Source organism: Crinia signifera, chromosome 19 (genome assembly GCF_055691185.1).
Source record: "Crinia signifera chromosome 19, ASM5569118v1, whole genome shotgun sequence".
In the NCBI taxonomy this organism is placed as follows: domain Eukaryota; kingdom Metazoa; phylum Chordata; class Amphibia; order Anura; family Myobatrachidae; genus Crinia; species Crinia signifera.
Genome location: NC_139226.1, coordinates 9,612,330 through 9,684,418, shown reverse-complemented (window position 1 = coordinate 9,684,418; position 72,089 = coordinate 9,612,330). Strand labels below are relative to the sequence as shown.

General features: G+C 41.8%; 1 long non-coding RNA gene across 1 annotated transcript; it reads right to left on the bottom strand.

Annotated features, from left to right (window-relative positions):
• Window positions 1-38,755: 38,755 nt before the first annotated feature.
• LOC146042140 (uncharacterized) lies at window positions 38,756-48,885 on the bottom strand. Its single transcript, XR_014463758.1, has 3 exons — window positions 48,540-48,885; window positions 40,296-40,331; window positions 38,756-38,812 (listed from the first exon to the last, which is right to left on the bottom strand). It is a non-coding gene; the product is annotated as an uncharacterized LOC146042140 (long non-coding RNA).
• Between the last annotated feature and the right edge of the window lie 23,204 nt (window positions 48,886-72,089).

Genomic DNA, 72,089 nt, shown 5'->3' with positions numbered 1-72,089 from the left:
ATGCCAATGGGCCTGGATGAAGTTTAAGTAAGAGGAGTGTTTTCATAAAATGGAGAACCTTGCGCCAGAATTTTTGTATTTTGGAACAGAACCAAAAGCAATGGAAGAATTTGGCACCGCTATATTTGCCTTTGTTACAATTTCCTGTTGCCTCAGATGACATTTGTTTGCTTTGGGCAGCCGATATATAGAGGTTGGTGAATGGTTTTCAAATGAACAATTGTAACTTTTAAACTTTGCCATCTAACATTTAAGAAACATCATAATTTAAAATTAAAGTAATTTCTAATTTAAAAATGTTTTTTACATATATAAAATATATATAGATACTCACTAGCTCCTGTCTCAGTTGTGCCTGTTATTCCTCCAATTCCTTGTATCCCTCCTACATTTTGTAATAAAAAGAAAACAAATCAGCCATTTTAGAAACTATCACTTATCAAAAATAATAGTATCAAGAGACAAAATAATAAATCTATATTGCAAACAAAATATATATTTCCTGAACTAGTTAGTTTTTTTGCTTAAATTCTCTTTCAGACAACACTCTTGGAGCTCTTTTCGTATAGAATTGTAACATTTTATATTATTGTTTGTACCATATATATTGTACATCATATGTCTGTGTCAAATGTGTTATTCATTTCATTTTACAAACATTTTTCTATAAATGTAATCTACTAGATTTTAAAATTACCTGGAATAATTTGAGTTCCACCAGCTACAAAATAATAGAAAGAATTATATTAAACAAAAATGTTTATTAAACTATTGGCTAGATTTTTACCTTTGAACCACTGACAGCTAAAATGTAAGAAACAACATCATTGGAAATTCTATTTATTAATAATATACAAATGTTATTTCAAATTTTCAATGGTCCTGACATAGCGACAAAGAAAAGTGTTGGACTATTTCACCAATATCAAAAATTGTATTAAGAATCTAAATATACGATCAACAGGACCTTGCAGCAATACTATCTTGTGGTTTTGAAATCACCAAGTCAATAAAAGTATATACAGATTGAAAATCCTGTATCCAAAATGCTCGGAATCAGAAGCATTTTGGATAACGGAATATTCCATTAATCAGAATATTTCAAAATTTAATGAGATATTTTGAAGATAGGACCCATTTGTTAACACAAAAGTCATTTATGTTGTATAAATACATTAAACACATGATATAAAGTACACTCACATATATACTTTATTTATGTATGAAATAAGGCTTAAAGCATAAAACAAGTGTTTAAACTGACTCAGACCTTAATTTGAATGCTAAGCAAAAAAATGATTGCTCATATTTAGCACCATGTACATATAATTTCCCCTATAGTGCAAGTTACAGATATCCAAAGTAGTGTTTTTAGCAAAAAAAATGTCCATTCTAGAATATTTGGATTTCGTAATAATTTATATAACAGATATATGGGTAAGGACGACTCAACCAATATATGTCCTAAATAAAAACAATCTAATAATTAGTTATGGAAAATTTTTCCTTCGATACAAGTTTGTTTAGTGACAAATTTAGAGCTTTAGATTTTGGAAAGAGAATCAAATATTATAAATAAAAGTTTTATTATTCTATACAGATACTCACTAACTCCAGTCTCAGTTGTGCCTGTTATCCCTCCGATGCCTTGCACCCCTCCTAAATTATGTGATAAGAATATCAATAAGCTTTTATACAAACTATTACTTTTCAATAATAATAGTAACATTTTTTTCCTGTACTTGTTTTTTTTTTTTTTCAGACAGATATTTTCGAGCATTATGTGTTTGAATGGTAAAATTTTCTGTTATTGATTATTGATTGTACCAGATATATACTGTACTTCACATGTCTGATTCACATGTGTTAATCACTTTAGTCTATACTCACATTTCTATACATGAAATTTACTAAATATCTAAGTTACCTGGAATCAATTGATTTCCACCAGCTACAAGAAAAAAAAAATATATTAACTATAATTGTGATTTAAAGTTGTAGCAATACACCTTTTGAAAAATGACAATTCAAATTTAAGAAACACTGTGACTAAAAATGATAATAATTAATAATTTATGAATGTTATTAAATATATCAAAGAATCTGACATATCTACTAAGAGAAGTGTTGGATTATTTCACTAACATCAAGAATTGTATTGATAATCTAAATGTAAAATTGATTAGACCTTTTAACAATAGTATCTTGTGTTTGAGACAATGTCACCAATACAATAAATACATGTACAAGTTGAGTATCCCTTATCCAAAAGCATTTGGGATAATGGAATATTCTGTATATTTAAAAACAAGTTTTATATTTCTAGGAGGTATTTTGAAGACAGGGCCATTGGGCAAGCACAAAATCATTTATATTGTATAAACACATCAAACACATAAAAAACACAGGGGGTCATTCTGATTCACTCGGAAAGGCACAATCACTCTCTAAGGGACAAAACCATATGAACTGCAGGTGGGGCTGATGTAACATGTGCAGAGAGAGCTAGCTTTGGGTGTTTTATTGTTTTTGTGCAGTGTAAATACTGGATGCTTTATTTTTACATAGTTATATAGATATCAGTTGGAAGTACACCCCCACCCAAATCTAACTCTTTCTGTACATGTTATATCAGCCCCACCTGCAGTACATATGGGTTTGTCCATAGGAGAGTGATTGTGCATTTCTGAGTGAATCAGAATAACGCCCGCAGTCATATATATTGAATTTGTGAAAGAAATAAGGTTTCCTGTCAGTGACTTAATTTGAAGGCTGAGAAATAATTTTCTTGCAAGTATTTAGTGTCTGTTACATAAAATTTCTCCTGTAGTGCCAGATACATATGACCGAAGAAGTACTTTTTGCAAAAAAAAAGTACATTCTGGAAATTATGGGTTTCAGAATCATTTAGATAACCGATATCTGAATAGAGATGTTCTTAATGGAAAATTATCTAAAATCGTTTAATGAACAATTGTATATTATATATACAAATTTGTTAAGTGTAAATTTAGAGCAATACATTTTGGAAAGAGAATGAAATAAAAGTTTTACGATAATAAACCAGTACTCACTAACTCCTATTGTGCCTGTTATCCCTCCAAGTCCTTGCACACCTCCTAAATTATGGAATAGGAAGAAAACCTATAAGTGTTTTTAAAACTATCAGTACTTATAATGAATAGTATCATGAGCCAAAAGAATAAATCCATATAGCAAACAAAATATTTTTCCTGAGCATGCTATTCTTAGGCATTAAAACATTTTATATTCATGATTTTTTCAGCTCCTTTATATACTATATTTCAAATATATAATGTGTCACATGTGTGAATCACTTCAGTCAATAAACACTTTTCTATACTTGTAATGTACTAGATATCAAAATTACCTGGAATCAATTGAGTTCCACTAGCTACAAGAAAAGAAAAAAAAATGATATTAACTAAATATGTTCTCTGAAGTATTGGTTACAATTGTAACTTTTGATTTCAATATATTTATTTGTTATGGTTTTATTTTCAATTGATAAATATGTTAACCACTGTGGAACATGGTAATGCAGAAGTACATGTATACATATAACAAATTTAATGACTTTCCTCATTCTTGTTTCCAATTATCCAAACATTTGGATTCCGGTAATTATGTTAAGGTACATGTCTTGACTTCAAATCAAATTACAAAAAAAGTTAAAAACGGTAAAGATCCATACAGTAGTTGAACATGTTTCTTAATTGGAATGTACATATTAATACTTGTATAACACAGTAGCATATATAAAAAAAGAAAAACAAATTCTATAAGACAAAGACAGAGGGAAGGAGAAGGGGGAAAGGGTACATTTTCTATCCGTGAAAAGTTTTCTATCACTCATTGCATCACTTGCTCAATTTTCACACAATAAGTTTACTATAAAATAGTTTGAATATACTTGTAGATCTATAGTTACATTGACAGAACTAGTTGGTATGAGGCTCAGTTATACTCTAGGTAAGTACACACTAATATATAAATATAGATCAGGACATTTTGAATGGATGCCATGGCTTGTGTATATTGAAGCTGATTCAGAGATTTAATGTAGGGGTTCCAATTAGAGAGAAAGGAGTTGATGGAAGTGTATATAACTAGCATTATTGAATTTTAATAGTGTTAAGTGACTTTGTGCGCTGACACCCTTCCACTATACTCCGTGATGGATGGCTAGACAAACCACCTTAATATTATACACCACCTCTCAGTGAATTTAGGTGTAGAAAATATACTCTCCTTATCTTACTTTTCTTTACCTCATCAGAGGCTCTCCATGGCCCTTATTCTGATCGGTGCGGCCCGATCAGAATATGCGGCCGCAACCGTGCAGGCGAATCCCCGCCTTCCATACGGATCGCCACCTGCCGTCCGTACGCGGATATGTGGCGATCCGCATGAAATTGGACGGGGATACGCCTCCTCCATGGTGGGAGCAGCCCCTGCATTCGATGGTCGCCGAACATCGAATGCAGGGCCGCACGCTCCACCAGGTCCCGCAACACAAGACCACACGGACACTTGTCCGTGTGAAATCTTGTATGGGGGCGGGCAGCTGACATCCGGCGATGTCAGATGCCCGCCCCGTACCCACGCGTCACGGCCTCATTACCATGCATACGCCCCGCGTTTGCATGGGAACGCCCATGAAACGCGGGGCGTATGCATAGGGTAATGAGGATAAGTAGCCCCTCACGCCCCCTGTGCGGCGTATAGAGAATCCTTGCGGCGAATTCGCCTGCACATGCGCAGAGTGACCTCTGCACATGCGCAGTAGATAAACATCGGCGGCCCGTACGCAAGCGGGAATATCCGCATCGATCAGAATAAGGGCCCATGTGAGTAAGATGGAGACATGTAAGACAATAACAATTCGAGAAAAATAGTATAATATTGCAAATGTAACAAATTTATTCAAAAACAATAAAACATGCAGGAAATATGTTTTTAAAGATACAATAAAATCTGATAAAAAGACCACATCAATGAGTCTCAAGTTTGGATGGAGGTTTACCAGATTTTGGAGATAGAAAAGCCTGTAGAGAGATCTTTTCCTCAGGTAAGGAGCACTGGTCTTCCGGATAAACCAGGCCTTCAGGCGTCTCTTCCGTCCGCTGATCTGGATTCCTCACACCCAAAATACCAGCTTTCTGCTACGCGTGTCGGAACTTCCTTGTGCCTGAGGAAGGAACAAGGAAGTTCCGACACGCGTAGCAGAAAGCTGGTATTTTGGGTGTGAGGAATCCAGATCAGCGGACGGAAGAGACGCCTGAAGGCCTGGTTTATCCGGAAGACCAGTGCTCCTTACCTGAGGAAAAGATCTCTCTACAGACTTTTCTATCTCCAAAATCTGGTAAACCTCCATCCAAACTTGAGACTCACTGATGTGGTCGTTTTATCAGATTTTATTGTATCTTTAAAAACATATTTCCTGCATGTTTTATTGTTTTTGAATAAATTTGTTACACTTGCAATATTATACTATTTTTCTCGAATTGTTATTGTCTTACATGTCTCCATCTTACTCACATGGAGAGCCTCTGATGAGGTGAAGAAAAGTAAGATAAGGAGAGTATATTTTCTACACCTAAATTCACTGAGAGGTGGTGTATAATATTAAGGTGGTTTGTCTAGCCATCCATCACGGAGTATAGTGGAAGGGTGTCAGCGCACAAAGTCACTTAACACTATTAAATTTCAAACTATTATTTCGGTCACTAGGGAAGTAACCATAGTGACTAGTGCTGCAGACATCTATAATTCAGTGCCCTAAACATAGACTCAAAACCATCACAACATTTAGCATTATTGAATGTTTGTGGAACAACAAGAGTTGGAACAATTTGCTTTTGAGTTCACATATAGATGGGGTGGTCGTGCTGTCCAATGGATGAGTATCATTTTTTTTGCTAATGTCAGTATGATAGTAATAAGGGGTATATGTATAGTGGCAGTGGTGGGAATAAGCCCGTTTTTAAAGTTGATACAAATACATGCCAATGGGCCTGGATGAAGTTTAAGTAAGAGGAGTGTTTTCATAAAATGGAGAACCTTGCGCCAGAATTTTTGTATTTTGGAACAGAACCAAAAGCAATGGAAGAATTTGGCACCGCTCATTTTGCCTTTGTTACAATTTCCTGTTGCCTCAGATGACATTTGTTTGCTTTGGGCTGGCGATATATATAGAGGTTGGTGAATGGTTTTCAAATGAACAATTGTAACTTTTAAACTTTGCCATCTAACATTTAAGAAACATCATCATTTAAAATTAAAGTAATTTCTAAATTAAAAATGTTTTTTACATATATATAATATATATAGATACTCACTAGCTCCTGTCTCAGTTGTGCCTGTTATTCCTCCAATTCCTTGTATCCCTCCTACATTTTGTAATAAAAAGAAAACAAATCAGCCATTTTAGAAACTATCACTTATCAAAAATAATAGTATCAAGAGACAAAATAATAAATCTATATTGCAAACAAAATATATATTTCCTGAACTAGTTAGTTTTTTTGCTTAAATTCTCTTTCAGACAACACTCTTGGAGCTCTTTTCGTTTAGAATTGTAACATTTTATATTATTGTTTGTACCATATATATTGTACATCATATGTCTGTGTCAAATGTGTTATTCATTTCATTTTACAAACATTTTTCTATAAATGTAATCTACTAGATTTTAAAATTACCTGGAATAATTTGAGTTCCACCAGCTACAAAATAATAGAAAGAATTATATTAAACAAAAATGTTTATTAAACTATTGGCTAGATTTTTACCTATGAACCACTGACAGCTAAAATGTAAGAAACAACATCATTGGAAATTCTATTTATTAATAATATACAAATGTTATTTCAAATTATCAATGGTCCTGACATAGCGACAAAGAAAAGTGTTGGACTATTTCACCAATATTAAAAATTGTATTAAGAATCTAAATATACGATCAACAGGACCTTGCAGCAATACTATCTTGTGGTTTTAAAATCACCAAGTCAATAAAAGTATATACAGATTGAAAATCCTGTTTCCAAAATGCTCAGAATCAGAAGCATTTTGGATAATGGAATATTCCATAAATCAGAATTTTTCAAAATTTAATGAGATATTTTGAAGATAGGACCCATTTGTTAACACAAAAGTCATGTATGTTGTATAAATACATTAAACACATGATATACAGTACACTCACATATATACTTTATTTATGTATGAAATAAGGCTTAAAGCATAAAACAAGTGTTTAAACTGACTCAGACCTTAATTTGAATGCTAAGCAAAAAAATGATTGCTCATATTTAGCACCATGCACATATAATTTCCCCTATAGTGCAAGTTACAGATATCCAAAGTAGTGTTTTTAGCAAAAAAAAATGTCCATTCTAGAATATTTGGATTTCGTAATAATTTATATAACAGATATATGGGTAAGGACGACTCAACCAATATATGTCCTAAATAAAAACAATCTAATAATTAGTTATGGAAAATTTTTCCTTCGATACAAGTTTGTTTAGTGACAAATTTAGAGCTTTAGATTTTGGAAAGAGAATCAAATATTATAAATAAAAGTTTTATTATTCTATACAGATACTCACTAACTCCAGTCTCAGTTGTGCCTGTTATCCCTCCGATGCCTTGCACCCCTCCTAAATTATGTGATAAGAATATCAATAAGCTTTTATACAAACTATCACTTTTCAATAATAATAGTAACATTTTTTTCCTGTACTTGTTTTTTTTTTTTTTTTTCAGACAGATATTTTCGAGCATTATGTGTTTGAATGGTAAAATTTTCTGTTATTGATTATTGATTGTACCAGATATATACTGTACTTCACATGTCTGATTCACATGTGTTAATCACTTTAGTCTATACTCACTTTTCTATACATGAAATTTACTAAATATCTAAGTTACCTGGAATCAATTGATTTCCACCAGCTACAAGAAAAAAAAAATATATTAACTATAATCGTAATTTAAAGTTGTAGCAATACACCTTTTGAAAAATGACAATTCGAATTTAAGAAACACTGTGACTAAAAATGATAGTAATTAATAATTTATGAATGTTATTAAATATATCAAAGAATCTGACATATCTACTAAGAGAAGTGTTGGACTATTTCACCAACATCAAGAATTGTATTGATAATCTAAATGTAAAATTGATTAGACCTTGTAACAATAGTATCTTGTGTTTGAGACAATGTCACCAATACAATAAATACATGTACAAGTTGAGTATCCCTTATCCAAAAGCATTTGGGATAATGGAATATTTTGTATATTTAAAAAAAGTTTTATATTTCAAGGAGGTATTTTGAAGACAGGGCCATTGGGCAAGCACAAAATCATTTATATTGTATAAACACATCAAACACATAAAAAACACAGGGGGTCATTCTGATTCACTCGGAAAGGCAAAATCACTCTCTAAGGGACAAAACCATATGCACTGCAGGTGGGGCTGATGTAACATGTGCAGAGAGAGCTAGCTTTTGTTGTTTTATTGTTTCTGTGCAGGGTAAATACTGGATGCTTTATTTTTACACTGCAATATAGATATCAGTTGGAAGTACACCCCCCACCCAAATCTAACTCTTTCTGTACATGTTACATCAGCCCCACCTGCAGTACATATGGGTTTGTCCATAGGAGAGTGATTGTGCATTTCTGAGTGAATCAGAATAACGCCCGCAGTCATATATATTGAATTTGTGAAAGAAATAAGGTTTCCTGTCAGTGACTTAATTTGAAGGCTGAGAAATAATTTTCTTGCACGTATTTAGTGTCTGTTACATAAAATTTATCGTGTAGTGCCAGATACATATGACCCAAGAAGTGCTTTTTGCAAAAAAAAGTACATTCTGGAAATTATGGGTTTCAGAATCATTTAGATAACCGATATCTGAATAGAGATGTTCTTAATGGAAAATTATCTAAAATGGTTTAATGAACAATTGTATATTATATATACAAATTTGTTAAGTGTAAATTTAGAGCAATACATTTTGGAAAGAGAATGAATTAAAAGTTTTACGATAATAAACCAGTACTTACTAACTCCTATTGTGCCTGTTATCCCTCCAAGTCCTTGTACACCTCCTAAATTATGGAATAGAAAGAAAACTTATAAGTGTTTTTAAAACTATTAGTACTTAAAATGAATAGTATCAAGAGCCAAAAGAATAAATCCATATAGCAAACAAAATATTTTTCCTGAGCATGCTATTCTTAGTCATTAAATCATTTTATATTCATGATTTTCTCAGCTACTGTATATACTATATTTCAAATATATAATGTGTCACATATGTGAATCACTTCAGTCAACAATCACTTTTCTATACATGTATTGTACTAGATATCAAAATTACCTGGAATCAATTGAGTTCCACCAGCTACAAGAAAAGAAAAAAAATGATATTAACTAAATATGTTCTCTGAAGTATTGGTTACAATTGTAACTTTTGATTTCAATATATTTATTGGTTATGGTTTTATTTTCAATTGGTAAATATGTTAACCGCTGTGGAACATGGTAATGCAGAAGTACATGTATACATATAACATATTTAATGACTTTCTACGTTCTTGTTTCCATTTATCCAAACATTTGGATTCCGGTAATTATGTTAAGGTACAATTCAAATCAAATTACTAAAAAAGTTAAATGCGGTAAAGATCCATACAGTAGTTAATCATTTTTCTTAATTGGAATGTACCTATGAATACTTGTATAACACAGTAGCATATATAAAAAAAGAAAAACAAATTCTATAAGACAAAGACAGAGGGAAGGAGAAGGGGGAAAGGGTACATTTTCTATACGTGAAAAGTTTTCTATCACTCATTGCATCACTTGCACAATTTTTACACAATAAGTTTACTGTAAAATAGTTTGACTATACTTGTAGATCTATAGTTACATTGACAGAACTAGTTGGTATGAGGCTCAGTTATACTCTAGGTAAGTACACACTAATATATGAATATAGATCAGGACATTTGAATGGATGCCATGGCTTGTGTATATTGAAGCTGATTCAGAGATTTAATGTAGGGGTTCCAAATAGAGAGAAAGGAGTTGATGGAAGTGTATAGTCCTAGCATTACTGAATGTTTGTCGAACAACAAGAGTTGGAACAATTTACTTTTGAGTTCACATATAGATGGGGTGGTCCAGTCCAATGGATGAGTATAATTTTTTTTGCTAATGTCATTATGATAGTAATAAGGGGTATATTTATAGTGGCAGTGGTGGGAATAAGCCAGTTTTTAAAGTTGATACAAATGCATGCCAATGGGCCTGGATGAAGTTTAAGTAAGAGGAGTGTTTTGATAAAATGGAGAACATTGCGCCAGAATTTTTATATTTTGGAACAGAACCAAAAGCAATGGAAGAATTTGGCACCGCTCCTTTTGCCTTTGTTACAATTTCCTGTTTCCTCAGATGACATGTGTTTGCTTTGGGCTGGCGCTATATAGAGGTTGGTGAATGGTTTTCAAATGAACAATTGTAACTTTTAAACTTTGCCATCTAAAATTTAAGAAACATCATCATTTAAAATTAAAGTAATTTCTAATTTAAAAATGTTATATATACCCACCTTGGGAAAAGTTCTCTGTATATATATATATATATATATATATATATATATATATATATATATATTTGTTTTTTCTGTAACTAATATTTGTTGCCCCATGAGCACCCCTGAACTTGTTAAATATATGATACCCTACGGGACCCTAAAATGCACTTTAAGGGGAATTGCTACTATTTAAAATCATATTTGCTCACTTAACTTTATATATGTGTGCATACATATCGCTATATGTCCACATATATTTATATATTATAATATACATATATATTTTTTTAATAAAAAAATATATATAAAAAAAAAAAATAAAAAAAAAAATTTCCCCACTAAGATACACTTGCATAAACCCCTTTTCCCATTACCACTAGATACCAACTGTGGACTTGTCAAGCAAAAAACTATACGTATAATATTTGAAGGCCGTTTCTTTCGCTTAAAAGAGCCTGAGGTGCTATCATTCCGTATATTAAATACAGCAACCAGTGGTATGTACTACCCATTCATTGACCAGATTTGTGTTGATATTGATATTATATTGAGGACTGTATCGATTGTGTTTTTAGGATTTCTGGTCTTTTGTATTAACATTACCAAAGAATCACCTTCGCTTTTTTACCGCCTGGGAGAATTTTGTCTCAGTTTACAATTGGTATGTGAACGATCAATTTTGTTCCACATGTGCTTCGAACACACCTATTTTGTCCTCATTCTCTACACCCTGCTCCCCTCTCTCTCCTTTTTTAAATTCATCCTCTATATTATTAAAAAAAAAAAGATTTACTCTATTGTTCTTATGAAATGTTTATTATACTTATATGTATGCATTATGATTCACAGTGTGATAATCTTGTTCAACTATCGCATCGTGCCCCTGATGAAGTCATGCAAATGACGAAACGCGTTGGGCTTATGGGCGTATTGAAACACTTGTTGTGATTGTACATCATTTGTATAAAAAGATATCATTTTTATTGTGATTCACTGTAATTGTACCAGACCTTTATTGTACACTGCTATGCCCTTAGGGCAGTTTTATATTGAATTGTTTTACTTACTTGAAAGATTCTGTTCAATTAGGAAAGGTTAAGCGCACCCTGAAACCCCCCTTTCTTTACCATTTCTGTACCGGGTCCCATATAACAGGGCACCCTATCAGGGTAGCAGCTCCCTCAAGTATCATTGTGCGCATAGTGTGGTCCTTTTCGATATATAGATATATATATATATATATATATATATATATATATATATATATATATATATGATCCTGGCATATCTAATGGATCCTGATCCGGACCTCGTAACACTAGTATCTTGTGTTTGTGACAATGTCACCAATACAATAAAAACATATACAGATTGAATAACCTGTATCCAAACATCTCAGAACAACAAGCAATTTCTATAATGGATTATTGCATATGTTGGCCTATTTCACACTTCAATGAGTAATCTTGAAGATGGGACCCATGTGTAAATGCAAAATGCATTTATGCTGAATAGACATGGAGTACAAGAAAGATACACAATATATTTTATTTGTGCATCAAACAAGTTTTCAAAACATTTTCATAGAGTAGCTTTTAGCAAAAAAAGTACATTCCAGAAATTATAAGTTTCAGATTAATTTGGATAACAGATATCTGTTTAACGGATTCTTAACTTGTAGCTGTTCTTAGAGAAAAATTATCTAAACTTAATTTATACAAAATTGTATATTAATTATAGTTTTATTCAATTATAAATTCAGAACGATAGATATTGGACAGATAATGAAATATTATAAATGAAAGAGTTACAATATACAGATACTCACTAACTCCTGTCTCAGTTGTGCCTGTTATTCCTCCAATTCCTTGTATCCCTCCTACATTTTGTAATAAAAAGAAAACAAATCAGCCATTTTAGAAACTATCACTTATCAAAAATAATAGTATCAAGAGACAAAATAATAAATCTATATTGCAAACAAAATATATATTTCCTGAACTAGTTAGTTTTTTTGCTTAAATTCTCTTTCAGACAACACTCTTGGAGCTCTTTTCATTTAGAATTGTAACATTTTATATTATTGTTTGTACCATATATATTGTACATCATATGTCTGAGTCAAATGTGTTATTCATTTCATTTTACAAACATTTTTCTATAAATGTAATCTACTAGATTTTAAAATTACCTGGAATAATTTGAGTTCCACCAGCTACAAAATAATAGAAAGAATTATATTAAACAAAAATGTTTATTAAACTATTGGCTAGATTTCTACCTTTGAACCACTGACAGCTAAAATGTAAGAAACAACATCATTGAAAATTCTATTTATTAATAATATACAAATGTTATTTCAAATTATCAATGGTCCTGACATAGCGACAAAGAAAAGTGTTGGACTATTTCACCAATATCAAAAATTGTATTAAGAATCTAAATATACGATCAACAGGACCTTGCAGCAATACTATCTTGTGGTTTTGAAATCACCAAGTCAATAAAAGTATATACAGATTGAATATCCTGTATCCAAAATGCTCGGAATCAGAAGCATTTTGGATAACGGAATATTCCATTAATCAGAATATTTCAAAATTTTATGAGATATTTTGCAGATAGGACCCATTTGTTAACACAAAATGCATTTATGTTGTATAAACACATTAAACACATGATATACACTCACACCTATATTTTTTTTATGTATGAAATAAGGCTTAAAGCATAAAACAAGTGTTTAAACTGACTCAGACCTTAATGTGAATGCTAAGCAAGAAAATTATTGCTCATATTTAGCACCAGGTACATATAATTTCCCCTATAGTGCAAGTTACAGATATCCAAAGTAGTATTTTTAGCAAAAAAAAATGTCCATTCCAGAATATTTGGATTTCGTAATAATTTATATAACAGATATATGGGTAAGGACGACTCAACCAATAAATGCTCTAAATAAAAAAATCGAATAATTAGTTATAGAAAATTTATACTGCGATAAAAGTTTGTTTAGTGACAAATTTAAAGCTTTAGATTTTGGAAAGAGAATCAAATATTAGAAATAAAAGTTTTACTATTCTATACAGATACTCACTAACTCCAGTCTCAGTTGTGCCTGTTATCCCTCCGATGCCTTGCACCCCTCCTAATTTATGTGATAAGAATATCAATAAGCTCTTATAGAAACCATCACTTTTCAATAATAATAGTAACATTTTTTTCCTGTAATTTTTTTTTTTTTTTTTTTGACAGATATTTTGGAGCATTATGTGTTTGAATGGTAACATTTTCTATTATTGATTATTGATTGTACCAGATATATACTGTACTTCAAATGTCTGATTCACATGAGTTAATCACTTCAGTCTATACTAACTTTTCTATACATGAAATTTACTAAATATCTAAGTTACCTGGAATCAATTGATTTTCACCAGCTACAAGAAAAAAAAAATATATTAACTATAATCGTAATTTAAAGTTGTAGCAATACACCTTTTGAAAAATGACAATTCGAATTTAAGAAACACTGTGACTAAAAATGATAGTAATTAATAATTTATGAATGTTATTATATATTTTAAAGAATCTGACATATCTACTAAGAGAAGTGTTGGACTATTTCACCAACATCAAGAATTGTATTGATAATCTAAATGTAAAATTGATTAGACCTTGTAACAATAGTATCTTGTGTTTGAGACAATGTCACCAATACAATAAATACATGTACAAGTTGAGTATCCCTTATCCAAAAGCATTTGGGATAATGGAATATTCTGTATATTTAAAAAAAAGTTTTATATTTCAAGGAGGTATTTTGAAGACAGGGCCATTGGGCAAGCACTAAATCATTTATATTGTATAAACAAATCAAACACATAAAAAACACAGGGGGTCATTCTGATTCACTCGGAAAGGCACAATCACTCTCTAAGGGACAAAACCATATGCACTGCAGGTGGGGTGGATATAACATGTGCAGAGAGAGCTAGCTTTGGGTGTTTTATTGTTTTTGTGCAGGGTAAATACTGGATGCTTTATTTTTACACTGCAATATAGATATCAGTTGAAAGTACACCCCCCACCCAAATCTAACTCTTTCTGTACATGTTACATCAGCCCCACCTGCAGTAGATATGGGTTTGTCCATAGGAGAGTGATTGTGCATTTCTGAGTGAATCAGAATAACCCCCGCAGTCATATATATTGAATTTGTGAATGAAATAAGGTTTCCTGTCAGTGACTTAATTTGAAGGCTGAGAAATAATTTTCTTGCAAGTATTTAGTGTCCATTACATAAAACTTCTCCTGTAGTGCCAGATAAATATGACCCAAGAAGTGCTTTTTGAAAAAAAAAAGTACATTCTGGAAATTATGGGTTTCAGAATCATTTAGATAACTGATATCTGAATAGAGATGTTCTTAATGGAAAATTATCTAAAATGTTTTAATGAACAATTGTATATTAAATATACAAATTTGTTAAGTGTAAATTTAGAGCAATACATTTTGGAAAGAGAATGAAATAAAATATTTACGATAATAAACCAGTACTCACTAACTCCTATTGTGCCTGTTATCCCTCCAAGTCCTTGTACACCTCCTAAATTATGGAATAGGAAGAAAACCTATAAGTGTTTTTAAAACTATCAGTAATTAAAATTAATAGTATCAAGAGCCAACAGAATAAATCCATATAGCAAACAAAATATATTTCCTGAGCATGCTACGCTTAGGCATTAAAACAATTTATATTCATGATTTTATCAGCTACGGTATATACTATATTTCAAATATATAATGGGTCACATGTGTGAATCGCTTCAGTCAACAAACACTTTTCTATACATGTAATGTACTAGATATTAAAATTACCTGGAATAAACTGAGTTCCACCAGCTACAAGAAAATAAAAAAAATGATATTAACTAAATATGTTCTCTGAAGTATTGGTTACAATTGTAACCTTTGATTTCAATATATATCTATTGGTTATGTTTTTTTTCAATTGGTAAATATATTAACCACTGTGGAACATGGTAATGCAAGAGTACAGGAATACATATAACATATTAAATGACATTCCTCATTCTTGTTTCCAATTATCCAAACATTTGGATTCCGGTAATTATGTTAAGGTACAATTCTTGACTTCAAATCAAATGACTACAATGTTAAATGCGGTAAAGATCCATACAGTAGTTGAGCTTGTTTCTCAATTGGATTGTACCTATGAATACATGTATAACACAGTAACATATATAAAAAAGAAAAACAAATTCTATACGACAAAGACAGAGGGAAGAAGCAGGGGGAAAGGGTACATTTTCTATATGTGAATTGTTTTCTATCACTCATTGCATCACTTGCTCAATTTTTACACAATAAGTTTACTGTAAAATAGTTTGAATATACTTGTAGATCTATAGTTACATTGACAGAACTAGTTGGTATGAGGCTCAGTTATACTCTAGGTAAGTACACACCAATATATAAATATAGATCAGGACATTTGAATGGATGCCATGGCTTGTGTATATTGAAGCGGATTCAGAGATTTGATGTAGGGGTTCCAATTAGAGAGAAAGAATTTGATGGAAGTGTATAGTCCTAGCATTACTGAATGTTTGTCGAACAACAAGAGTTGGAACAATTTGCTTTTGAGTTCAATATAGATGGGGTGGTCGTACTGTCCAATGGATGAGTATCATTTTCTTTTGTAGTGTTAGTAAGATAGTAATAAAGGGTATATGTATAGTGGCAGTGGTGGGAATAAGCCAGTTTTTAAAGATGATACAAATACATGCCAATGGGCCTGGATGAAGTTTAAGTAAGAGGAGTGTTTTTATAAAATGGTGAACCTTGTGCCAGAATTTTAATATTTTGGAACAGAACCAAAAGCAATGGAAGAATTTGGCACGGCTCATTTTGCCTTTGTTACAATTTCCTGTTTCCTCAGATGACATGTGTTTGCTTTGGGCTGGCGCTATATAGAGGTTGGTGAATGGTTTTAAAATGAACAATTGTAACTTTTAAACTTTGCCATCTAACATTTAAGAAACATCACCATTTAAAATTAAAGTAATTTCTAATTTAAAAATGTTATTTAAATATATATATATATATATATATATATATATGATCCTGATATTTCTAATGGATCCTGATCCGCACCTTGTAACACTAGTATCTTGTGTTTCTGACAATGTCACCAATACAATAAAAACATATACAGATTGAATAACCTGTATCCAAAAATCTCAGAACAAGAAGCATTTTTATATAATGGATTATTGCATATTTTGGCCTATTTCACACTTAAATGAGTAATCTTGAAGATGGGACCCATGTGTAAATGCAAAATGCGTTTATGCTGTATAGACACATGGAATACAAAAAAGATACACAAATATATTGTATTTGTGCATTAAACACGTTTTCAAAACATGAAACAAAGTGTAAGTACAATCTCAGGTCCTTATTGTAAATGCTAAGCAAGCATTTTCTTGCAAATATTTATTGACATATACAGTAAATATCATATCCCCAAAGTGCCCTTTACAGATTTTCATAGAGGTGCTTCTAGAAAAAAAAGTACATTCCAGAAATTATTTGTTTCAGATTAATTTGGATAACAGATATCTGTTTAACGGATTCTCAACCTGGAGCTGTTCTTAGTGAAAAATGATCCAAACTTTATGAAAAATTGTATATTAATTATAGTTTTATTCAATTAGGAATTCAAAGCGATAGATATTGGACAGATAATGAAATATTATAAATGAAAGAGTTACAATATACAGATACTCACTAACTCCTGTCTCTGTTGTCCCTGTTATTCCTCCAATTCCTTGTATCCCTCCTACAATTTGTAATAAAAAAAAAACTAATCAGCCATTTTAGAAACTATCACTTATCAAAAATAATAGTATCAAAATATTGAATCTATATTGCAAACAAAATATATTTTTCCTGAACTAGTTTGTTTTTTTCTTAACTTCTCTTTCAGACGAACCTTTTGGATCATTTTATGTTTAGAATTGTAACATTTTATATTATTGTTTGAACCATATATATTGTACATCATATGTCTGTGTCAAATGTGTTATTCGTTTCATTTTATAAACATTTTTCTATAAATTGAATCTACTAGATTTTAAAATTACCTGGAATCATTTGAGTTCCACCAGCTACAAAATAATAGAAATAATTATATTAAACAAAAATGTTCATTAAACTATTGGCTAGAATTTTACCTTTGAACCACTGACAGCTAAAATTTAAGAAACAACATCATTTGAAATTCTATTTATTAATAATATATAAATGTTATTTCAAATGATCAAAGGACCTGACATATCGACAAAGAAAAGTGTTGGACTATTTCACCAATATAAAAAATGGTACTTGTGTAGTTTCACAGTGCCACCGCGCACACAGTCTGTGTTTGAAACTTGGCAGCTTGCCAGACTCTGTGTTTAACTGTGCGCGTGCCGCTCTAGATGTTCTCAGCACAGCACGTGCCTGCTTTACATATGTAATCTACGTTATCAGCGTAGCGCTGACAGCAGCAGTGCATGCGGCCCATCGCTGACAGGTCATTGTGGTACTTGTAGTTCCACAGTGAAATAGACAGTCCTGCACACCGCTGAAAACGGGGGCATGTAAACTGGACACCCCGGCACACCGCTAACGTACGGGGCTTCTAAACTAGACACCCCGGCACATGCTTAAATTTAGACGCTAAAGCATCTAAATCCAGACTCCATGCAAACCGCTAAGAAGGGGGCATCTAAATTTAGACGCTAAAGCGTCTAAATCCAGACTGAACATTGCAGTGTAGTCTGCATCTCTTATAGACTTTATTAAATTCTACTGAGTTCCGCCCTCGTACCTTATTGTACACCTGGATATATATATATATATATATATATATATATATTTATATAAAAAAGGGGGGTTTGTGACCTTCTTCCACACTAAGGGGGTGGCAGCACTTCTATAGCACCTTGCTGTTAATAAAGGCACAAGGAATAGGAATGAAAAGAAGAGATTTAGAAGTGCGCTGTTATATTCTCACCAGAAATGGTACACAATGTTGAAAATTAATAGTATTTAGGTACTTGTGTATTATCTGGGCGACCGATTATTTTATTGCATGCCACTACTTAAGGCATGCGATGCAATGCGATTTTTCATTGTAAAGACTAGATTTTTAATTGTATAGTCATCCATGGGTGATTTCATACCCCCACTATCCAACTACGCATGGAGTTGTTTTTCTATAGTGTGGCAAGCAGAGTTTGCAACCGAGCCCGAAGCGTGGCGAGTGGCCACGGATTAATTTACATGTATTTTGCATGCCCTCGCAGGGCTCGCTGCGCTCGCCATGCTTCGGGCTCGGTGGCTCGCCACACTATATAAAATCAACTCCATGCCTAGTTGGATAGTGGGGGTATGAAATCACCCATGGGTGATTATACATTTAAAAATTGGGTCTACAATGAAAAATCGCATTGCATGAATTGTATGCCACTATATTGCATGCGATACAATACAATGAAAAAATTGGGTGCCCAGATATTACACAAGTAAAAGTATTTATTCAGAACAACAGTACAAAAAAGTATCTTTCTTAATTTAATGATTCTCATAAAATTTCAATAATTGATCCAACGTCTGACTTAAAACAGCATAAATGACCATACGCATTTTGTCCCAAAAGGACTTCTTCAGGGGTGAACTGGATCAGAAATCGCAACAAGTTTTGGATAAAAACTGTACAGTTGACCGACTGAAGACTTCTGCTTTCTGACTGAGGATGTTATTTGCTCCTTAATTGCTGAATGTACAGTTAAGTACCAATGCTGTGAAGGAACCCCAGTCGGTCAACTGTATAGTTTTTATCCAAAACTTGTTGCGATTTCTGATCCAGTTCACCCCTGAAGAAGTCCTTTTAGGACGAAACGTGTAGGGTTGTTTATGCTGTTTTAAGTCAGATGTTGGATAATTATTGAAATTTTACAAGAATCATCAAATTGAGAGATACTTTTTGTACTGATGTTCTGAATAAATACTATTCATTTTCAACATTGTGTACCATTTCTGGTGAGAATATAAGAGCACACCTCTATATTTATTATTTTCATATTGTATATATATATATATATATATATACACACATTTGCTAAGTGTAAATTTAGAGCAATAGCTTTGGAAAGAGAATGAAAAATTATAAAGTTTTATGATAATAAACAGATACTCATTAACTCCTATTGTGCCTGTAATTCCTTGCACTCCTCCTACATTATGGAATAAGAAGAACACCTATAAGCTTTTTTTTTTTTTTAACTATTGATTGTACTAGATATATTCTGTACTTCATATGTCTGTGTCACGTGTTATTTATTTCAGTCTACAAACTATTTTCTATACATGTAATTTACTAGATATCATAATTACCTGGAATAAATAGATTTCCACCAACTGCAAGAAAAAAATATTTCTAATAACTAAAAATTTCTGATTAGAAATTTATTTTTTAAACACTGACACTTAAAATTTAAGAAACATCATTTTTGATCATGATAGTAAATAACAATTTTATAAATGTTATTTAAATATATCACAAACATAAAGAATTATATAAAGAATCTAAATGCACAATTGATTATACATTAATATGTAACAATAGTATTTAGTGATGGTGACAACGGCACCAATTCAATAAAAAATGTACAGGTTGTATATCCATGTCCAAAATGCTCAGAACTAGAAGCATTTTGGATAACAGAAAATTACATTTAACAATTTTTTTTATATTTCAAAGAAGTATTTTAAAGTCAGGATCCGTGTGTGAGCACAAAATGCACTTATGTTGTATAAACACATGAATTACACATACAAATGTATACTTTGTGCATGACACAAGGTTTTAAAACAATAAAGCGTTTGTACTGTCAGATGATTAAATTGAATACTAAGCAATTTTTTTTTGCACATACTGTATTAAGTGCAAGTTACATATGATGTCCCCCATAGTCCCAGTTACAGATGTACCAAGTAGTGCTTTTAGGGGAAAAAAGTACATTCCAGAAACTATGCCTGGATTAGAAATCCTCAACCTGTAGTTCTCCTTTATGAAAAATTATCTAAACCTAACTTATAAAAACTGTATATTAATTGTACATTTTTATTAAATATCAAATTTATAGCATTTGATTTTGAAACGATAATTAAATATTATATTAAATATTATATTAAATGATATAGTATTACTTTAAAAGCAGTCAGGTCCATTTTGCCACAAACAATCATGGGTTGTTAAGTTTGACAATCCACTGCTGTTTTTGTGGACACGCCCCCTTTTCACCACTCGACAGGCAGAACATGGAATTCCGCCTGCTGAAAAACCGACATGCGGACTGAAAACGGGCCAGTGTTCCGACGTACTGATAGCCAGAGCCCGGGATTGAATACCCCCTTTAATCTATATTGCAAATAAAACATTTTTTTCCTGAGCTAGGTTTTTTTTTAAATTCTATTTCAAACAAATATTTCGGAGCGGTCTTTTTAGTATTGTAACATTTTATATTATTGATAGTACCAGATATATACTGTACATAAGCTGTGTCTGTGTCACCTGTGTTTTCACTTCAGGCTACAAACACTTTACTATACACAAATACTCACTAACGCCTGTCTCAGATGTGCCTGTTATCCCCCTAATCCAGGGCTGGGAACACCAGCCCTCCAGATGTTGATGAAATACACATCCCAGGATGCTTTGCATTAGTTTTGTTATGTGGCCATGCTGAAACTGATGCAAGGCATGCTGGTATGTGTAGTTCATCAACATCTGGAGGGCCAGTGTTGCCCAGCCCTGCTCTAATCCCTAAAAAAATCTAAAACATTTTTATAAACTCTCTCTTCTCAAACATAATAGTTACAAAAGCAATAAATCACTACTGCAAACACAATTTTTTTCCCTGAATTTTCTTTCTAACATTCTATGTTTCAGCATTTAATTATTTCATATTATGGGGGGATGCTCTAACATCCGCACCCCCTTACTGCCGCACATAGCCCCCCATCGCCTACATAATTATCGCATATGCTCTAACATATGTGATAATTATGGCAAAGGACAGCTCTTGCGTTAAGAGCTGTCATTTGCGGTGAGAGACAGCGGGTCCCATCGCGATAACCCGGCGGGGGATGCTTAGAGCATTCCAAAATGCGGTAAAAACCCTGAAAAAAGTTTTTTTACCACATATTTAGTTTAGAGAATCTCCCCCTATGGATGTTACCAGAGCTATACTTCAAATGTCTAATTTGTGTAAAGTGTAAGTCTCTTTATTCTACAATGACTCTTATGTACATTTAGGCCCTCATTATGGTTGTCTCAGTTATCTGTGAAGCTTGCAGCTTACTGAGTCAACCAGACTTAAGATTTTGAATGTTGTATGTGGTCCCATGGACAATGCTGTAATTAGTCCTGTTTACTGATGGCTTTAAGTTATCTAGTGTTAAAAACTTACAGAGACTAAATTTGGTACTTGTGTACTATCACGACGCCCATCGCATCGCAGACCATAAGGCATGCGATGGTATGTGATGCGATTGGCACCCGATGGTATACAATTTAAAATTGTATACCATTGTATATGGCATACAATGCCATACAATGCGATGCAATGTTAAATTGTATAAGCACCCAGGGGGTGATACACTTATTTATATATTATATGTTCCATCTTGAGAGACATATAAGGCATCCCTGCCTAGTGTCTCAGACTAACGTATGCGTGATTATTTCATCAATATAATAGAGTTGCAGAAAAAGTGACACACGGAGTTATAAGAGGTTATTTAACCCACTCCTCCCTGGCACCCCCTAAAATCTAGCAGCAACGTGTGGGTTCTGCAGACCCACATTTCTGCACAGAATCGGTGTAGCCATAAACTGTTCACAAGTGACACACCCAAACACGTACAACTTACATTATAATTATTGTTAGCAACATCTGCCTGCCACCTTGGTTTTAAATGTGTGAACCCCACCTGTGTATGTTAGTATTGTGTTTTTAAATATATTCTCGCAGTCTTTTATCAATACTTAATAAAAGTTACATTTTTATATTTTTTTTGGTGCACCATTTCAATGGCATATCTTTCTTCTTTCTCTAATATTGTATAAGCACCCTAATATGGGATTACAATGTTAAATGCACCCCCACGCCACCCCCACTATGGGTATGCGTCCTCCGACCATTGCTTACCCCCACTATCCACGTCGGCGTGGAGCTGATGTTATTAGTGTGGTGAGCACAGCGAGCCACCGAGCCCGAAGCGTGGCAAGTGCAGCGAGCCCTGCGAGGGGACGCGCATTACTTCACAGGTATTACGCATACCCTCATGGGGCTCGCTGCGCTCGCCACGCTTCGGGCTCGGTGGCTCGCTGTGCTTGCCACACTATATATAATCAACTCCACGCTGCTGTGGATAGTGGGGGTATGAAAGGTCAGAGGACGCGTACTGCTGCCCCTCGCGGGCTTGCTGCGCTCGCCACGCTTTAGGTTCAAGTTCATAGTGGGGGTGGCGTGGAGGTACATTTAACATTGTAAGCCCCCATTAGGGTGCTTATACAATTAAACATCGTATAGGGGGCTTATACAATTTTAAATTGCATCGCAGTGCATCAGGTGTATGCCATAAGATGCAATGCGATTAAAAGTTGTGCGACCAAATATCGTGGGCGCCGGGGTAGTACACAAGTACCCTAAATTTTAAGCTCACTGCACATCAGTTGCTAAAAATGTATTTTTAAATTGTAATTAATGGCGAAGATGGTGAATACGGCGGTGTCTGATGGTGGAGGAGCAAACGGCGATCAGCGGTCCAGCTAGGGCCGAATGCTCCTGACACCCAGACCGCCATCTGCAGTGTGCTTGCGGCTGGACCCAAGTTTCACTACGGGGACAGCTGCTGTAACACGCGCTGAGTGACTGAGCAGCTGAGCGGGCAGACCAATGCAGGCACACGGCTCAGTCACCCTCCCCACAGTCCTGCCCGAGGTAGCTCATTAACACTGCCCTACAGAAAATGGCACCAAGTGATTCTCATATACTGCAGATCTGAGGGATGCTGCAATCTGTCTTAAATATTAACCCAGTGACACCAGAAAGAGAACTAATTGCACCCCCAAAGACTGGACAGCTACCCCCATTATCAGCTGCATTCTTATTAATTACCTTGCTTTAATACTTTAATTACTGAAGTGTGATTTTATTTTATTTTATATTATGTTTTATATTTTAATTGTATAATTCTTTACTATTTTTTATGCAATATTTTTTTACAATTATGTTACATTGTCATATTTGTCCAAATTGATCCAGTAAAATCCAGCAATTATTATTGTTCACTATATATTCACAGTTATTTTACATTGTCATATATGTCCAAATTGATTAAATTATTGTTCACCATATGTTCTAAGAATAAATAAATATATTTTTATGGTACAGTATAGCTGTCATCTAGGCAATCATTTATATATTTTATATTCTCTGACTTCAGTTAGACATTGTCCAGAGTGTCTTTGATCAGTGGCGTAACTACACACCAGTCTGCACCATTGTCATGTTTTACTAAAGAGGGGGGGGGGGGGGTGCGCCACAAATTTTTGGCTGTGGGGAGCCAAATTTATAGTTACACCACAGTCTTTGATACACTTATTTTAGAAACAACTCCCTACTTGTATTCTTTTAATTGCAAAATTACGCAAGCAGTGTACTGACACTACTGCAAACATTATCAAGTGCTATAGAATTAGACAGATTCAGTTTCATCTAGTAAAAAGTTTAACAGCATAAATACACCGATCTACTCACTCACAAGACCTCAAGCGCGGAATCCCACCCCTAAAAACAATCTACAGTAACTTGCACAAGTTGAACAGCCCTGTAATTTAACAGCATGGCCTAAAACATAGGTATATACATTTTCCACATTTTGTAATAAATAGAGAATTTACAAAGATTATAATGTCAAGAAAATATCGCTGGTCATTTAGAGGTGATGAGGTGACCTTCCCAGTATTTTTGGTCTTGTGGGTACAATGGTGCACCATTGCCATCCTGATGACCTCTGGAAGATCCTGTTGCAAGTACTGTACAACTATATGCATTTCTAATCCTAACTATAATCCACTCAGTACCTTACCACCAGCCTCCTGTAACCTAATTCTCCCCTCCGATAACCTAGCTCTAAACCTTCCCCTAGTTCCTTACCCTAACCTTCCCCTCCAGTAGCTTAACTCTGACTCTCTGCTGCTGGTCCATACAAAATGTCCGCATTTAACATATCAACATTTCACATTAACATTATGAGCATGTTGGCAATCTACAGTATTTAGTGTTCCAAACTGTCTTGGACATTGTCTCCTGATAGTAAGGTACATGTTTAGAGATTGTAATTACTGTATATCCGACATGATACCTTACCACTTTCATTTTATACATCACCTTGTTGCAGTGGAACTCCTTTAACGCAACCTGGGGAAAAAAATCAATTCAAATCCTAATTCTCAAAATATGTGATGTTGATAGCAAATCTGCTTTAGGGGGGGCATTCAATCTCCAGCAGCAATCTACCGATGGGGAAGATGGCTGTGGGGCCCTATTCAATGCTGTCTTTCCCTTCACAAGCAGTCGGGCTTGTTCTGCCGAGAACGACCGGGAATGGCCGGAAATTGTCAAGCTCCCGCTGCATCTCGCCGATTCCTGGCCGTACCTTATGGCCACACCCCCTTCTCATCCCGTGGCAGGCGGGACATTGAATCCCACCTGCAAATTCTCAGTGGAGCAGACCGAGAACAGGACAGGGTCAAAGGTCCACAGCCGTGACCCAACATTGAATACTCCCCTTAGTCTTTCTTGGTGTTGGTGTTATATTTACTTCCTGTAATATGTAATTTTAACTATTAGAAAAAATAGAAACATACTACATACACTATCTCTTATATATTTGGCTACATCTGTCACTCAAAATGTGTCTGAAGCTGTAACACTGGGTGGAGCCTCTGACTCACATGACTGACTCACACGACAGAGAACCAGCCCAGTGAGCCCACAGACAGTGCCAGACACCCTCTGCCTCTCCATGTTACACAGCAAAGACACAGCTACTCACCAGACACACCAGGTGAGCGCCCCACACCGCCATACCTCCCAACATGACCCTCTCCAGGAGGGACAGAATTCTCTGTTTGTGGACTTCCATCTTAATTTATGATTGTCATCACCTGTTTTAAACAGGGTAATTGATAAGAAAGGTGTTTAAGCACAGGTGATGGTAATCCATAAACTAAGAAGAAAGTCCAGAAACAGAGCAATGTGTCCCTCCCCCCCCCCCCATTCACGGCAACCCCACGATTAAATGGCACATGCAAAACACTGACATGGCTATGGTCGACAATGAAAAAGGTTGACATGAGTTTTTGAAGATTTATTTTTCACTTTTTCAATGTTTTCATATTCATTCTCATGTGTCGACATGGACACCAATGAAGTGCCACACTTATGTCAACATTTACATGTGTTGACCTTTCTGTGTTGATTTTTTCTTGTGGCGATTCGCGGCACCCCCGGCGACCCCCCTCACGCGATTCACAGCACACCCCCCCAATTCACGGCGACTCCCGCGATTTGCGGCCCCACCCCGTGACACACCCCCTCCTGCGATTCGTGGCACCCCGCGACCCCCCCCCCCTCCCACGATTTGTGCCAACCCCCCAGGCCGCCCCTTCCTCGCGGTACCCCCCACCCCCCGCGCCCCCCCTACCGCGATCCCCCCCTGTCATTGCGGCAACCCCCCACCCCTGCGACCCACCCTCCCACGATTCACTGCAACCCCCCGTGTCCCCCCCTCCCATGATTCGCGGCACCCACAACCCCCCCACGACCCCACCTCCCATGATTCGCGGACACACCTCACCTCCTCCCTACCCCCCCTACACCCGCTCGCGATTCACGGCAACCCCAGGCAGAGCAGGCGCTGCCCGCTCAGCAGAGGATGCAAAGCAGGGAGGCGCCGACCGAGAGAGGCGCTGTGACTGTGACTGGTCTGCATCCTCTGCTGTGTGCTGCTGTCAGCTGCTGCTGCCCTCCTCCAAGCTGCTCCTCCGTGCTGCACGCAGATAAGAGCACCGCCCCCTCACCTCGGATCAAGTGTGTCTAGATCCCCTTCAGTTTTGATGACCTCAGATCAGTGGGGGCACCAGAGCTCTGTTCTTTGCAGGCAGGCTCTCTCTGTACTACTTTGCTTCCTGTCCTGAGACACAGGAAACCAGTCACACGCTGCTGGCTGCACATGTGTCTGTGTGCACTGGAGGAGCCCAGGACGTCCAGGACTCAGGAGAAGATAGTCAGCCTGATGCACTGCTAGCCACATAGAGGAGTTTCTGGTAAAGTCTGCTAATGGGTTTGGGGGCTATAATGTAGGGGGGAAATAAAATGTACCTAACAATCTGCCCTGGGGAGGGGGGAGGGAGAGGATGAGGAGAGGGGAGACAATTTATCTGAACAATATGTGCTTGGGGAAAATATGTATACCTGCAATGTGTGCTGGGAGGGGTGGAGGAATTATGTATTAATGTGTGCTTGGGAGGAATGGCGTATTAATGTGCGCTGAGGTGGGGCGGAGGAATGGCGTATTAATGTGCGCTGGGGCGGAGGAATGGTGTATTAATGTGGGCTGGGGCGGAGTAATGACGTATTAATGTGCACTGGGGCGGAGGAAAGGTGTTTTAATGTGGGCTGGGGCGGAGTAATGGCGTATTAATGTGCACTGGGGCGAAGGAATGGTGTATTAATGTGGGCTGGGGTGGGGCAGAGGAATGGCGTATTAATGTGCGCTGGGGCGGAGGAATGGTGTATTAATGTGGGCTGGGGCGGAGGAATGGTGTATTAATGTGGGTTGGGGCGGAGGATTGGTGTATTAATGTGCACTGGGGCGGAGGAATGGTGTATTAATGTGGGCTGGGGTGGGGCGGAGGAATGGCGTATTAATGTGGGCTGGGGCGGAGGAATGGTGTATTAATGTGCACTGGGGCGGAGGAATGGTGTATTAATGTGGGCTGGGGTGGGGCGGAGGAATGGCGTATTAATGTGCGCTGGGGCGGAGGAATGGTGTATTAATGTGGGCTGGAGCGGAGGAATGGTGTATTAATGTGGGTAGGGGCGGAGGATTGGTGTATTAATGTGGGCTGGGGCGGAGGAATGGTGTATTAATGTGCGCTGGGGCGGGGAATGGTGTATTAATGTGGGCTGGGGTGGGGCGGAGGAATGGCGTATTAATGTGCGCTGGGGCGGAGGAATGGTGTATTAATGTGGGCTGGGGCGGAGGATTGGTGTATTAATGTGGGCTGGGGCAGAGGAATGGTGTATTAATGTGCACTGGGGCGGAGGAATGGTGTATTAATGTGGGCTGGGGTGGGGCGGAGGAATGGCGTATTAATGTGCGCTGGGGCGGAGGAATGGTGTATTAATGTGGACTGGGGCGGAGGAATGGCGTATTAATGTGGGCTGGGGCGGAGGAATGGTGTATTAATGTGGGCTGGGGCGGAGGAATGGCATATTAATGTGCACTGGGGCGGAGGAATGGTGTATTAATGTGGGCTGGGGTGGGGCGGAGGAATGGCGTATTAATGTGCACTGGGGCGGAGGAATGGCGTATTAATGTGCGCTGAGGTGGGGCGGAGGAATGGCGTATTAATGTGCGCTGGGGTGGGGCGGAGGAATGGTGTATTAATGTGCGCTGGGGTGGAGGAATGGTGTATTAATGTGCGCTGGGGCGGAGGAATGGTGTATTAATGTGGGCTGGGGCAGAGGAATGGTGTATTAATGTGGGCTGGGGCGGAGGAATGGTGTATTAATGTGGGCTGGGGCGGAGGAATGGCGTATTAATGTGCGCTGGGGCAGAGGAATGGCGTATTAATGTGCGCTGGGGCACAGGAATGGTGTATTAATGTGGGCTGGAGTAGGGCAGCGGAATGGCATATTAATGTGCGCTGGTGTGGGGCAGAGGAATGGCATATTTGTGTGCTGGAGAGGGGTGGAGAAATGGCATATTAAAGTGCGCTGGGGTGGCGCAGTGTGTTCATTGGGCTCTACCTTGCGCAGTGTGTTCATTGGGCTCTACCTGGCGTAGTACGTCCAAGGGACTCCTACCTGGCACAGTTAATTTAAGAGACTCTAGCTGGTGCAATGAGTTTAAGGGGCTCTACCTGGTGCAGTGTGCCTAAGGAGCTTTAGCTGCGCAATGTGTATAAATGGCACAACTATGGTATAATGTGAATTTGTACTATGTGACCATGCCCCTTCTACTCGAAGGCACGCCCTTAATATGACCCTTTTTATGTGTGTGTGTGTGTGTGGGGTGGTGGTGGTGGTGGCGGTGGCGGCACAGGGCACCAAAACAGTGTTGCTATCAGTCACATTATGTGTATAAGAGCAGAAGCTTTACTACTATGGGCAATAAACAACGTTTACTCTCAGCTTCCGTCTTAGGGCCTTATTCAGATCTGAGCTCAGTACAAATTTGTTTGGAAAATGGGCAAAACCATGTGCACTGCAGGTGGGGCAGATGTAACATGTATAGAGAGAGTTAGATTTGTGTGAGTTATTTTGTTTCTGTGCAAGGTAAATACTGGCTACATTATTTTTTACACTGCAATTTAGATTTCAGTTTCAGCACACCTCACCCAAATTTAACTCTCTTTGCACAGGTTACATCTGCCCCACCTGCAGTTCACATGGTTTTGCCCATTTTCCATACAAATGTGTACTGAGCTCAGATCTGAATAAGGCCCTTAGTCACACGCTGCTTTTTTGCAAAGTATGGGAGGGCGCAAATTTTTGGTTTGCAGGGGGGCGCCGAACACCCTAGCACCGGCCCTGACCCCAGGATTAAATGGCACATGCAAAACACTGACACGGCTATGGTTGACAATGAAAAAGGTTGACATGAGTTTTTGAAAATTTATTTTTCTTTTTTGAATGTTTTCATATTCATTCTCATGTGTCGGCACCAATGAAGTGCCACACTTATGTCAACATTTACATGTGTTGACCTTTCTGTGTTGATTTTTTCTTGTAGTAATTTTTTTACAGTGACAACTATGTGCACGTCAACCTACACATCATCAACCAATTCTTTGTATAATATATAACACCTGTTCTGTTTTACTGTAGGTGTTTTAAGTCAGATCTTTTACTGCTACTATTACTGTTTATGTAAATGCATTCTGAATGACAGCAACATCCTACCATCCTTCTACAAGAATATATAACCAACTAGGTGATTTATCGCGCCCCGTGTCCCCCCTCCCGCAATTCACGGCCCCCCCGCGCACCCCCCCCCACGATTCACGCCCCCTCCCATGATTCACGTCACCCCCCCTCCCTCAATTCGCAACCTCCCCCTCCCGCAATTCACGCCCCCTCCCACGCTTTGCGGACCCCCGCCCTCTCCCGCGATTCGCGGACACCTGCGCCCCCTCCCTCCCTTGATTCACGGCACCCCCCACGCCCTCCCACAATTCACGGCACCCCTAAGCCCCTCTTTAGTCCCCCATATACTCACACACCCCTATCACTACCCAGCTTCCTGCTCTCCTGAACCGTAACTTCCACCACTGGGGAGTCGCTGACGCTGTTTTGGCCACATGCCCCTATCATGCCTCATAGCCCAGCCTCCTGCTCTCATGTACCCTAACTCCCACCCAGTAGGAGGAGACACTGACTCAGGGCCACCATCCTGTACTCCTGTACTGCCACACTGGACCCTCACCCACTGGCAGAAGCTGCACAGTATCTCCCACCCTCCTCTTTAGTCCCCCTTATGTCCACACACCCCTATCACTACCCAGCCTCCTGTTTTCCTGTGTCGTGACCTCCGCCAGTGGGGAGCCGCTGACTCAGAAACACCCTACTATACTATTGCACACACACACCTATACAACATGCACACACAGCCCCCCCCCCCACACCCACAAATGTCACTGTACCATCCACACTATCAATGTACATCTTACTCTGTAACCGCTTTTTAATTAAACAAAACAATACACACCCCCTTCCACATCATATGCTCTCTATTTAATACATTTCACCTATAACTCAAGTTGCAATACAGGCCATCTGTCATACAATTCTAACCATCTTTCTCATATACAAACGTTCACAAATTAAGGGGGAGCAGCCACTTGCGACGGTGTGAAGAGCGCCCGTAGTGCGCGATGAATCACCTAGTATACTGTATATATATATATATATATATATATATATATACACAGTAGTGGGATTCAGCCAGTTCGCACAGGTTCTGCAGAACGTTTCCTAATGTCAGATCAGTTCTGCAGAATCGTTTGCTAATGACCTACTAGATATAGTCCCACAGTGACATGCAGCTGGTTTGCGCTGCTGCAGGAGAGCCGCACACTGAGACACAATGACAGGACCGTCTTCCTAGTGTGCCCAGGCGGCTGTACAGCTTGTGACTCGGGCAGGCAGCGGTAGTTAGGCAGCAGTTGCGCAGAGGGGCCACTTGTGGTAGAAGAGAGCAGGCTGCGGCCGGGTGGCTGACACTTCTGGGAGCGGCCGCAGGAGAGGAGCAGAAGTACTCTGAGTTGGATAGCTGAGCAGAATTCGGTGTTGGGTGTGGAATGGCCTCAAACACCTGTGCGCTGCAGCCGCCCAGCCGCCTCCGTGACACTGTTCGCAGGACCACTGAGAGCAGTGCTACTGCTCAGACAACGATGGTGAGCCCATTTGCCATGATGAAACTTCTGAATTTCACAGTTGTTTCTGTATGTTGTTTGTGTTGTTTGTGTATGCATGTGTCTGTGTTTGTTGAGAGATGTGTGTCTGTGTATGTGACTGTTGGAAGGGGTGCTGCTACAACTGCTATGTGTGAGAAGTGTTGGGGAGGGAGGAGGATGTGCGCAATCAGTGTGTGGGGGAATACTAGATGTGTGAGTGAGAGAGGTGCCAGTTGAAAGGTGGGCAATGGGGATGTGTATAAGTGTTATCAGAATAAGGTTAATATTTGTTTGTCAGAATGTTCATTTGGGGGGGAGCAGTATTTTAACATGGAGGGGGTTAGTGATTGTGCCTGGAGAAATTATGGGAATACTAGGGGGCTACTGTAATTCTTTTGTTGTTCTTATTTGAGTATTCAATGCATGAATTATTAAACTACCTTTTAGTTTATCTTTTGGTATACTTAAAATGGGCATTAGGACTTAAGGTGCCCATACACTGTACAATAATTGTATGCAATTTGGACTAGATCGTATCTCATCGCATCGCATATGTTTTGCAATCAAGAACAAAAAGTTTGTGCAGCACATACTTTTTGAGTTTTTTGATAGGATGAGCATGGGAGTGCGCATTTCATTGCACCAGACAATTGTACCGTGTATGGGCACCTGTAGAACCTGTTGTTAATATATTTGAATCCCATCACTGTGTGTATATATATATATATACACATACAATCACCGTATGGGTGATATCCATCCCGTGAGGATGCCATTATGCCTGCTGATTACAATGCAGGACAATGATTTAGAGCATGGGTCCTCACACTGCGGCCCTCCAGATGTTGTGAAACTACAAATACCAGCATGCCTTGCCACAGTTTTAACACTCCCTTATAGCAAAACTGTGGCAAGGCATGCTGGGATTTGTAGTTTCACAACATCTGGAGGGCCACAGTTTGAGGACCCATGATTTAGAGCATCTGTGTACCAGTATAAATGTGTCCCATTGCTGTGGCATTATTTTATTGACTAGTGGAGAACTGTTTCAAAGATACAGGGGACCCCAATTTTTGGTAACTTTTAACTCTTTCTTTTTTTCTTTTATATTTACACACAGAAGCCCAGCACAGATCTGACTGATCAGTGTGTGCCTCATGTTCCACAGTGTTTGGCTGCAAGCAAACTCAGTAACTAAACAAGAATCAATTCAACATTGGAAAACATAAATACCGAATACAATAGAGTTTGGTAAATTACTATAACTATTTAAATAACAGTAAATCAATAGTTTAAAAAACATTGAACAACATCTGAGACCTGGGGTGAATTGTAATAGAAAGCTCCAGTTCTTTTAAAGCGGCGATCATTTACACTTCAAAAATCAAACTGGTTTTGCAGTGTAAATGATTGCCGCTTTAAAAAAACTGGAGATTTCTTACCAAATCTTTCACTTTCTGAATCTCTCATCCTATTAAATTTCACCTCTGGTCTCTTCAACTTAAACATGTCAGGCCTAGGAATGAGAGATACACAAGCAAAGCTATTGGAGCGATGTGTGCTAATGCTAGGATTAATTCCTGAACTGAAATAATTATAGAGAAAGGAAAAACACTCTCTTTGTTTGGGGGCACACTTAATAAAACTTAATGTTTAATAGAATTCCATATGGTTTTTTTGTTGTTTTTTTTTGGGGGGTAGGGTATTTGTTTATCATCAAAAACACATACATGACACAAAAGACACATACAAAACCTTAAATGTGAATGATCTATATATTTGTTTGATCACTCAAATGTTTTATAAATTAGTCAAGAATTACAAATGAGAAGGAACTGTCTATCTGACAGTAATTCAACACTGTGATCCACACTTCAATGTATGTGGTAACCGTGAATGTATAAGTCAAATATGCTTTTGGGTCAATTCCCTTTAAGACTCTGGGAGAAATTTACTAAAGGAAATTTGTAAAAAAATAGGTGTATTTGTATCCAGAAATACACTTATTTTTGACATTTACTATCCCGAAAATAATTCGTATTCGTATTGATGTGCTATCAATACGAATACGAATTGCCGTATTTTCGGGATAGTAAATGTCAAAAATAAGTGTATTTTCCCATTAAAAAGTATACAAATCGGCTTTTTAATGGGATGCTATTTTTTAGTAAAGGTTACTAAAAATTGCCAAACAAATTCTGACTGGCGAATTTGTCTGAAACATGCACAGATCATTGTGATCTGTGCATGGTTCTGGTGTAAGAAAAAGAGTTAAAACTAAAAACGTGGGGTCCCCCCTCCTGAGCATAACAATGCTGACCGGTCAGGGGGACTTGTATAAAAAGTCTCCTCCTGGCTGTGGCATTACCCTGCTGGCTGGTTGGGCCTGGTGCTGGTTCTTGAAATACAGGGGGACCCCTACTCATTTTGTCCCCCATATTTTGGGAACCAGGACCGGCCCTTGAGCCGGGTGCTGGTTTTATAAAATCCCCTATTTGTTTTGCCCTGTGATTTTATGAAACCAGGACTGGCTCTTTGAGCCCAGGGCTGGTTATGCTCAGGAGGGGGGACCCCACACCATGCTCAGGAGGGGGGACCCCACACACTTTTTTTTTTAACCAAAATCGCACATTTTCATGACTAAAAATCACACTATATCGCACTTTATCACACTTTTATTGCCGCAAATTCGCATCTCATTAAATATGCAAAAATCTGGGACAATAATGCAATTTTAAAAAGTGCGATTTGGTGCGATTTTGGAAAGTGCGATCAAATCGCACTTCACTGAATCTCGCCCATGGTGTCAATATATCCCTGCGATCTGTTTATTACACGGTAACTGCTGCTCATTGCTATATTTGGATTGGATTAAACAATCCCCACAATGTGAGCCTGAAGCCCCTTGGCAACAAGCTTGTAACCCCCCCCTAGTAACGAGCATGTAACCCCCTGGCCACAAGCATGTAACCTCTCTAGCAATGAGCATGTAACCCTCCTTAGCAATGAGCATGGAAACCCCCTTGCAACGAGCATGTAAACCCCTGGCAATGAGCAAAAAATCCCTGGCAACGAGCACAAAACCCCTGGCAAACACCCTCATGGACAGACAGTGTGAACAGCGCCAACCTGGCAATGGGAGCTTGGAACCAGCTCCAACCTGGGATTTTGGTGGAAAAGTTGAATCACACAGCTTGAGCTTCCAAACCAAAAACTAATTTTTCCTTTCTGTGTGTTGTTTTAATAAATGAAATCTCCTTTGAATATAATACATATGGACACCATTTTTGGTTTCTGACACAGCTCTCTGTTTCTATCTAAAAAAGGGTACACACCCTAGGTAAGAAGCAGCAAATCCTGCACAGTTAAAGTGGGTGCCATATGAGTTGGCTGATTGGGTTTTGAAATATTCTAGTATACACATTAAGTGTGGACTAATAAATTGAAGGTTAAGATCTAGCACGACTAGCGCTTCTGAGTGGCCCTTGGGTCACTACTTTTTCGGTTTTTCTTATCTAGCGCAGCAGATTCCGTTTAGACATAAATATGTCATAAAAATTACCTGGTTTAAATTGAAGAGGAATTTCCAGCCCTATAAAAATAAATTGAGTTATATTCTATTAGTATGTGCCTAGTACTGTGCAATGTAAATACATAAATCAGTTGGTACATAGGGGTTTAGTTTACTAAGTTGTGAGTTCTCGTGAAGATGGGATGTTGTATGGGCAACCAATCAGAATCTAACTTTTATTCATTTGGCACTGTCTAGAAGATAATAGAGAAAATCTGATTGGTCGCCCAGAGCAACATCCCAATATTCAATAGAACTCCCATCTGTCTGCTGATACACTGCAGACAGTCCTGCTGACTCTACTATGATCTGGGAACGCAGGTGGGTCAATATGCGGGTGCGGGTGGTTGACGTTGCATGTGTCAACGCCCGCCCCGTATTCGGCGATCAGCAGTGGAAATAAAAGTCAGTTTAGACTGAAGGTGGCCATACACCCACACAGATTTATCTGCAGATCTGGCTGGTTGGAACAAAAACATGGTGATGGATGAGAGCAAATTACAGTTGACCATTTGCTTGGAAATGCTGGAAAACTGCCAAACTGCCACTCATCCATAACCATGTTTTTGTTCCAACCAGCCAGATCTGAAGATAAATCTTACTAGTGTATGGGCACCTTGACTTTTATTTCTGAAGGGGAGAAAAATCATTGGACGGTCAGGCCTGGTCAGCCGCCAGCGAATATAGGCAGGTGAGCCAGCAGGTACTAATACACCGTTATTGGGGAGCATTCATTTTACAATAGACATAAAAATATTTAACGCTTTTAGGAAGTTGCATAATGAATACTCACTATATTCCGTCATAATTGGTTGGTTGTCTCCCAGCGATATTCCATCTGTGTCCAGGAGAAACAAGAGTCAGTGCACAATAGAAACAATGTTCTTTCTTTAGCTAAGTATTATGGCCTATTACACAGGTTTTCAAACTCGGCCGTCAGGACCCCAAACAGCGCATTTTTTCCAGGTGTCCTCACAGAATCCCAAGTGAAATAAATAGCTCCAACTATGGATAATGTAAAATGTCTCAGTGAGTATTGAGTACACCTGTGCTCCTGCCGAATGACGTTTGTGGGTGTTTACCGTCCATTTTCAGGGATTGTCAGGATATCTGATCACTGGGCTCTGCAAATTAGCATTTGTGCAAAATGGCCGCCCCCTAACAGCAGACCGGTTTTGAGGATGCTAGAGGAGGCCGCCACCTCCTCTAGCATACTCAAAAAGTGTCTGCTGTTAGGGGCGGCCATTTTGTTAGGTCCATTTTCATTAACAAGCCTGACAGGAGGAAAGCCGGGACCACAGACAAGAGACAAGTAGATCTGTGGTCCCGGCAGCAGCGAGCAGAGTGGTAAGTGTGGGGTGGGAGACGGGTCGGCTTTATTTTAGGGGGGGCACGTCCGAAATTGCCAGCAGAGGGGCACCAAATAAATAGTTATGCCACTGGAGGGGAGGCTAATTACATTCTATAATATAGGGGAAGTAACACACATTATATTCTATAATATAAGGAGGCACATTCTATTCTATGAGGGTGCAAAAAGAAAAAAAAATATTTGGGGGGGGGGGAGGTGGCGGCTAATAATGATGTGCCCAGGGGTGACCAGACTCCTAAATCTGCCTATACATTGTCCTATTGTATTCAGTGTGCTCTGCTGCCACCTCCATGTGTTAGGGATCCCGCACCACCAGTAAAGTTTGTTGTGTTGGAAAACAAGAGCAATTGCTGCGAAGTGCGCTAGATTGTAATGGTAAGATGCTTTTATTATGCAATATCTGGGATTTTTATCCAGATATTGCATTTAGATTTTACACAACATAAATAAAATATGCAGCATCCATTGTTTGTGAGAGACACAGTTGTGCCTCTTGAAATACAATCAATTGCTGTCAGATAAACGAATAATATTGAATCCCCTGGACATCAAATCTGATGAAGCCCCCAGGGTGAAACGCATGAGGAAAGCATCACAGCTTCAATCGGAACGGATCTCCCGTATATTATAGCATATTATAGCATGCTATTTTCATGGGGACAACCAGCATGGGCATCCTCATGAAAATGTTGGGGGCGTTCCCATGGGAATTTGGATGTGACGCAGGGTGCCGGGGGCGGGTGGCTGATGTTACATGACGGCAGCCACCTGCCCTGTATTTGGCTGAATGTCCACAAGTATAAGTCAGTCTCCACTGACTTATATTTGCATAGCCTGAAGAAATTGATGGTCAGGATCCATGGAAGGATTTCTCCACCAGTGTCTTCATGACACATCCTCTCACATGGTTGCGAGATGATACGGCAGTGGCGGGTGGTGATGATTTAGTGGGACAGGTCCTCTGGGACTCGGTAAGCTGTGAGCTTCATAGCTCACAGAGTCAACCAGAATCTGGGTTAATATTCCTTGTGATGTCACCAGACCAGTAAACACTCAGAATTCACTGCTTGGTGAAGAGGAAGACTGGAGGCAAAAGACATACATCCCAAATAAGTTATAAGGTGGAGACCACCAGGAATTTACTGGTAAGCCATGTTATTGTGTGAGCAGGGGAGCCGAGAGGGGGGGGGGAGAGTACTAATTACCCGGGCCAGGGCTTACTGGAGGGGTCCGGGTTCGACCCCCTTCTTGGTCCATCCCGGGCAGCAGCATACACCTCTACTGCCTGCTGTTGGCACAGTAAATGCTGAAGGTGTGTGCTGCTGCTGCTGTGTCATAGCCTCCCCCGATTAGCCTCCACCTCTAAATATTTTTGGTTCATAGCCTCCCGCGATGAGGCTTCATTTTACTGGGGCCCGGCATACCTCTCGGCTGCCCTGTGTGTGAGATACCACTCTTATAGGAGGGTGGTTCAATAAATAAGGTAACAAGACCTGTCTCATGTAATGTTCTCTAATTCTAATTTACCCCCAGGCCAGAGCAAGTAGACAATTGTCATACTTAGCGTTACCACCTCATCCCTTTAATTCCGGACGCATATTAATTACACAAGTTCTGTGGCAGTTTAAAACCAGGTGAAATGCAGTCTTGAAGTCAGCAAGCCTGTGTAATTAACATGTGTTCGGAATTAAAGGGATGAGGTGGTAACCCTAGTCATACTGTGCACTATCAGCTCAAGAGGTGGGGCCGTGGTACAGTTCAAAATTCAAATAGGGAGCCACACCAAGTGCCGCTCTAAACCCTGCCAAACATCACCAGCCGCACCTCTCGACTTCAAACATTGAGGTGAGTACTGTGGACAGATTTCTGCATCTACATATCAGAAGCTGAAATTCATTACCAACTTGTTGAGTTGTAAGATGATAGCATCATGTCACCGAAACAGAGTTTAGTTTGGTGCACTGCTTTTGTCATCTGTGGTAGATGAGCTTAATTTAGTGGCCATCTTTGTACAGGGAATGAAGCCTTCAGGGATGAACAATATCTAGGCCTTGAACAGAACTAAAGGTGGCCATACACACGTAGATTTATCTGCAGATCTGTCTGGTTGGAACAAAAACATGGTTCTGGATGAGAGCAAATGACAGTTGACCATTTGCTTGGAAATGCTTGAAAACTGACAAACTGTCACTCATCCATAACCATGTTTTTGCTCCAACCAGCCAGATCTGCAGATAAATCTTACTAGTGTATGGGCACCTTTACTGTGGCATCCACAGGCAGGTAACGGAGAATTAAGTGCTGACAGTCCTGACTGTCCAGACTATTCATGTATTTCAACTCACCCACTTTTATGGTCCCAGTGTATTCCGGCTCTTCATTGTCTGTGGTACAATTACCTAAATACAATATGAAATAAAATAGGGAATTGATTTCTGTAAATCCTTTTTTATCTACTGTAAAGTCTAAATACACTCTGATAACATGATCTTCAGTGTGTGCAGGCTGCGCCTGGTCTAGAGGGTCCACAAACCACCAGATGCGACAGAATGAGTTGGTGCCCTCTTAACACAGAAATTATGATTAATGCTGAAGGATAAGACCACATCATTTAAGACCATGGTTAACAAGACTTTCTATCTGGATTTATTTATTTCACACTGCTAATTCTCAGTCCGCAGAGGGCCGAGCTCATATAATCCCATCTACAATGTTCCCATGTCTGTACAATTTATACCTCATTAGTAACAAATTGTAGCACATGTGGGCCCTTAAAGTCCACCACTCTAGATCAACATCTTATTAGAGTCTTGCGGTGGAGTTAGGAAGGGTGACATAGACGTGGCCCTTAACAAAATCTATAAACGAGGTACCATTTTGAAGATTGAGGAGGTCATTCTGATTGACTCAGTAAGCTGTGACGCTCACACCTTACCGAGTCCCTGTGAGGCTGCCCTGCCGAATGTGCAAACCCCAAAAATCATGGCAGGTGCCGAATTCAGTTTACTACGTGTGAACCAGAATCGATCCCAAGTTCTCCGTTTCTGATGAATTGTTAATTTAAAATTACACATTGTATTGTCTGTTTAAAAATCAAAGTTAAAAAGTACTTTTGGCCCTAAAGTTGTTTCCCTGGATGGGTCGATATGGCGCGGCTAGGGAAGCCAATCCCAGGGCATTTTTTCAATCCCGGGATTCGGGATTGAAAAATGCTCAATCCCGGGATCCCCGGGATCCCGGGATTGGCTTTCCTAATAAAAAGACTGCCCCACAATTACTGCCCCAGTAATTACAATGTAATTTTTTACATTTGATGGTTGCCTGGTGGGGGGACTGGTCGTCCATGCCGCTGGCATGCTGGCTGGGTGAGCGGGTGGGCGCGCGGCATTACAATGCCGGGCGCGACCTCTGCCTGCGCAGCGTGACCTCATCTCACGCTGAGAGGTCACGCTGCACACAGTGCTGCCGGGAGAAGTCGGGCAGCGTCTGAGCAATGCTCCAATCCCGGGATTGAAATCCCGGCGTTTTGGGGGCCAAATCCCGGGATCCCGCCGATCCCGATCTCGGGATTGGCCACCCTAGGCGCGGCTAAGATGATCAGTTTTGCTCAGCTACTCGAAATGGCTACAAATTAACCTTTTCTTCTTTCATCCTACTACAAACCACCAACCTCGCTTTAAAAGGAATCGTATTTTATTCACATGCAAAATTTTTGCACGGGCCACTTAGTATTACATAATATTTTATAAAATATCAACTGTGTAAGCCACTCCCCTCGGTCACAAGGGGAAGGTACAGCTCACTTTACTGGGGTAAAGATCTAGCACATTAGTGCAAGTACCTGGTGATAGACAAATAATAGCGAATGTACCAATTACTTACATGTTGTCTTCCCATCTGTCACTTTGTTTATTCCTCCTATACACAAAAGACAAATGTCAGTATATACTGTAAAAATTAGGAAAATGTTTAATTAAGACAAAGGGAACAATTCCATCGGGACCATGTAATTTATATTTAAAAGTGTGGTATGGGTATGATATTGAGTGGAAGGGGTCCAATGAATGGGAACCTGCACATGGTATTCACCCTCTCTTAAAGTGCGTCTGGTGACAATTTATTTGAGGTTAGAGTCTCTGGTCTGACAGCAAGAAAAGTTCTTCCAGGTCCTGATCCGCTCACTACTGGGCTGTTTGGACTTATTTGTTTGTACATAAGACATTAGACTATAAAGCTCCTAATGCCTAAGAGAGATGCTTAATGGAACCATTGCAAACTCATTAGCTAATGTGCCAACATTAGCAGCTTAAATACAAAAACTAGGAAAATCGGGGCTAAAAGTTGGTCTATGGCTACATATTGTAGACTGGAACACGGCAGTACAAGATGAGTACTCCTTATGCAAACATCCGTTATCCATATTATTCCGAAAGCCATAGTTTCCAGAATGTACTTGTTTTGTTTTTTTGTTTTTGCTAAAAGAACTACTGGGGACATCTGTAACTGGCACTACTGGGGACATCTGTAACTGGCACTACTGGGGACACGATATGTAACTGGCACTACTGGGGACATCTATAACTGGCACTACTGGGGACATGATATGTAACTGGCACTACTGGGGACATGATATGTCACTGGCAATACTGGGGACATCTGTAAAAGGCACTACTGGGGACATGAAATGTAACAGGCACTACAATGGACATGGTATATAACTGGCACTACTGGGGACATCTATAACTGGCACTACTGGGGAAATGATATGTAACTGGCACTACTGGGGACATGATATGTAACTGGCACTAGTGGGGACATCTGTAACTGGCACTAGTGGAGACATTACATATATAACTGGCACTACTGGGGACATCTGTAATTGTCACTACTGCGGACAGCTGAACTCGCACTACTGGGGACATCTGTAATTGGCACTACTAGGGACATCTGTAACTATCACTACTGGGGACATGGGACATCTGTAATTGGCACTACTGGGGACATGATAACTATAACTGGCACTACTGGTGACATCTGTAACTGGCTCTACTAGGGACATGATATATGTAACTGGCACTACTGGGGACATGAAATGTAACTGGCACTACTGGGGACATCTGTAACTGGCACTACTGGAGACATGATATATAACTAGCACTGCTGGGGACATGATATGTAACTGGCACAACTAGGGACATGATATGTAACTGGCACTGCTAGGGACATCTATAACTAGCACTACTGGGGACATGATACTGTATATAACTGGCACTACTAGGGACATGATATGTAGCTGCCACTACTGGGGACATCTGTAAGTGGCACTACTGGAGATTTTATATGTAACTGACACTACTGAGGACATGACATGTAACTGGCACTACTGGGGACATGTGTAACTGGCACTACTGAGGACATAATATGTAACTGTCACTACTGGGGACATGTGTAACTGGCTCTACTGTGGAAATGATACTGTATGTAACTGGCACTACTGGGGACATGATATGTAACTGGCACTACTGAGGACATGTGTAACTGGCACTACTGGGGACATGTGTAACTGACTCTACTGGGGACATGATATGTAACTGGCAATACTGAGGACATGTGTAACTGACTCTTCTGGGGACATGATATGTAACTGGCAATACTGGGGACATGTGTAACTGACTCTACTGGGGACATGATATGTAACTGGCAATACTGGGGACATGATATGTAACTGGCAATACTGGGGACATGTGTAACTGACTCTACTGGGGACATGATATGTAACTGGCAATACTGGGGACATGTGTAACTGACTCTACTGGGGACATGATATGTAACTGGCAATACTGGGGACATGTGTAACTGACTCTACTGGGGACATGATATGTAACTGGCAATACTGGGGACATGATATGTAACTGGCAATACTGGGGACATGTGTAACTGACTCTACTGGGGACATGATATGTAACTGGCAATACTGGGGACATGTGTAACTGACTCTACTGGGGACATGATATGTAACTGGCACTACTGAGGACATGTGTAACTGACTCTTCTGGGGACATGATATGTAACTGGAACTACTAGGGACATGATACAGAATTACCCACCTTTTTTTCATGTTTTGAAACAAAGTAATAATAATAATAATAATAATAATAATAAATGTGTGTGGTGCGCAATTGACAGCAGCCGGCACTAGGGGTAGTCAAGCCCTTAAAATAATAGGAATATAAATAGGTTTTTTGCACCACACAAGGGCCCTTATTCTAAATCGGACGGTACGGCCTGCGTGCGGCCGTACCGCCGATGTTTTTAGTCTGCACATGCGCAGAGGTCAATCTGCGCATGTGCAGCCCCATTCGCCGCAGACGTATTTCGTCCGCCGCAAAGGGGGCGTATAGGGGCGTGAGGGGCTTCATACCCTCATTTCCCTATGTATACGCCCCGCGTTTCATGGGCGTTCCCATGCAAACGCAGGGCGTATGCATGCTAATCAGGGCATGACGCCACTGATGGGGGCGGAAAGCTGACGTTGCCGGATGTCAGCTCTCAGCCCCCATACAAGCTATCACACGGACGATTGTCCGTGTGGTCTCAGCTTGCGGGAGCTGCTGTGGCGTGCGGCCCTGCCTTCGATGGTCGACGACCATCGAATGCAGGGGGCAGCTCCCACCATGGTGGAGGCGTACGCCCCACCATTTTTATGCGGATCGCCAGCCGTCCGTGTACGGACGGCCGTGGCGATCCGTCTCGTGGGCGGGGATTGGTTTGTGCGGCCGGAGCACCGTGTGCGGCTCCGGCCGCACCAACCAGAATAAGGGCCAAGATGATTTAAAAGAGAAGACTTTTTGAATGTAGCTAGACTGAGACACATTCAAAAAGGCTTCTCTTTTAAATTGATTTTGTTTAATTTCCTGTTATTATTATATTTTGATATGTATTTTATTAAGTAAAAATTATTAATTGATATACCGTCTTGTGTGTATTTTTCAGCCAGCGCTGGCACAAAAAAACTATTTATATTCCTATGTTCATGTTTGAAACCTTGTTTCTGTTATGAACTGCCTCTGGCAGGTGTATGTTCCTGCAGCCTGACTGCTGTATGTGCAGTCTCAGCTGTCATAATTAGGCCATTAGCACTCGGCCTGTGTGTCTGGCTGTCCAGCTGCAGTGATTGGGAGGCTTGTCCTTTCTGGTTGTTTTCATTGGGAGTTGCTCCCTATATTACCCAGCCTGCCCTAAGTGCTTATAAAGTTTATACTGCTAGTTTCTAGTGCTATTCAATCTTCGGTATTACTTCTGTATTCTCTGAATAATCTGTTTCTTTGCATGTACCTGTTATTGTACACTGCCTTTATGTCCCTGATCTGACAAAGCTTCTGTTTCACCCCTTTGGATGTCCCTGCTCTAATTGAGATTATGTTTGTGGCTCTTAGACGAACCCATGTCCTGTATCTACCTGCCCTTGATGAGTCTCTGTATGTCTACGTGTATATTCTGGTGTCACTATAAGCAACAAATCCACTTGTGGATCCGATCCATTTGCCTGTCCTTAGCGGGTACTGCTCTGCAGTCCATTATAGTCGGTTTGTCCGCCTGTAACCGGTACTGCTCTGCAGTCCTGTCCTGTTTGTCCGCGTGTCGACCTGCACTGGCACAGTGATGCTAACCGGCAACTGCATCGCTAATACCTCAGCCATTGCAGTTCACTGCCCAGTGCTTGGTAACTCCAACACCGGTGCTGTGGGGCTAGTGTATACACCTGCCGCAGTGGTCCAGTGCTAGTCGCACAGGGTAGTATGCTAAAATGTCTAATTTGTCCTATGTGTCTGGTACTTCCTCCCATGTCCCAGTCTGATTTCAGTCCTGTATTTGCCTCACACAGCCTCCTGTAGCAGCCTTGTCCAACTTAAGACCTGGCGGCACCCCAGTACCCAGTGCACCTAATCGCTAGGGAAAAGTGGCTGTTATAGACAAAGCCTTAGGACTGCTGGGCAAGAGCAACAGTGCCACCTAGTACCAGCTTTGTGGCAACCATAACCATTTCATGCACAAGTAAAATCTATCTGCGTGTATTTCATGTGTTTTATGTGTTTATACAACATAAATGCAAGATACATCATTGAAATATAAAAATGTTCCAAAATACGGAATAATCCGTTATCCAAAATGCTTCTGGTCCTCAGCCATTTAGATAAGAGATACTCAACCTGTAGTAACACTGGCGCCATGTTTCTGCAGGAGATAGAGTTTCTTTAATTTCCACATACAGTATTTTATATGGGAGGTACAGTATACTAGATATACCGGCCCATGCGTCACAGGGGTAAATTTGTTGCAGTCAGAGCAAAGTAATGAAATTATAAAAAAATTCGTCACTGCCAGCCTCTCGTAGGGAATGGCCCATTATTTGCCTGGGCTGGCAGTGAACCTGATCAGTCCCCAAGGGGCTATGGTGTGAGGGGCTAATCCCCCCCCCCCCAAACTGCATTATGCAGGGAGGTTACAAGGCTTACATAACGCTAGCTGTCTAAAACATGAATTGTAAGCCTCTGACCAGCCCATGCTGGTGCTGCAGCGGTGCATGTGCCGGACCACGGCGGGAGCAGCTTCCTCCATCCAGTCTGTGCTGTAACCTGCATACAGTAACTGCATATTATATGCCCTAGCAAGGCTTAGAGCTTATATCAAGGCAAAGGACAGGGCCTCTGTAAAGGGTGGGGAAAGCTGTATGGAGTGATACTTTGCATTGTAATGCTATTAGTGAAGTAAGTTACACAGGGTGCAGGGCCCAGCAGCCTGGTCTATTTTGTCATCTTATATGTTAAAAGCTTTATTTTCTTTGCTTCCCATCCAAACACATAACTTGTGAATATTGCTAAACCTTTGGCGGAAACTTCAGCTCGTAAAGTAGAGATCATTTTGTCTGGTTGTAGATTATTACATAGACAGTGTCTAGATGAGGGCTGGGCAACACCGGCCCTCCAGGTGTTAGTGAACTACACATCCCAGGAGGGTTTGCATCCTTTTCAGCATAGCCACATAGCAAAACTAATGCGAAGCATCCTGGGATGTGTAGTTCACTAACATCTGGAGGGCCGGTGTTGCCCAGCCCTGGTCTAGATAGACAGTCTACCCCAAAAGGTCAACATGCAAAAGGTTGACATGGATAGACATGCAATAGGTAGACAGGGTCAAAATGCTTCCCAGACTTGTAAGGATAGTGGGCCAGATTCTCTATTCTTCAAAAGTGATAAAATGGAGAGTGATAAACAGCCGGCCAATCAGCTCCTGCCTGACATTTTTCAAAGCTGATTGGCTGGCTGTTTATCACTCTCCATTTTATCACTTTTGAAGCTTAGAGAATCTGGCCCAGTTTGTTTATGGGCACTGTGAGTGAGGAGTGGATCTAGACTTTTCTTTTGGGAGGGGCAGATTAACAATTAATCCTGACCCACAGCACAGCAGCCACTGCCTAGGGGTCTCGAGTGGCCCAGGCTCATCAGCAGCTCGGCACTCAGTAAATCTAGACTGTAGCAGACAGTATAATCAATGTAAAGCTGTGTACACACGGGGCAATATGATCGCTGGCAATAAATTGCTCAGCAATCATATTGCTCAGTGTCCCGTTTTCATTAGTGACCAGAGATGGTCGCAGATGAAAATGACACACTGCCGGGAGAAGAGGCAGGGGAAGTCCATTCAGGGACTGAAAATTGGAGCGCGCACTCTCTGCAATTTTGACTGGTGCACACTTCAATCACTGGCAATATGGTCTCTCAGCGACCATTTTTCCAGCGATATTTGCTATAATCGCTCCACGTGTGTACACAGCCTAAGATCTGCAAATCTGGTAAAGCTGCCATACTGGGAATACAAAAAGCAGGGGACAGTGATCACAGCCACGCAATGCTAGGGGAGGTGATCGAACCAAACGCCTCCTCCCTGGATCCATCCATAGTGTGAGTGGGGGGTGGGTACTTTTTACCAACCCTGCTGTAAGGGCTGAGGCCAGCTGATGAGAGGGAGACTTTTTATGGTTGTTTTTTTTTTTTTGCCCATGAGTGGGCATGGCCACGCTTCCCAAAATTGCCAAGCACTCCATAACTCAGGTACATTTCTCAACGGCCCTACAGATGGAGTCGCTCTCATTAGAATCGACTCTTGGCAATGGAATTGCCATGCACTGTCCCCCGTCAGCCCCCGAAGTCTGACAGAATGAGACGCTTGCATTCCCCATTCTATCGGAAGCCCTGCAGCCAGCTGCCCACTCTCCTCTGCTTCTTGCATGTCTCCATGAAGCGGAGATGGGCATGGAAGCACCCAGTACCCGCCACCTTTCGTAGTGGGATGCGCGAGCAAGTGAGCCACTTGCTTGTCCCTGTCTGCCGGCCACACCCCCTGACAGCCTCCACCAGTTATGGTTATGTTGTGCCGGTGGGCTGGCAGAGGCTGGCTCCATCTGTATGTGTGTTTGTTTAAATTGTGTGACATTAATATACTCTGGGCCTGGCAGAGTCTATTCCTTTAGCACCAATGCTGTTGTTCCATGATTTGATGTGTTAGACAGTCATGTTGACCTTTTCGTGTGGTGATCACTGCCAAGGGCGACTTTTTGTCAATGTTGACCTTGTGAATTTCGAACTTTTGTGTCTATCGATCACCGGATATCGCAGCACTGTTGCTGACTCACTTCGCTGACTACACACTGATCGAATGATATCACTCATGTTGGCCCTTCTAAGATATATTGTTTCAAATATTGTCCAGTGTGTATGGTACGGATGATGCATTCTATCGCAGGTTGGTAACGGAACTCCCATTGTCTTTGTATGTAGTATAATTTGACATATCCTCAAACAAGTCTTGAATCACTGGTAAAATAACAGAACCAGCATTTCCCAGGTGATTTTCTTCTGCAGTGCCAACATGGGATGCAGAAGAAGTCATTAAAGATGGATGCAGGGTGCCCATCTATCTTGCCAATAGTGGCATGATTTATTGTGAGTCTCTTCATCCAGTTCAAGGACCACCCACTTCAGTAGGTGCATGTGGGAGTATGGGCCAACTCCGTTAGGAGGCAACTAGAACCTTGAAATCCGGACTCTCCCTGATGTTCCATGAGTGTTGTTATTATATACATACATCATACTTGTCTACCCTCCCAGATTGGCTGGGAGGCTCCTGAAAATTGGGTCCACCTCCTGATCCACCAGAAAGGTGGGCATGTTCTCTGCAATCCCCACTAAGTGTGGGACTCTGTGGGGACCCAATGAAGCATCCTTGCTGTAATACCAGCATTACACAGTGGAGTGTGTGGTCAGAATGATGCGATTGAAATGGCCACGCCCCTGTTCAAGGCTCCTTTGTAGAGCTCCACCTCAGGCCATGCCCCTTTTGTGGCACATCCACTAGCACGTGCCCTACTTCCTCTAGCTGGCTAAAAGTAGGCAACTCTGACATCCATTAATGCGTAATACATATTAACATTAGGAAGACACCACTGAACATAAATGACTGTCATATAGAAATACCGGGGAATGTAATTTAAAAAGTAAAAAAAAAACCTCCTAAGGCATGTGGTTACTCTTCCCTATATGCTGAAACCACACCAAACACTCCTTCAAAACTTTGGGTGAGATTTAATATGAAGAGAGATTCAGAAAGTGAGAGATTTGGGAAGAAATCTGCATTTTTTTTTTTCAAAGCGCCAATCATTTACACTTCAAAATCAAACTGGTTTTGCAGTATAAATGATTGCCACTTTTAAAAAAAAAACCTGCAGATTTCTTCCCAAATCTCTCACTTTCTGAATCTCTCTTCATATTAAATCTCACCCTTAATGTTATAACTGCAGTAACCTGTGTGGCCACCAGGTGGGGCACTCTCCCTGTCTTCTGTGTTAACAGCTTAAGGCTTTAAATGAAAACTGTTTACCAGGATAATATTGTTATACTGTGTACTACAGTATGTGCTATTCTTTGTGTGTGGGTCAAGTATGAGTTATCACTCACCCAAAGTTTCTTTACATTTCATTCAGGTAAAACTTACATTGTTAAATATATAACAACAATGACTATCGATAGCCACAATCTTATACTTTTTTATTACATTAAGGCAACTTACCATAGAGCAGCAAAGTGCAGATCAATAGTATCTGGGCCCCAAAGTGGCCCATTGCTGATCTGTAGGTACAAAGACAACACCCCATTACTGTCTGGATTTATGTCATGAAACGCAGAATGTTTATTCAATCATATGTCAAGTATCAGATGACTACACGGTAATATTTATCAGTTACGGTATAAAGGGTCGATAATGAAAAGTTGACAGTTTCTAGGTTGACCTCATATGGTCAACATAGATAAATATTTAAATCAAAATGGCTGACACATGAAGAGGTCGACATGAGTTTTTTAATGTTCTTATGGTGTTAAATTAGATTTCAGAATATGAACCCCAAAATAGAGTACAGTGTTTGGGCAATTTACCTTTCCCAATCGGAGTCCAAGTGGATGGTAAAGTAAAAAAAAAAAGTTAAACAAAATACTGTGACCTTTTCATATGTCAACTTTTGCCATATTGACCTTTTGGCTTTTTTAATCATATTTGTGTGGACCAAATGGTGTTGATCTACTGACTGAAGGGACCTATTGGCTATCAGCCTATGGACAGATACCTATTTACTCATGATTACCATCGCCCCCTGGTGGCTTTTGTGAAGTACTTGCAGCATGTGTCCATAAATGAAATACATCTTGGGCGAAATGTAATGGGAGGCGATTTTTTTTTTTGCGTTTTTTTGCCGCAAAATATGCCATTTTCGGGCATTTCCCGAAAATCGCATATTTTATACGGTGCGATTTGCGGCAAAAATCGCATTTTTAAAAGGTGCGTTTTTAGTTAGACTAAAAATCGCATCCAGATGTTTTCCCATTAAAAAGTATAGAACTCGCATATTTAACGGGTTGCGATTTTTAGTAAAGGTTCTGTGCATTGTTCTGTTGTAAAAAAATAGTTAAAACAAAAAAAAAGAAAAAAAACGGCGTGCGGTCCCCCCTCCTAACAGGGCCGGCTCTACCACTAGGCAGCTTTAGGCAGCTGCCTAGGGCGCCAGGATCTAGGGGGGCGCCACCAAGTCTGCCTATCATAAAATCAAGGATGTCTGTGAGGATCCTTGTTGTACTTAACAACCTCACCTCCATACTTTCTCTTGAGGCATACTTCCCTATTTTGCTGTCCCCTTCCTGTACTCTGTTGTGGGTGGCAAAGGAGAGGGTTCTGGGGTCCCCCAGAGAAAGCAGGGGTCTTGTCCACCTGCCTGGGTAGCTGGGAGGACCACTGAATTTTGGAAGGCTCCCTGCCATTCCAGAATGTTAGGCAAGTATGTATTAAGGGGTTGGAAAATTGTTATTGGTGGCAGTATGGGGGTGGGGGGGTGGGGCGGCAGTAGGTTGAAGTTTTGCCTAGGGTGCTGAGAAGCCTTACACCGGCCCTGCCTCCTAAGCATAACCAGCCCCAGGCTCAAAAAGCTGGTGCTGGTATCAGAAAATCAGAGGGACAAAGAAATAGGGGTTCCCTTGATTTAATGAAACCAGCACCAGGCTCAAGGTCCAGTGCTGGTTCCCAAAATACGGGGTACAAAATGACTAGGGGTCCCCCATATTTTAAGAACCAACACCAGACCCAACCAGCCAGCAGGGTAATGCCACCACCGGGGGACACTTATTATATAAGGTCCCGCGGCCAAAGCATTATCCCCGTGGCTGGTCAGCATGGGCAGGGGTCCTAGGGAAGTGGGAACCCCCCCAGTGAAGGGGTCCCCCCCCTCCAGGACTTACCAGCCCATGCTGAAAGTCCGGGGCTGTCCCCGATGCCCCTGGCGGTGGGCATCGGGCTGATGAAAAGTGTAAAAAAAAAGAATAAAAACTATTGTCTTATACTGTAGAACTATGAGTCCCAGCAAGCCTACCCCGCATGCTGGGACTTGGAGAGCCACAAGTCCCAGCATGCGGGGCATTAAAGGGCCCGCTGGCACTTGTAGTTCCACAGTACAAAAAATAGTTAAATAAAACACACTGACACTCTGAAAAATAAAAGTTTAATACATCCACAGCCCACACATACTGATACTTACCTACCTTGAGCCCGTAGGTCGGTCCCTGGATCCTGGGTCCGGGGCTCCAGGGCTGAATAGTCCGGTTCCGGGGCCTTGGTCCTGGTTCCGGGGCTGGTCCGGGGCTCCAGGGCTGAAGAGTCTGGTTCCGGGGCCTTGGTCCTAGGCGGCCAATAGAATCATCCGGAGGAAAGGCGCGGAAGATGAAACATCTCTGTGCCTCTCCAGTCCGTGAGCGGGTACCAGCCGGGAGCAAGGCGTCTGCCGGAGAAGATGCCGGGGTCGTCGCCGGGGACCAGGTGAGTAGGATTTCCTTCCTTAGGTACCCCTTTTGGATTACTTCGGATCCTGGACCCCGGAGACATCAGCCCTGGAGCCCCGGACCCCGGACCAGCCCCGGAACCAGGACCAAGGCCCCGGAACAGGACTCTTTAGCCCTGGAGCCCAGGACCCCGGACCAGCCCCGGAACTAGGACCAAGGCCCCGGAACCGGACTCTTCAGCCCTGGAGCCCCGGACCAGCCCCGGAACCAGGACCAAGGCCCCGGGACTGGACTTTTCAGCCCTGGAGACCCGGACACCGGACCCAGGATCTCAAGGTAGGTAAGTATCAGTATGTGTGGGCTGTGGATGTATTAAACTTTTATTTTTCAGGGTGTCAGTGTGTTTTATTTAACTATTTTTTGTACTGTGGAACTACAAGTGCCAGCGGGCCCTTTAATGCCCCGCATACTGGTTGTGGTTCTCCAAGTCCCAGCATGCGGGGTAGGCTTGCTGGGACTCATAGTTCTACAGTATAAGACAATAGTTTTTATTCTTTTTTTTACACTTTTCTTCAGCCCGATGCCCACCGCCCAGGGGCATCGGGGACAGCCCCGGACTTTCAGCATGGGCTGGTAAGTCCTGGAGGGGGGAACCCCTTCATTGGGGGGGTCCCCACTTCCCCAGGACCCCTGCCCATGCTGACCAGCCACGGGGATAATGCTTTGGCCGCGGGACCTTATATAATAAGTGTCCCCCGGCTGTGGCATTACCCTGCTGGCTGGTTGGGTCTGGTGCTGGTTCTTAAAATACGGGGGACCCCTAGTCATTTTGTCCCCCGTATTTTGGGAACCAGCGCTGGACCTTGAGCCTGGTGCTGGTTTCATTAAATCAAGGGAACCCCTATTTGTTTGTCCCTCTGATTTTATGATACCAGCACCGGCTTTTTGAGCCCGGGGCTGGTTATGCTTAGGAGGTGGACCGCACGCCGTTTTTTTTATTTTTTATTTTTTTCAACACACCGCACAGTACTGAAAATGTGCCGATTTTCATGACTGAAAATCGCACATTTTCAGGACTTAAAAATCGCCCGAAATCGCACCATATCGCACTTTTTTGCCGCAAATTCGCATCTCATTACATATGCGAATTCGCGGCAAAAAACGTGATTTTTAAAGGTGCGATTTGGTGCGATTTTTTTCTAGGTTGCAGAGTCTTTGAACAATGGAGGCAACATGGAAAATGTATTTGTGTGCTGTGCAAATCTGTATATCCAATGTCGTGGGACGATTTATATTGCTACAATCCCATGGGAGAAATGTAACGAGTAGACTGTTGATTTTTGTCAAGTTTACATTTACCAGACATTGCGGTATGATCCTGGGGACTTTCCAGTGTCAATAGAAGGAGATTTTGAGGCTCGAAGAAATGAGGTAGCTTGGTTAGAGCCACACTGACTGGGATTAAAATTCAGCCTGGGAAATTTCTGGAAGGGGTAACAGCTGGCTGCTGGGTGGGGGGGGGGGGGGCAATAAGATCAGCAACACAGGATCCAGTTGGGTGTCATGGTGGGCCCATCCCCACCCTTGAATATGTAGGGATAGCCGTTGTTGAATCTAAATCATCAAAGGTTTCTGGTCGATGTAGAATAGTTTTGCCATTGATGGGGGAGAACCAGATGGTTTTTTCTTCATCGATGCCAAGCATAAACAAATAGTCGTCCCCCCCAAGGGGCCTGGGCATGGAGCATAGCTCTGCCCTCGACACCGATGAAGCGCCATCCATGTTTTGATTGGCTCACTTGCCAATCAGTCAAAGAAAATAGATGACCATAGATTGGTAATAAAATCAATTGTCATCCATTGCATAGTATGTCATTATCAATGGCCTGTTGCACTATTGTTTCCGATAACAACCATCAATTATTGGCGACACCAGCTTTCGGAAGGTAAATCCTGCCAAAAGCATCACATATTACAAGGCGATCCTGGGCGCATTGTGTATGCGATCCTATAATAAATGTGCCCCTGTACATGAAAGGTAATAGAGTTAATGATAAATGTTGAGAGAACAACGCCTGCGGAAATACAGATGGAGATAGTTTTATCCATCCAGCCGGTGGTCGCGCGTCCCATTCTCGGCAAACAGCGCATTGACACGGACAGCTCCTGTGCGCTGATCAGATAGATAAAACTGGCTCCGTCTGTATCTACATGTGTTCCACTTATAATTACAGGATATACACTTTAAAAGAAATATTATATCAAAGCGCAATCAGTCAAGTGTTGGGAAGTGGATTTGTTCTAGAAGTTATTATCTCGGGTGTTAGTTTAAATGATAAACTTATATGTGCCGCTTAGAGAAGTACTGTACACTGTAAATGAATGGCCACAACCAGAGAAAGAACAGAATATGTCAGATACAACTTACCTAGCGTCGGGCTGCTGCTATCTCTCCTCTTTTCCCCCTTCCTTCTGTGACTTTGCAAAATAACTGTGGATGTACTCAGTGTATACAGTATATATATACATATCCGGCTGTCTGGGCCAGTACCTTCCAGGGTTTGCTCTCAGCCGTTGTCACCCAGCTGATTAATATCAGGTGACACAGATCAGGAGACAGACAGACTGCAGATCATTTATATATTTTATTAAAACACAATCTATACATGGAAGCTCAGGTTCTAAGATGTACATTGCATACCTCCCAAATGTCACATTTACCACGGGAACGTCCTGGGTTTTGAGGACGTTCCCGCAGCCCGTCTGCGGCCAGCAGTGTCCCGCAGCGGCGGGGGGCAGTTGGGAGTCCCTGCTGCCACCCGCTTGTCAGCGGGGAAGAGATGCTGTGCGCAGGCAGAGGGGCAGCAGTGGCAAAATGGGGGTGTGGCCTTGCATGTGTGATGCGATTTGAATGCCACGCCCCCTCACTGGGAGGTCACGTCCCAAAAATTTAGGCACGAAGGTCCCGGTGGACCACCAATGAAAGTTGGTTGGTATGACATTGGGTTTGGCTCGGTGTCCAATGATCAGTTTAGTTCCACAATAATATAATCAAATACTAAAGCATTGCCCGTGGCATGATGTACTATCAGCGTTGTATTTCTAATGCACACACTGCACCCATTTTTTTATACTTATTCTCTGGAGTCCAGCGATGAAGACAGCAGCGCTACTGGAATCGGCCCAAAAAATGCCCGCCGCACCATTTTTTGGAGATTTGCGCATGTGCGGTAGAGTCTGAGTGCTCTAGTGCTCAGAATATAAAGTGATGTACAGTATATTTCGGCACTGCAGCCAGGAGAGAGGAGAGCCCTGAACGAAAGAGGCTGCAAACGGGCCTACTCTCTTACAGCGGCCCAGAGTACCATGTACAATATTTATCAGTAGACAATTTTGTCCAGGTGTGGACTATTAGATAGACAGGGTCTGACAGTCATTCAGTCGACCCCAAAAGGTCATTACACGATAGGTCGACAGGGTCAAAAGTTCAACAGGGAAAAGTAGACACATCGACACATCTGACAGTGGTGTGGATTGAACGGTCTACAGTCAGGGATGGTCAGCGCCAGATTAAGGTCTAAATGGGCCTGGAGCTGAAAATTATCAAGGGCCTATTATGCGCAATAATAGGGGTTGCGGCCAGCACCTAATAACGTGGGGGGCGTGACAAGTGTTCTGGTTGGGTGATCTGCACATGGGTGTGTCTCTATTTGTGTAAATACTTTCAAATAATTATATAATATATATATATATATATATATATATATATATATATATATGATCAGGGGCGTAGCTAAGGGTTCATGGGCCCTGGTGCGAAAGGTCAGCTTGGGGCCCCCCTACATACAACAAAATTAAAATCTCGGTCTGTTTATATTTTAATACATCAAGTATATTATGTTAATAATAGAACTAACATTTAAACATAGGATAGTAGTTTATTTAAATAAAATATTAAAAGAACAAAGATGATAAAACTGGAGAGGCCCAGGTTAGCAGTTTCCTGGCTTTCAATCTTTTCAAAATGCAATCCTAGTGGGGAAGGACAGTCTGCAGTGACATCGCAGCACTGCATGCAATGATAGTGGCAACAAGCAATTACTCCCATTAGAATGTCCAGTGCATGCATTGTTACCACTAACTAGTCTCTTCCAAGTTCCATGTGAGATCCCCATAACACTGTCTGTAACTAATGTGTTATCCTTCACAAAGGTGCAGGCAAGATAAAATGATAGATTAAGCTGAAGCCTCCAACATTTATATGTATGCAATTGCCCACTCACTCTGTGTTCTGCTCACTGCTCCCCTCTCACTGTGCCCAGACTCCCGCCAGCCGCCGCAGGTGCTCCACAGTCCTTCTGCTCCACGGCGCTTTGTATACTCTGCAGAGTATGCGCCCGCGGAGGAGTGTGGGAGGTCCTCCTAATCCATGGCGCCTCAGCAGACCATACACCAACAGAGGAGTACGGGAGGGTACATGCCAGAGCCGCGTGACGTCAGCGTGACGCACGCTGGCCGGGCCCGCAAAGCACCACTGGGAACGGGTGCTACTGTTCACTACCCTCATCCAGGACAGCCGGACAGTGGCAGGGGCTGGGCCCCCCTGGCTCAGGGGCCCGGTCGCAGGTGCGACCGCTGCGACCCCTGTAGCTACGCCACTGTATATGATCCAAGAAATGGCACTCAGGAGGCATAAACATCAGTTTCAAAGGATGTGTATTAAAGCAAGCTTTCGGGGTATTATCCCCTTCGTCAGGACACAATCCTGCAGCCTTTGCTCTAATACACATCCTTTGAAACTGATGTTTATGCCTCCTGAGTGCCATTTCTTGGATCTTTTGTATGAAATTTGCCAGTTGTCAGATATTGATGGTATATAGTCCATGTCAGACCGCACTCTCACTTAATTTGTCCAATTTTGAGGTGCCTCACAAGAGGGCTTATGCATAAAACATAAACCCCAGCAATAGTGTGTGGGTTCCCACTAATAAAAGTGGGATGTGGAGCAACTAAACAAAACTCTGTTATAAAAACATTGATAAATTTATTCCAACTTGCACATCAATTCAGTAGAAATCCATTAATCCTTCATGCCCCGAAATTTCGGTCCTAAAAAAACGGACCTTTATCAAGGAGCTTTAGAAAGATGGGGAAATCATTCTCAACGTAGCCATAAGATTCACCTCAGCAAGGAAGGAACAGCTGATATATATATATCTATATTACAAATTCCGACACTCACAGGATACAGGAAGATATATTGCCAGGTGCCCTCCAAAGGTGCACCCGCAGGACGCCAATGGGGTGAGGCGGCACTCCACTCATAAAAAAATATACTGAAAGCCAAAACTTGGTAGACAACATTTCAGCACCTTTTATGTGGTCACCTAAGTGTACCACACCATATACCCCTTATTTAACCTGCAACACAATAGTAACCCCCTTATACTGTACTTGCCTCTTACACATTAGGCCACATGGAATGAGCCAAAATTCACACTGACTGAGTCAAAATTCACGTTATGCCACACAGATTAAGGCAAAATTCACATTTTGCCGCATGACTTGAGCCAAAATATACACTATACATAACAGATTGAGCCAAAATTCCCAATACAGTATGCTTCTCAAACAGTGACATTGCACACCAAAGGCGCGCATTAAAAATTTACACCATAATACCCATTACATGTTAAGCCACACACCATAATTTCCATTATGTATTATGCCAAACACCATAATGCCAATTAAAAATTAAACTACATAAGTGCTGCTCACCTTTGTACTCATTGCCAGGGGTTCCATGCTCGTTGCCATGTGGGAGTACATGCTCATTGCAGAGGGGAAATACATGCTCGCGGTAACTGGGGACAGCCACCCACAGGTAGAAATGACAGCCATCGACAGACGGGCAAAGAGCAGGGGGCTGCCCGGCTGAATTCAGAGCACTACAGGTCCAGGCAATTTGATATATTACCCCTTTCACACCAGAAAATGCAGGGATTTACCTGGGAATATGGTTCAGGGATCATGCTGGGGCATTCCCGGGCTGGCCCCTTTTACACCAGCCTAGTCCCAGGATTTTCTGGTGTGAGGGGGAGAAACCCCCCCCCCCCCCCCTTAACCAGCTATATAGTTTAACAGGCTATGGGCAGTATTCAATGTGAATACTGGCGACGTGCAGCGAATCCTGTTTAGGATTCGCTGCACATTCGCCACTGCCCGCCGCATTCCGGAGCCTCGCTGGCTCCGGTATTCAACGAGTCAGGGGCTCGCTGCCCCTGACCGGCGAATTTGAGCTCCTGCGGCGGACCCCGCAGAGAGCCTGAGGACGGTGGCAGGCAGGGAGATGGAAATCTCCCTGCCTGCCCCAGAACGTTTGTGGGGGGGAGGTGGGCTCCCCGGGTGCCAGGCAGCACAGGCTGCCCCCCGGGGGTGCCAGCAGGGGACCGGGTATATTCACTACACCCGATCATGCATATGTAATGATCGGGTGAAGTGAGTATATGAATATCTAATGAGCGGTTCGGCTCTGGCCCCCTGCTGGCTGGTCTGTGTAAAAAAAAAATATATATATTTTTTTTTTTTTATTAAATATATATTCATGTGCTTACAGCACATGAATAAAAATAGCATGCCCCTCCTAAGAATAAAATTCCTGATTTTTTTATACCAATTGTAAAAAACAAAACACTTTATTTGAAAAGTTCACAATCCACTTCACCATAAAAAGATAGCGATTGCTAATCGGTGAATCATGGCGAAAAAAACCTTGAAATGTATTCGCCATCTGGTCATTGAATAGGGTGATTCACCGTTTTAGTCAGAAATTCGCCTTACAGCACAAAATCGCCATAAAAACCTGGTGAATCAGCCTCATTGAATACCGCCCTATATCTTTGGAACAAACAGACCCATTTACATGAGATCAGTATCTTGCTGAAGAACTTTTAAGTGGACTTCGAATGATTTTGTCCATGAAACTGAGCCATTTGGTTCTAAAGAAATCTGCCCTCCAAGAACATGAACAGCCATGAAATAATTTCAGAAATAAAAAAATGAACCTATATGAATCAGCCTGGTATCAGTTTGAATGCCCAGCAAGTTGGGTTTGAATGAAAACAACTTCGAGCGTCTGTGATGCCAGGGGTAAACTGACAGCCGTCAGAACTAGGTGTGGGTCGGATGTTATCCTATGGGAAAAAATGTTCCAGCTTTGCCCAGCTGTATCTCCTGGGGGGCTAGCAACGCGGGGCTAGGTTCATTGGAAAAAATCAACAACTCACCTGGAAGAACTATCATTTCTGTCATTCAATCATTAATATCAAATATTAGAAAAAATAAAATGGCAAGATGATTATATACTATGAACCGCAGATGTAAAATCACTTTACACTTCAATACAACATACAGGAAGGCGAACATACCAGATATTACCTCACAGCACAATCAACTCTCACTAATGAACAAATAAACTTTATTATGACCAATATAGAATTTATTTTATCACATAATTATTTCTGGTATAACAATAAATTTTCTTTACAGCTGTGTGGGGACAACCCTAGCTCCATGTTATGCAAATGTGTTTGTCGCTGTGGGAAGATGACCAAATATAGAGTAACAACAATTTAGAAAAAATCTGCAAAAATTGCAGAATTTGTTTATTTTTTTGCTCCTAATCTATTACAGATGAAGTCCCTCTTATTCAATACCAGCGCCCACCAGAATGTGCCCTCTGGCCAGCATCGGCGGAGAGGAACTCCATTAAACTGGGCCACGCCTGCGTCTCATGCGCACATACGTCCCACTCTCTCAGCGGCTGGGCAGCGGACCCTACCCGACTCCAGTTAGGGGAGACAGACAGGGTTAGGGGTGTCGGGGCAATGATGGGGATGTGGGTCCCCACTGGACTCCACAATCACAGATCCCTCTGTAGTCTCTGGAGGCAATTGCTGGTCTTCATTGATGAATTGATCATTCATTTTGATGACCATCATCTTCTCCACATTTTGTGGAAGCAACCTCCTATGCTGCTCACTGACCAGGTTCCCGACTGCACTAAATACTCTTTTGGAGTTCACACTGGAATCGGGACAAATAGAGCCAGTTTGTACAAGGGCTTCAAAACTGCCTTATTTTCCTGCCAGTAGAAGTATGGAATGTATGTCATGTCTACTTAGATGCTGTCACCAAGTAATCCTCCACCATTTCAATGGTGACAGTATCATATGCAGCAACAGTAGACATGTCAGCAATCGTTGGAAGGTCCTCCAGTCTGGACCAGATATCCAAACTCACTCCTGCCTGCCCTGCATCCCTGCCAGTGGTTGGGTAGGAAATTTGAGCTGTTTCCTCCCAGCCACATGTGTTGGAGAAAATGAAGGAGGAGCTGTTTCCATGTCATGGTCTGCTTTAGATGACAATCTCCTGACCAGCAGGTTGCACCTCTGTAGACTTGTGTCTGCCGGAAAAAGAGACATAACATATGCTTTAAACCGAGGATTGAGCAAGGTGGCTAGAATGTATTCCTCTGACTTTAACAGACTGAGCACACTCGTGTCCTGGCAAAACGTATGTAGCACTTCATCCACTTAACTTCTTCACTTTCTCCAGCTGCTTTTGCAACAGCCTGATTAGGGGAATCACCTGACTCAAGCTGGCAGTGTCGGAACTGACTTCAGGCGTGGCAAGTTCAAACGGCTGGAGAACCTTGCACAACACGGGAATTAGCCTCCACTGTGCTTGTTTTAGGTGCATCCCCACTCCTTTGTCTATGTTGTAGGTGGCTGTGTAGGCTTGAATGGCCTTTTGCTTCTTCTCCATCTTCTGCAGCATATAGAGGGTGGAGTTCTACCACATCACAACCTCTTGTTTGAGGTGATGGCAGGGCAGGTTCAGGAGGGATTGATGGTGCTCCAGTCTTCGGCAGTCAGTGGCAGAATGTCAAAAGTTTCCTGCAATTTTGCAGGCCACCGCAACATCTCCTGCATGCTCCTGTCACTTCTGATGAAATGCTGCACCACCAAATTTATTGTGTGGGCAAAACATGGCACATGTTGAAAATTGCCTATAAGCAGGGCCGTTTCTAGACAATTTAGCTCCTAGGGCGAAGAAAAAAAAATGCGCCCCCCCCCCCCAATACATAACATGGGATAATAGAAATTACGCGTGCCGTAGGCGCACGCCGAAATAGGGGGTGTGGCTTAATTTTAAAAGGGGTGTGGCTTAATGTGAGGCGTGGTCTAGCAGGAAAACAATTACCTTATATCACACTTTTGCAACCTGCATGACCAGACATTGGTTGCTGCAGGAATTGTTATTGTCCTCCCGCACTTAGGTTGGCCGGCTGAAGGCCACACACAGTGACCTAGTACGCCTCACAGATCAAGGCCAAACAATGACAGGCTACTTAAATAATTATACACTATTTATCCGTGATGCCAATTACACATTACGCCGTACACTGTGATGACGATTACATATTACGCCGCACACCATGATGACAATTACACATTACACCGCACACCAAGATGCCCATTAGACCCCACGCTGTGATGGCAATTACACAATACTCCACACATCGTAATGCCCATTACACATTATGCCCCATGTGCCGCTGCCGCACAACTGATGCCGTTTACTAATATGCCCCCACAGTGCCAGATATGCCCCCACAGTGCCAGATATGCCCCCACAGCGCCACACATATGCCCCCACAGCGCCACACATATGCCCCCACAGTGACACAAATATATGCCCCCACAGTGACACAAATATATGCCCCCACAGTGCTACACATATGCCCCCACAGTGACACAAATATATGCCCCCACAGTGCTACACATATGCCCCCACAGTGCCACAAATATATGCCCCCAGTGCCACAAATATATGCCCCCACAGTGCCACACATATGCCCCGTGACAGAAATATATGCCCCCACAGTGCCACACATATGCAACCAGTGACAGAAATATATTCCCCCACAGTGCCACAAATATATGCCCCCACAGTGCCACACATGCCCCCAGTGACAGAAATATATGCCCCCACAGTGCCACAAATATATGCCCCCACAGTGCCACAAATATATGCCCCCACAGTGCTACACATATGCCCCCACAGTGCCACAAATATATGCCCCCACAGTGCTACACATATGCCCCCACAGTGCCACAAATATATGCCCCCACAGTGCCAAACTCACTTTTTCGTTTTCCATGCTGCTTCCTAGGGGAGGGGAGCGCATCCTGCCTCTCTCCTTCCCCTTCAGTGTGTGTACCTGAGCTGAGCCGTCAGCCATTCATATCTCGCGCCCGAGATCTGATTGGCTGACAGCGGCAGCCCAGTGACTTGAGCGAGGGGACGGAGAGACGCACGATGCGTTCCCCTCCCCTCTCCAGCGTGTAGTCGGGCCGGCCGGGGAGACAGCGGCGGCGGCTGCGGCGGCTATGGTAGCTGCGGCTGCGGCGGCTACAGGGTTTTGGGGGGGGGTTGGGGGGAGACTGCCGGGCGCCCTGGCTGTTTCAGAGGCGGACAAGCCGTGCGGCGCCCCGGGCTGCTGCACGGCTTGTCCGCCTCTAGAAACGGCCCTGCCTATAAGTAATGCCCCCACAATGTTACTGGCGTTGTCCGACAATACAAATCCCCAGGAGAGTCTAAGTGGGGTAAGCCACTGTGAGATGATTTCCCTTAGTTTCTCTAGAATGTTGTCAGCATTGTGCCTCTTACTGAAACTGGTGATCCACAGCGTAGCCTGCCTTGGAAGGAGCTGGCGTTTCACAGATGCTGTTGCTGCTGTTACTGCAGAAGATGATGCATCTACTCAGTGGGCTGTCACAGTCATATAGTCCTTAGTTTGCACTCAACCACTTGTCTGTTTTTAAGTGGACAATGGGTACAACTGCATTTTTCAGGGCACTGAGGACACTTTTTCGGACGTCTCTGTACATCGCGGGTATCGCCTGCCTAGTGAAATGGAATCTAGATGGGATTTGGTACCAGGGACACAATACCTCCATCAATTGTCTAACTCCCACTCCACTGATGGCGGACACCAGACATACGTCTAACACCAACATAGCTGTCAAGGCCACAGTGATCCACTTTGCCATAGGATGACTGCTATCATACTTTGTATATACAGCAGTAGGTACTGGCAGGCAGTAGGCAGGCACCAGCTGACTGAAATTACACTCAGTTGCAGACTACAGCACTGAGTATTTAGGCAGTGACACCAGTGGACTGGAAGTATCTCTCTCTCTCTCTCTCTCTCTCTCTCTCTATATATATATATATATATATATATATATATATATATATATATATATATATATATATAATAACACTCACCCAGCCTCCAAGAAGGAAAGAAAGGAAAGGACCAGCACTCACAGGTTTCTTTGAAAAAAAAGTTTGTATTGCGATTTCACAGCATGACAAGGTACAAGCAGGCTGACCCAACAGCCGTTTCCACTGGATACCTAACCAGTCTTCATCAGGGGTGCATCAGGGTAACACAGAACACATTTAAATAGCTAGAAAACGGGCGCCAAGTACACCCAGCTCAATTCAAATCGGGGAGCTGTCAATCAGCACCTCGCAACTGAGCATACAGCGCCTGTCAGATGACGCTGCCGGGGGTGTGTGTCTGCGCGCGTCATGGGCAGGGCTGCCAAGAGAAATCCTGGGCCCCGGTACAACAGCGTCACGGGGCCCCCCCTGGAGTGGCGAGCTACAGAAAAAGTGCATACCTCCCAACTTTGGCAGCGGACAAAGGAATATATGTGCGTGCCGCAGGCACACGCCAAAAAATTTTGGGCGCCGTTTTGTCGCGGTGAGGGCATGGCCAGTGCTGTGTGAACTGCTGGTCATGCCCTCAGCCTCCCCGCCTTAGTAGACGCATGCAGTGTTTAATTCCCGCAGGACCGTCCCCAAAAAATGGGATGTCACACAAAAATCGATACACACTGACTATGCCACACCACATTGCCCCCCACAGTAAGGCTTCTAATAAATTATAAATTACCTTCTTGTTGCCAAGGGGGTTAATGTCCGTTGCCAAGGGGGTTAATGTCCGTTGCCAAGGTGGCTAATGTCGGTTACCAAGGGGTTAATATGCATTGCCAGGGGTTATTGCTTGTTGTCAAGAGGAGTTAATGTCTGTTGCCAAGGGTTCTTGCTCGTTGCCAAGGGGGGGGTTAATGTCTGTTGCCAGGGGTTCTTGCTCGTTGCCAAGGGGTTAATATGCGTTGCCAGGGGTTATTGGATGTTGCCAAGGGGTTATTTTTTGCCAGGGTAAATGCTCGTTGCCAAAGGGGGTTATTTTCCATTGCCAGTGGTTCTAGCTTGTTGCCAAGGGGTTAATCATACTTGCCTACTTTTGAAAACTAATTTCATGGAGATTTGAGCTGCTAAAAGAACGCAATGTGTCACTGAGAGGGTGTGTCATGCTCTGCCCAGAGGGCGTGTCTAACTTCACCTATGGGCGCACCTATGGCCACTATGGGGTTTTCCTGCAGTGGCAGAAGAAAACTCTGGAACACTTTGGGCCTAAATCAGTTACGGATTTTGCTTCCTGTAACACTGCACTAAACATCTGAAATAAAACTTCTGCCTCTCTTGCTGCCTATACATATATAAGTATGTGCATTACACACATCTACCCCACAACCCTCCCCTCATATTGCAGTCAGTACACACCACTATATTACATTACACACATTCCCCAACATTACACCCAGTACATACATGCTATTACATTACACCAGTGCTTGGCAAATGTTTAAAAATGTAGGAGCCAGGATGAAAATGTGGGAACTGCAATGCCTATTATACATGCTACACACCCATTACATATTATACCACTTGCTTGATGCCAGGGGTAACATACTCTTTGCCAGGGGTAACATGCGATTTGCCATAAGGGATTACCCCTCCTCCTCTCCCCTCTCTCTCCCTCCCCACCACTACAATGCGCGGTACTGACAAACGCTGTGGGGGACAATCCACCTGGCTCCGGCTGTATCAGATCAGGTCCACGGCGTGGCTATTTCAAAACTCAAGGTGGCTTTAGGGCCAATTGGAGCTTGTGGTCTGACAGCCAATTAGGAGCCACCACTGTTGCTACTGCTTGGCTCCTGAAGTGCGAGCTCCGATTGGTCGCAAGCCATCTCCACACTGCGGACTTGATCTGACACAGCCGGAGCCAGGGGGATTGTCCCCCACTCTGCCCGGCTGTTGCATTGGCAGAAACCACCACTCTGCCCAGTGTGATCTGATACCTGGCAAATCTGGTCACCCGCAGGTTCTGGTCCCCATGGCGACCTGGCCCCGGGGTTTGTCGAGCCCTGCATTACGCACAGCTCCCCCATACACACACTGCCACATAACACACATAATATTAAATTATACACAGTACTCCATATTACAACCAGTACACACACACACACACACACACACTGCTGTTACATTACACACACACACCATTATATTAAATTATACACAGCATGCCATCTTACAGCCAGTACACACACACTGCTGTTACATTACACACACACACACACCATTGTACAGTATTACATTATACCCCCCCCCCCCCAAAAAAAAAATAATCATATTAAAGCCATTAAAACCTCTGTTTTAAATTACACCAACTCCTCCCACCCCCACCCCACATACATAGACATTTTCTGCAGCCCCCACTGCCCCAGGAGATACAGCTCTCACCTGGCTGTGTTCTCCCTCCTGTGGTGCAGGGACCTGGCAGTGTAGTGGAGCAGGCAGCTAAAGGCAGACACACAGGAGCAGGAAGAGGTAGGAGCAGGGCTTGTCCCTGACACACGGAGCCGGGCTGCTGCTGCTGCTCCGAGTGTGGTGGGCGGGGCCAGCCCCGCAGTGCAGAGCCCTGGCTGTCAGTCCCACTCTCCCCTGCTTTTGCTGATCAGACGCTAGAAGTCATTTTTCACTTCCAGCGTCTGACAGGGAGCACAGCCCGGCAGCATTACCAGCAAGTGCAGAGCTGTGCTTCCTGTCAGACGCTAGAGGTGAACTATGACTTCTAGCGTCTGTCTCTCACGACTGTGCACTATATGCAGGGGAAGGGGAAGGCAGGGGCAGCCGCAGATGTCAAGAGGGTGGCCGGACACATGGGCGGGTGGTCGGGCGGGCGGACACTAGTCCTCCCGCAGCCCCAACAAATATTTTTTTTTAAAGTGTGTGTCTGGACCCGGGCCCTCCTGGCAGGCCCGGGCCCAGGTAAAATGTACCCGCCCCCCCTGCCTCTCGGCGGCTCTGGTCATGGGGGAATCCCTGTGACGTGTGCCTGTGTTACGGAGATAGCCTGTGTATCTAATCACCAACACGGGCTGGTAGCTGCAAAGTCTGTGCAAAGGGAATGGGAATGATGCGTGGGTGACCCAGCCGTAGTGGATGGGTCCGTCCTGGCCATGGGGAAAGGAAAGTGACTAGTGCGAGGAAGTGAGACTATGTGGGGTCTATGTGTCCAACCTAGTATACCGTTATTTATATGCTATACACCAGTGACAAAATGTACACGTCAGTCTGTAGAGAGTTGACATGAGAAATCTGGTGACACCAAACATAAGGAAAAAATAAAGCAGCAAGTCCGTGTGTACTCTGCGCTAAGACTGTCAGCACACACATATTATTAACATTTTAAGATCCATGTGGCAACACACGGCGGTGTCGACATGGTCACATACATATTAGTTACATTTTGGGATCCATGTGGCAACACTCGGCGGTGTCGACATGGTCATAGTCAATATTGTAGAGAGTTCTGAGGAGGTGACATAGTGCGCGGCGGCACAAGCTGAGGTAACGTCATGAAGTGATGAAGCTGAGCGCGCTGTGCACAAAAGATCGTGTCAAGCGGCAGCTGCATCATCCAGAGATCAATCATATGCATAATAGGAAAACATGGGGCGACACTCGGCGGTGTCGACTGCATAGCAATCCACATACTCATAGTCAATGTCCAGAAACAGATATAGGCACATAGCCAACAAGAAGTGACCAGTAAAACCTGATCCTGTAGTCAGCGCTTATAAAGAGCGGGCGACACACTGTCGTGTCGATTAGTTACATCCGCAATGTATTGAAGATAGGATTATATCTGGACATGGTAAGGTGGTTAATGATTCACCACTTCACATAAAGAGTATGTAATATCGTTGCGTGTGAATGCAGTTAAAAAATGAAAAAGTTTGTGACAATGAGACCATTGCTGGCTCATGTCACCCACTTAGCATTATACCTCAAGTGTCTGGTGCCGTTATGTGTGTGCTGGATGGAAAGCCATGCAGAAGACCCATCCTGTGGCCTAATGCAAGGGACTGGACTTATGGGTGTAAGTGTATAGAAAGGGGGAGACATATAAAGATAGCGGGGATTGATGGTACAACTGGGTACCTTTCGTAGCTTTAAAGAAAGCACCCCATTTTGAAATCCTCGTTAAGACCATGCGGAGCAAGTGTGTTCAAACGATAGATCCATTTGAGTTCTCTCTGTCACCCCCTCTTCGTAACGGGGGTATATGGTCGATGATGTGACATTTTAATTGGCCAATGTTATGTCTTTTGTCAAGAAAATGTCTAGCCACTGGTAGATTTTTGAGATCCAGGTTGTCAACTGCGGGTGAAAGACTTTTTTTGATTGAAGATCTGTGTTGACTTAATCTTTCTTTAATAGTTCTAATCGTCTTGCCCACATAAATCAGTTGGCAAGGACATGAAAGGGCATAGACTACAAATCTACTGTTACAGTCGAGTTTGTGTCTAAGGGAGAATTTTTATCCATTGGCTGGGTTACAGAGTGTACATATAGTTAACCTTTTATGGTTTTTCTGAAATATAATACAGTAAGATGTCTATAACTGGGATATCAATATAGTATCTGTCATTTCTATTTTGGGAATTTTGGGGGTGTTCAAGTAATGTCTGACTTGCAGGAACATAAATAGATGTGATTTTGGTAACTGGTATTTAGATGCTAAATATTCAAATGTGTGCATATTTCCTCCTGGGTCAAATATCTTGGATGAGCTATCTAATCTCTTTTTCTTTCCAAATCAAATACATACAGTAGGATTTGTAAGAGAAGGTGAGAATGATGGGTTTCCCCATAACAGGGTAAATTGAGTGATATAGGGGTTCCTTTTTGATTTTTTATTCATATTTATCCAAGCTGCATATGTGTCCCAGAACAGAATATGGGATTTAATTTTTTGAGGGATATTTGAAAGGTTAGATTGAATTAATGCACTAAGAGAGTACAGAGAGAAAATAGCACATTCAACCTTTTAATCATTGTAATTAGATTTATTTAAAATCCAATCGCTATCATATCTTAAAAATGTACAGCACAAGAATATGCTGTCAAATCTGGGTATCCTAATCCTCCTTCCGATTTAAGCATTTTGAGCTTCTGTTTAGCTATTCTAGGCCTCTTGTTTTGTCAAATACATTTGGAGAAGATTGCTTTGAGATTCATAATATCTGTTTTACGTATAGCAATTGGCAACATTTGCATGTTGTAAATATTTTTGGGGAATATAATGGCCTGTATAATAGCTAATCTACCTAATAAAGATCTTTCCACGCTTCTAATTTAGTTGTAATTTGTGAAATAACAGGAGAATAATTTAAGGAATATAATTTAGAAAGGTCTGCGGATAACTGTACCCATAAATATTTAAAATGGGAGGGATTTCCTGCTAAAGGGATTTCTGCGTTGCATAATAAATCTGTGTTAGTCTTACCTATAGGGAGAATTTCTGATTTTGTTACATTTACTTTATAGCCCAAGATGTCTCCAAAGGATCCAATGAGATGTAATAATGCTGGAAGAGCGTTTGAGGTGTTAGCAAGAAAAATCAAAGTATCATCCGCAAAAAGAGCAAATAAGACGGGTGAAAGGGGACATCCTTGCCGAGTACATGTGGCCAGCGGAAATGGTGATGAGATAGTTCCATTACAAGCTACTGTATGGTTGAAACGGAGAATGATACAATGTTTTAATTATGCCTACACAATGCTGCCTTTTATGGCCGAACGGTGCATGGCCATCTGCTCTTTAAATTTTCTGGAGGTTTTCCCCACGTAATAACACCCACAAGGGCATATAATTATGTAAATTACAAAGCGCGATTCACATAATAAAACATAACTGATCTTATACAGGACTTGATGTGTCAAAGGTGGTTACCAAAGGGAAGATAGCCTCCTTTTTCTTTACAGCAGGTTTTAGTAAATCCTCTCTCTGTAAACCCAAGGTCTTAGATTGTTCCAGACATTTCATGAGCGTGGATATGCTCTTAAATTTCTGGATCACTTTATCAAGTTCACAAGGGAGGGTCGTCCAATCACTACAAATTCTGGCCACCCTCACCATTTGTGATTAGGGGAGCCCTTACTTTAGAGGGGGAGGGTGATGACTATTTGACATCAAAACAGTGTTTCTATGATGTTGAAATGCATCCCCCAGATAAATGGACATTCGCATCCAAAAACGCGATGTCTGACTTACTCCATTTGTATGTGAACTTGATAGGTGTGTCTAAACAATTAATTTCCTGCATCATAATTTCAAAGGTCTCCTGGCCACCACCCCACAACATGAACAAATCGTCTATGTACCTGCAGAACATCCGGATATGAGGGCTGTGTCTATGTTCAAACAACCTTTACTACTCCAAACCAAACATAGAATAGTTTAGAATCAACTTTATTGGGCATGTATGCTTGTGCACACTAGGAATTTTTTGTGGATTACAGTGCAGCATCAAGCAGGGATGAAATGGAGGGGAGACATTACATATATTACATAAAGACATTACATGCATTCCATTTCTAGATACGACTATGGTGGTCAGGTCACCAAGTAGGGACACGTTGTTTTGGCTGTTGATATTGGGATTGCATTCACTTTGATTGGATTGTTCAGGTGATGGACGGCTAACGGAAAGAAGCTTCTTGCGGATTTGGACGTTTTGGCGTGGACAGACTTGAACCGTCTTCCGTGTGGTAGGATGTCGAACAGATTGTGACCGGGATGCAGCTTGTCCTTCGCAATGTTCTCAGTGCGTTTCCTTACCCTGGATGAGAACAGATCCCTTATTGGGGGGGGGAGGTCGGTCCCTATGATCCTTTCCACAGTCTTCACTACCCTCTGCAGTTTTTGTTTGTTGTTATTGCTTGCGCCACCGTATCAGATTGCGATCGAGGAACATAAGACAGACTCCATGATGGCGGTGTAGAATACGCACAGCAGTTCCTGTGGGGTGCTGAATTTCCTGAGTTGCCTAAGGAAGAACAGGCGCTGTAGGGCCTTTTTGATGTTTGTGGTTATGTTTCGATCCCCATCTTAGGTCACTGGACATGGTTGTCCCTAGGAATTTGAAGGATTCAACCCGCGACACCACTGCGTTGAACATATATATGTTTGCCTAAGATGGTGAAACCGCAGCCCCCATAGAACACCGGGATTTCTGCAGGTACATTTTACCGTCAAATACAAAGTAATTTCCAGTCAATATCAATCTTAATAACGACAGGTAAAGTTCAATGTCAAACCCAAAATTGTTAACTTTATGACACAAAAAGTCCCTCATAGCCTGTATGCCCTCTTCATGCAGAATTGAAGTATATAGGCTAGTGACATCCATGACACATAAAATCGTGTCAGGAGCCACTGCGTCCACCGCTTCCAATTTAGTCAGGAAGCTCGTAGTATCTTTCAAATATGTCACTTGATCAACAATATGCGGTTGAACCAACATATCCAACAATTGCAAGACCAGCTGGTATAAACTCCCCTTGGCCGAAATAATGGGTCGACCAGGGGGGGTTGGTCAAACTTTTGTGGAATTATATACTGCAATAGGTACTCATAGGCAGGGCCCCAGTGGACTGGAATTACAGATGGAGCCCCTCTCTTTAATTGTCAGCACTCGCCAGAATCTCCACACTGGTGGGCGCTGGTAGAGAGGGACTCCATCAGACTGGGACGCGTGTGCATCTGACATGCATGCGCGTCCCAGTCACTTGACGGCTGGGCGGTGTGACCCTGCCCATCTCCACTTCAGGGAGGGTTAGGGGTTCGGGGCAGCGAGGACCGGCGATGGTGGCGGGGGAGGTGGTCGGACGGCGGCAGGGAGCTCCGGCAGAATGGGGTGTGCAGACATCTTGTGCGCACACCCCCTTCTGACAGCTGGCGGCTGGCATGACTCCGGGGCCATCTGGTATATATGGCAGTCGGTAGGCACCAGAGGACTGGATTTATATACTTCAGTAGTAGGCACCAGCGCACTGGAATTATATATACAGCAGTAGGTACTGGCAGGCAGTAGGCAGGCACCAGCTGACTGAAATTACACTCAGTTGCAGAGAGAGAGAGAAGATTGCCCATAGCAACATCACATGAGAAGTAAAATACACATCTTAGTAAATATCCATCATAGTGGGGGAAATTTACGAACAAAAAATCACATAAAGTACTCATAATTGTATCCAAAAATACACCTATTCTATATAAATTCGTATTTTCGGAATTGGCTATCCTGAAAATACATCAATTTGTATTCGTATTCATGGGACATTCGTAGTTGTATTTACAACTATGAATGTATACGCCATCGACAGAAAACGAATAGGAATTACCATTCAAAGTAATGATGACTCCTAATTTACTAAGCGGCCATATTAAAAGAAAAATACGGAGGCTAATTGCTGGCCAGATACGCCTTGAAAATACACTTAATTTTACTGGCGTATTTGAAAGAAGCCTGCACGGAACAGTCGGATCTGTGCAGGTTTCAATGTAAAATAAAAGGATAAATAAATAATTTAAACCCCCCCCATGGCCGTAACCAGTGCAGGCTCAAAGAGCCAGTCCTGGTGTTGAAAAATCAGGGAAAAAACTGAATAGGGGTTCCCTGTATTTTTTAAAACCAGCACCAGGCCCAAGGGCCGGTCTTGGTTCCCGAAACACAGGGGACAAAACGAGTAGAGGCCCTCCTATCTTAAGAACCAGCACCAGGCCCAACCAGTCAGCAGGCTAATGCAACAGCCGGGGGGGAGATTTATTATATAAGGTCCTGCAGCCAAAGCATTAATCCCCTGACCGGTCAGCCTGGGCAGGGGTCCTGGTGGAGTGGGGACCCCCCAAATGAAAGGGGCTGTCCCCGATGCCCCTGGTCTGTGGGTACCGGGCAGATTGTAGTGTAAAAGATAGAAAAACCATTGGGTTCTGCTGTGGAACTATTAGTCCCAGCTAGCCTGGACCGCATACTGGGACTTGGAGAACCCAGCAAGTCCCAGCAAGTCCTAGCATGTGGCCCATTAATGGGCTTGCTGGAATAGTTGAATAAATGCTGGAATAGTTTAATAAAAACACAAACACACAAGAAAAATAAAACTTTATTACACACGGAGCCCACACTTACAGATACTTACCTACCTTGAGCCCGTATGTAGGTCTTCTTCAGTCCATCAGATGGTGCAGAAGAAATCCAGGGGGTACCTTTGGAAGGAAATTATACTTACAAGGGTCGTCCAGGATGGATCGGTCCTCTTCAGTCCATGTATCATCCAGGTAAGACGAAAAAATAACAAAACAAATACCCGATCTAGTACTGACTACGGAGGAGAAGCCGGGGGTGTTTGTTTACATCCGGCGGCTCCTCCTTCCGAATACCACTATTGGCCACCTAGTGGACAATCAGGAGTTGCTAGTTCGCACAGGCGAGGGAATGTGTTTTCATAACGCATGCCCTCTCATGGTTGCAAGGGGATACGGTGGCAGTGGGGCGGCGCTATAACTAATCGTTAACCTGCAAGCTTTGCAGCTCACCGAGCAGATCAGAATCAAGCCAAATACTGGCTGGTTGGGTTCGTGCATAGCAGTTTAAGGATGGCCATTGGTGAAGTCGCCATCATTGGCGATACTGCAACCAGCCATCGATAATATCAAACTATCTGATGGATGACCATTGATAGTTTTACCTATCGATGGTCATCCATTTCCTTTGACTGACTGGCCCATGTTTGAGGGTGGAGCTAAGCTCCGTGACCCAACACCTTGAAAAAAAAACAAAAAAGCAAAATGGTTTTGCTCTGCCATCGATGGAGGGAAACCATCTTGTTCTCCTCCATCGATGGCAAAAGTGGTCAATGGCAATCTCTATAGCAGTTTAGACCTGAGCTAGGATGCGCCCATTTCAAAATCTGCCCCATAGCTAGGAGGATGCGCCCATTTCAATATCTGCCCCATAGCT